This window comes from Centrocercus urophasianus, unplaced genomic scaffold, assembly GCF_019232065.1.
Source record: "Centrocercus urophasianus isolate 14NV4802_14NV808 unplaced genomic scaffold, USGS_Curo_1.0 seq_16, whole genome shotgun sequence".
Taxonomy (NCBI): Eukaryota; Metazoa; Chordata; class Aves; order Galliformes; family Phasianidae; genus Centrocercus; species Centrocercus urophasianus.
Window position 1 is genome coordinate 27,564,535 of NW_024884711.1, and position 54,267 is coordinate 27,618,801.

At 41.6% G+C, this 54,267-nt stretch overlaps 4 protein-coding genes and 1 long non-coding RNA gene across 7 annotated transcripts; 3 read left to right on the forward strand and 2 right to left on the reverse strand.

Moving 5' to 3' along the window:
• Positions 1–237: 237 nt before the first annotated feature.
• OLAH (oleoyl-ACP hydrolase) lies at positions 238–17,890 on the forward strand. Of its 3 annotated transcripts, XM_042817041.1 has the most exons (13): positions 238–439; positions 3,359–3,420; positions 5,207–5,307; positions 7,675–7,753; positions 8,962–9,090; positions 10,592–10,665; positions 12,275–12,411; positions 12,668–12,799; positions 14,435–14,573; positions 15,194–15,293; positions 16,313–16,482; positions 17,286–17,371; positions 17,608–17,890. In XM_042817041.1, the coding sequence occupies exons 7-13, from the start codon at positions 12,381–12,383 to the stop codon at positions 17,739–17,741; spliced, it is 792 nt and encodes a 263-aa protein (XP_042672975.1). In that variant the 5' UTR covers positions 238–439; positions 3,359–3,420; positions 5,207–5,307; positions 7,675–7,753; positions 8,962–9,090; positions 10,592–10,665; positions 12,275–12,380; the 3' UTR covers positions 17,742–17,890. The 3 variants fall into 3 exon arrangements, with proteins under 3 accessions (XP_042672975.1, XP_042672976.1, XP_042672977.1); XM_042817042.1 differs by lacking the exon at positions 12,275–12,411; XM_042817043.1 differs by lacking the exons at positions 7,675–7,753; positions 8,962–9,090; positions 12,275–12,411.
• ACBD7 (acyl-CoA binding domain containing 7) lies at positions 17,137–20,887 on the reverse strand. The gene is made up of 4 exons (XM_042817044.1): positions 20,805–20,887; positions 18,663–18,780; positions 18,492–18,554; positions 17,137–18,407 (listed from the first exon to the last, which is right to left on the reverse strand). The coding sequence occupies exons 1-4, from the start codon at positions 20,814–20,816 to the stop codon at positions 18,334–18,336; spliced, it is 267 nt and encodes an 88-aa protein (XP_042672978.1). The 5' UTR covers positions 20,817–20,887; the 3' UTR covers positions 17,137–18,333.
• A 566-nt stretch (positions 20,888–21,453) lies between these two features.
• RPP38 (ribonuclease P/MRP subunit p38) lies at positions 21,454–23,762 on the forward strand. Its single transcript, XM_042816674.1, has 3 exons — positions 21,454–21,542; positions 21,635–21,688; positions 22,710–23,762. Exons 2-3 carry the CDS (start codon positions 21,683–21,685, stop codon positions 23,583–23,585), a joined length of 882 nt encoding a protein of 293 aa, XP_042672608.1. The 5' UTR covers positions 21,454–21,542; positions 21,635–21,682; the 3' UTR covers positions 23,586–23,762.
• Positions 23,763–25,061: 1,299 nt separating this feature from the next.
• LOC122159267 lies at positions 25,062–37,099 on the forward strand. The gene is made up of 3 exons (XR_006168423.1): positions 25,062–25,140; positions 32,907–32,998; positions 36,360–37,099. It is a non-coding gene; the product is annotated as an uncharacterized LOC122159267 (long non-coding RNA).
• On the reverse strand, positions 27,128–53,965 carry NMT2 (N-myristoyltransferase 2). Its single transcript, XM_042816673.1, has 12 exons — positions 53,809–53,965; positions 46,206–46,341; positions 40,521–40,665; positions 38,496–38,614; positions 38,306–38,397; positions 38,083–38,199; positions 37,538–37,708; positions 36,144–36,252; positions 32,403–32,573; positions 30,166–30,333; positions 27,992–28,129; positions 27,128–27,792 (listed from the first exon to the last, which is right to left on the reverse strand). Exons 1-12 carry the CDS (start codon positions 53,916–53,918, stop codon positions 27,772–27,774), a joined length of 1,497 nt encoding a protein of 498 aa, XP_042672607.1. The 5' UTR covers positions 53,919–53,965; the 3' UTR covers positions 27,128–27,771.
• Between the last annotated feature and the right edge of the window lie 302 nt (positions 53,966–54,267).

The following is a 54,267-nucleotide window of genomic DNA, read 5'->3' on the forward strand; positions in this document are numbered from 1 at the left end:
TTAATACTCATGGCTTATCTGAGCAGGACTTTGTTCCCTAATTTCTTTCCTTCTATGTACGGTGCTTCATCTGCAGTAGTAGCACCTTCTGGCTGCTTCCCTACTGTTATACACCTTTGCTGCCAAAATGGCTTCCCACTGCCAATCTCAGTACCCTCCTTTCTCTGAGTCACTTTGCTCAATCGCCTTTTGCTTCCTGCAATTACTGGTAAAGCAGCTACTTGTCTAGCACATAAGAAAGTAGCTAGGATCAGTGACCTACTAGAATAGCATTGGTATGTTCAATTCACCAATAAATTCTATGAAGGTCTGTGTTAGCTATGCTGTGAGCACATCAGCTCCAAGTCTTCCACAGGTCAGAGTATACTTTCATATATTTTTTCAAGACTAGGTAATGACAGATGGCTTTCTGGGGAAAAGAATTTCAGTTGGTAAAGAGGTATGTGTATTTTTTGTTATCAGTTTTAGGATGTTAGTAACTAATTAACCTGTTTAGATACAGTCTGCTAAAAGTGTAGCTCAGAGAGATAACGTGCTGGGAAAAATGTGACCAATGCATCAAAAATTTGAGGATATGCATAGTTTTCTCTTATAATGTATAGGTGTAAAGATGAAAGATTAAGATCTTGTCTTAGTTTTCCAGGTTTCCTGAGCTCAGGAGCTACTGATATGTGGTTTCCTGCAGATTTTGTCCTGAAGTTTAATCACTTTGCTGTCTCCTGTCTCCTGTGTGCAGCAGCATACCACTGGATTTGCCCGAGTGGAAAAACTTCTAGGGATAGTCCTACAAATCCTGTAATGGATATTATTATACATGTTACAGAGTGCATTCTCATAACTGGACATTTCTTCCCATGACTATTGTTGTCTAAAAAGCCTAAGTGCCTTGGAAAATACATGTTTTAAATTTTATTAAAAATGATGTGAATGATGTATATGAACAAGCCTATGTCAGGTGTAGTTATGTATAAAGCTGTGGGACTGTTGGATCTATTTCTTTGTTTGTCTTAGTGCAAGTGTTTTGTTGGTTCATATGCTTTCCACTGTATTTTTTAGTTGGTATTTGTCCACTTGCTATAAGATGATGAGTAGAACAAATGTAAAACATCGTCATGGTCTGAAAAGCCTGTGTCTCAAAAGTGTGATTAAAAAATAATGTAAAATGTCCATTTTAAATGTGCTGCTAAATGTACTGCAAGACCACATCTGTATTCATTTTGGAATCCTCTGTACAAGAAAGATATTGACATCCTGAAAGGAGTCTGACAGGGGCCGCTGCCATTGTGGCCGGAATGGATGATGTGCAAGCAGAGGCTGAGAATGCTAAATGGGGATTTAATTAATACCTTCACCTCTTTTATGGAAAGGTACAAAGAAGGAAGTGGTATGCTCTTCTCTGGGGGTACCCAGCAAAAGAACAGGCACCAAAAGACATGAACTGCAACAGGGGAAAGAAAAATGAAAAGAAAATTACCTTCACTGTGGGCCTGGTCACGCTCTGGAACTGGGTTACCCAGGGAGACTGTGGAATCTCTGTCCTTGGAGATATTCAGAACTCAGCTAGATATGGCTCCAAACTCATCTAGCTTTAAAATTGAGTCAGACTTCAAAGATGGCCCTGGTTGTTTGGGGGTTTTGGACTATATGATCTGTAGAGATTTCTTCCAGCCTAAATTGTTCTTTGATTTATCTGCCTGCTCTTTTCGTCTTTTATACTGTTTTTTATACAACTAGGATTTTTAATGTATTCTAAATGTAGAGAGAGTAATGGAATATACACTTCTCTAGGGAATATTTTCTTAAAACAAAATTCATACTTTTTCACACTGAACCATTTCTTTGCCGATGGCTCCATAAAAAATAAAATAATAAAAATAAAAAATATATATTTTTGGCTGTGAACTATCTCAAGCATATTTTGGCTGCCTTTAATTGATCGGATCATATACCAAATTTAAAATGTGTGGTTAAGAAAAGGTACAATCCAGGAAAGTCTTGATTGTACAGAGGAATTCTTATATATCATAATACCTTGGTACAGTTGACTCTGTAGAGGGAAGGGATGCCATCCAGAAGTACCTGGACATTCCTGAGAGGTGGGCCCATTCCAACCTCATGAAGTTCAAGCTTTCCAAATGCAAGGTCTGCACCTGGGATGGGGCAATAAATACAGGCTGGGTGGAGAATGGCTTGAGAGCAGCCCTGAGGAGAAGGATTTGGGGGTGTCAGTTTATGAAAGACTCAGCATGAGTCAGCTTGCAGCCCAAAAGACCAGCTGTAACCTGGCTTACATCAAGAGAAGTGTGACCAGCAGGTCAAAGGAGGTGATTCTGCCCCTCTACTCTGCTCTCGTGAGACCCCCACCTGGAGTACTGTGTCCAGTTCGGGGACCTCCAACACAAGAAGGACGTGGAGCTGTTGGAGAGGGTCCAGAGGAGGGCCACAGAGATTATCAGAGGGTTGGAGCACTCTGAGCCTCCTCTGTGAGGAGAAGAGAAGGCTCCAGGGGGACCTTACAGCGGCCTTCCTGTACCCGAAGGGAGCCTATGGAAAAGCTGGGGAGGGACTTTTTATAAGGGCAGATAGTGACAGGATGAGGGGAAATGGTTTTAAACTGGAAGAGGGTAGATTTAGACTAGGTATTAGGAAGAAATTCTTTACTGTGAGTGTGGTGAGACACTGGAGCAGGATGCTCAGCAAGGTTTTGGGTGCCCTGTACCTGGAGGCATTCAAGGCCAGGCTGGATGGGGCTGTGAGAAGCATGGTCATGGAGGTGTCCCTGCCTGTAGCAGGGAGATTGGAACTGGATGATCTTAAAGATTCCTTCCAGCTAAAACAATTCTATGATTCCGTCGCCAGTGCAACAATCTAACTCGGATCTTAGATAAAAGACTGAAAGATGGGGGCACTTGAAAGATAAAGACAACTTAGAAATAAGCTATGATTTTTTTAGAACTCCTGCCTTCCCTAACTAGAACTGCCTAGATTTCACAGAAGTTCAGATTCAGTTGAATGTATGCCCCAAAAGATCATCTGTTCATGTAATAATTCTTTATTATGTGTGGCTATTTTTTTTCCCTGAATTACAATGAGATCAACTGAAGGTGTCTTGTAACCAGTAATACAGACTCTGCAGGGTCGTTTTTTTTCATTTTGTTGTTGTTGTTGTCTTTTCTTTTAATTAAGAGTTGTAAAATAATTCTTAAAGGCAAATGACTCCATTAGGTTACCACAGATCTGTCTTCTACATCCAAATTTTGGGAATGTATATGTAATCTCAGTGTGCATCTTGCCAGCTGGCCTAAGTAGGTCACTTTGCAAAAAATGTTATGAATTCTTGTCTCTTTCCTCTTATCAGCAGGAGGATGATGAAATTGTATGGGATTTGCTGACTGATTTATCTGAAAACTAACCTACAAAGTAAGTATTAGTTCTCAGCTTGATAAGCTGCTCTACTTGTTGTGTTAGTGTTGTTGTTAGTGTTGACAGAAAGATTGGGATAGAAAACTATACTTTGGGAAGCTGGGAAGGGCAGGATTACTTCTGCCATCATCAACATCAAGTTAAATTTGAGGAGAAAACATCTGTGGATTTATGCCTACAGCATTCATTACTTTGTGTAAATATTATTTACCCAGTTCTCCTTTTGACTCATATGGCTGGTTTACATGTATCAGAGCTAGAAGGTAAGTGGACAGTGAAGACTTTTTGTGATACTGGGAAAGCTGTAGGTGGTGCCATGGAGCAGTAATCCTAACAGCAACTGGTAATGAAAGTAACACCTGAATAAACAACCTTTTTCAAAGAAAAATGCATCGGATATCAAGGAAAAAATATCCCAAGTTCTTAGCACAAGCCCCTCAGCACATATGCTCTCATTCATTCTGTTTGTGAGTGATAGGTGCAACAACACTGCCTAGAGGAAGGTGGAGACAGTCATAAGCTATCACTGTCTACATTGTGCTCAGTTAACTCTAGTGGCCACCCACTGCAGATGGTAATTGTGCTGCTCAGTCAGTATTTGTTTCATTTGTTGTGAGATTGCTCATGCACTATATGCTAACTGATATTAGGAGAAAATTAATTTTCTTAAGTAAGTGGGTGCAGTTAGTATTCAAGCCATGTACATACTTTTTTGTTGTTTGGCTGAGGTTTTTTTTAAGCACTTTCTTCAAATTCGTATTTCTTCTTTCAATTTCCAATGAAATGCCTGTATTTCTTCCTTATCTGTAATGCAAGAGTTTGCTGAACTACTGGTCCAAAAGGCTGGGAATGAACTGAGGCTGTAGTTGTGCCATGGCTCTTGCCACCACCCCATTTCATTTCAAATTCTGCTTCTTTTACTGCTTGGCATGCAAGGTCTTGTTTCCCCCCTGGTCTTGCATTCATTTTGTAGTTAACATCCAGTCCGGGCATGATGCTTTCCTTGCCAAATGAATATTTATTGTCCTGATTATATATGTTGATAATTATGTCTCTTTTCTCCTCTATCAACAAATTATCAAGGGATGTCAATTTGTCATCAATGATTTTTTCCTTGATAATCCTTACATAGAGTATATATCCTTAGGCTATAAAAAAAGAAACAACAATCTATTATGACTTATTTTAACCTTTATCAAGCCAATTGGCTGACAATGAATAGTTTCTTCAAGTTAGCCGATGTACTACAATTTGGTACACTGCAGAATTTGTTGTTTGTTGTGCCTATGCACCAAATGTCTATGATCTTGGCACTGGGCAGCAGGGTGGTTCCTGCCTCTCTACTCTGCACTGTGAGACCTCACCAGGGGTACTGTATCTAGATGTGGAGAGATGTGGACCTGCTGGAGTGTGTCCAGAGGAGGGCCGCAAAAATGATCCAAGGGATGGAATACCTCCCCTGTGAGGACAGGCTGAGAGAGGTGGGGCTGTTCAGCCTGGAGAAGAGAAGGCTCTGGGGAGAGCTTAGAGTGACCTTTCAGTATCCAAAGGGGATCTGTGAGAAAGCAGGGGACACTTTAGCAGGGTCTGCTGTGATTGGACAAATGGAAATGGTTTCAAACGAAAAGGGGGAATTTAGATTTGGGTATAAGAAAAAAGTTTTTTACAACAGTGGTGATGAGGCATTGGTACAGGTTGCCCAGAGTGATGGCGACATTCAAGGTCAGGCTGGATGGGGCTCTGAGCAACCCGACCTAGCTGTACGTGTCCCTGTTCATTGCAGGAGAGTTGGATCAGATGACTTTTGAAGGTCCTCAACCAATTCTGTGATTTGATTCTGCACTCCAGTGTCCAGAAGCTGAAGCTGTCATCTGCTTTGGTGAGGTAGCTTCTGCGTTAAAAGTGAATGTATATATCATGACCTTTTCCCAGGCTCTTGGTTGATTTTTGTTGTCAATAAATGTAGTCTGTGCTCTCAGCTATGCATCTTTTCCTGACCAGCTGAGATATTCCTTATTTCACTGCACATATCTATTGTTGTATATTTATTCTTTTATCTACTACTGTCACTGTTGTGCCCACTTCAGACAAAATCCCATCCTTCACAATTTATCAATTATTTCTTAGGAAAGTGCAATAGGCATTTCTTTGATTATACTTGCAATACTAACAGTTTTGCTGCTGTAGCACTATGGAGTTTCCTGGCTTTCTTAGAATCTCCAGAAGTAAGCATGAATATGTTGCAAATGTTTGTTAACACCAGTTCTACAGAGCCTGTGGTGCTATGCTGTGGAAGGGTAGCAGCCTACACATGTACACTTTGCTAAGACAAGTTTAAGGTCCTGATAAATACACTTCTATCAGAAATTTTTTATCCTCTTATAGAAGAACTTTCATGCTATTAACATGCCTGAGAGCATTCAGGAATGGTTTCCTCATGCCATTTCCTAATGATTTGTTATCAGATTGCATATTTGCTCCATGTAGTGATGGAATTACTACCTTCTGGGGTGTGCAGTAGGTTCTTTTTTTGTATGAGGCTCAGCTTTGCATGTCTGGAAGGACTATTTTATCAGAGACTTGTGGTACAACTTCTGGGTATCTTCTGTAAGTCCTTCCATGTAACTTTAGTTGCTTCATTTGTTTACTGTACATTAGACCTAATGTCTTGCTTATGATTTTTTAAGGATTCACATCAGGTCTGCCTTCTTTTTCATTCTTAGGTCATCTCTGTCAGTGATTTCCTTTATTCATGCATTTCTTTGATTGCCCTTAGGGGAAGTTTTCAGGGTACAGTTGTAATCCCTGGCTTAGATGTTTGTAGGTTTCTTCTGCTTCAGTTTATTTCTGTCCACCCTGAAATGTTGCCTTTGATGCTTTTTGGGAGTTTCTGGATTCTTGGCAGTTGACTGCATTTCTCATTCAATCTCCTTCTTTCTAAAATGTTACTCAGTTTATAGTGGAGCACTTCAGCCCTCAAACTGGTGTGTGTATCATTCAAACCCTGAGGTATCTACTGAAAGATTTGAAAAATTTTTCAAGAGCGTCACACATTGTACCTAAAGGAAACACTCTTTTTCTGACTTCAGGTTCACGTTGAGTTCTTGAAAAATGTCTCTATCTTTTCCCATGAATGGAATGGAGTTTACAGTGCCAATTATGTTTTCCTTTTTTTTTTTTTTTTTTTTTTTTTGCACTGAGGATAACTGTGGTGTTTATAGGACTACTATTTATTTTTATTTACAAGCAGCAGAACACTAAGAGTAGCTTTCTTACTGACAGTTTGCATTGTCTTAATAGTTTGTAGCACTTGATAACTTTTCTCTCATTTGTTATTGCTTCCTGGAAGTGCTGCAGTCAGTTTTTATATCTTGATCTTCAGTCAAAGAAGCGGATAATGTTTGGATCCCTGCCTTGAACATTTTAGTTTTCTTTACTGATTGAAAACATTTCTATAGAATAAGGTTTGTCCCCAAGCTGTTAACTAATTTTCCAATACTGAAGACCCAAATTTGCTTTTGAAGATGTGTGATGCATCTGAGACAACAGTATGTGGAATCATTAAGTTTGGAAAAGACCAGTAAGATCATCTAGTACAACCATCAACACATCATCAGTTGCTGCCATCATCACCTATCCGTATTTCCATCACTGTCACTGTACCCAGTCTGTACCCAGACTGCATCTATTTCATTTCGTTATATTTTCCATAGTCAGTCCTGTATACAGACTGAACATTTTTAATGTAACTTCTACACATAATAATCCTGTGCAAGGCTGAAAAGTCAGCTTTTCTATGAGTCCTAGTCCCTCCAGATTTCCTGTTTTCTCTATTTTTAATACACCTTTATTTTATTTTCTTTCTTAGTTACCAGGCTTTAGTGGTCTGACTTTATTGCATACACTACATACTGAGTACAGTAATGAAAAGGGCTTTGTATTTGTTAAAGTAAACTGGCCCTCTGTTAGCAGAACTGTTCTTTCAGCATTGCAGCTAGCTGGCTTTCTTTCCTTGTCTGCCGATGCATTCCTTCATCAAGCCAATAGCAGTGTGGTACCGAAAGGGTTCACCCACATGTTATACAACCACTTTAATAACCTGAACTGCCATCTTAACACAGCTAGTTTTTCTGCTCTTGTCTGGAAAGCTATTTCAGAATGTGATGGGTTAAAATCCTATTTCTAGTTATGGTTGAATTCATGGACAGTCTGTACTCGTTATTCAAAGTGCCCTCACTTCTCTTCCATAAGCTCTGTATTCTAGCTATCTAATCCAGTTTGAAGTTACCTTTATTGAAGAGGCTGACCAGTATGATAAGCAGAATTCCAGGTGAGATTATTCAGTACTCTATCTGGTGGCACTCATCTTTCCCAGTCTCTAATACATCTCTGAAGTCTTCCATTTTGTAAATTCTGCTTTTCAGTCCATGTTTACTTCTGCATACTTAAAAGCAATAAAGGGACATTTTTCATTTATTTAAGATTGTCTCAAGACTGTCCTAGAGAGGAGGCTTACTGCAGCTCTTCCTTCAGGTAGAATGAGAACTGCTTAATTGCATGTCTCTCCATGAATGCTCCTAAAAGGGAAAGATTTAAGTTTATCCTTTGAAGAATAGTGACCACAAAGTAATGCATAGTTGTAGTAAAGATGCTAAAATGGCAAAGGTTTGTTAAAATAATAATTATTGACAGTAAGTGATGATTTACAGAGGGGAAAGCAAATTAAATGGCTTGCAGTACATATAATCCAATGTATTTTACAATGGGCTATAATAAGAGCCAACCTTTATAAAGCAACATACATGACTGAGTTCTTCAAATCTTACGTGTGCAACCAAGAAACAGTGCTCCTTTTTTGCTTTACTGCAGAGATCTGTATGTGCTGATTTTAGCTTTCAAAATGAGACACGTTAAATTACTTTTAGTGAATTGCAACTGCTCCAGCAATGGTTTTACTCCTAGACAAAGATTACATTGTTTGGCTTCCAGAATTGTAAGTAGTGCATAAAAAATATGCTTGCTTTCATCATTATTTCTGATAGAATCATACTTGCCCGTTGCCTGGTAAGTGTTTCACTCACAGTCTTCGTGACCTACTGCTAGGTCCCTTTGTGTTCCTGTTGTTGCACAAAAGAGACTGAAAATTGCCAATAGAGCAGCAGCTAAGAAATTTTTAAGGAGGAGGAAATTCTGGACTTCTGCAGTTGGCAAATTTGGTTCTGTAAAGACCTTGTTCTTAGGGATGAAGATGAAAGTGAAAAATAATTTTAGTTGAGAGTAGCATCTGTTGGAAATACTTCATTTGTGAAAATGTTAATTCACCAATTTTTGTTTGAAAAATGAACATTCTTTGATACTGAGAGAAAAAGTTAGAAGGTAAACAAAACCAACCAGAACTTACAACTTGTAATTCACTATTCTTAAGGAAACGTCATGCTACTTGTTTAATGCTGTGCTTTCAGAATCTTATTCTTAACATATTTTATTTTCAACCTTAGTTAGAGAACAGTCATTTCCAGTAATATTTTATTACTCTAGGAGCAACATTGCTGGACCTGATGTTTTAACAGCCGGCTTTCAGGACATCAGTGTTATGTGTCTGATTTGATAATTGCCACCATGTGAGGCTGGAGTAAATATAGCACATCAGGAGCTTTATTATAAATGGTAAGTTATAAGCAGATGCGTCTGTTAGCATCATGTGGAGAAGCCCTGCTGGGCATAACAGCACAGGTCAGGACTAGTCAGCCACTATAAGCTGCTTTAAATTGTGCACCTTCCAAACATAGGTGTGCCGCATCTTACTTCATATTAATTGCGACACAGATGTGCTATGAAAGAACCTTAGCGGCTGTTGGCATTCTGACTTCGGCCATCTGGAAGTTTGCAGAGCCCGTGATTAGCATTCACTGCCAAGCCCTCGCCTTCCCCATGCCTGTTCCCATGGAAACGGCTGCAGCTGGGAGAGGAGGGATGGGGAAGGCTTTCTTGTTATCGTTTGCATGAGGTCTTTTGTCCTGATTGAGAGTTCCCAGGACAGCAGGAAATCAGCAGTGAACGGAAGGCTGCAGACCTCACCTGGGGAAGCCCAGCTGACTGGCTGGGCCAGCAAGTGCGCTTTTCAACCAACACCACACATTTCTCAGTCTCCTAGAGAGATATGGAAAAATGGAGAATAATGATAGTGACAGAATCACAGAAGGTCTTGGGTTGGAAGGGACGCTAAAGCCCATGCAGTCCCACTGCCCTGCCATGGGCAGGTTTGCCCCCCACCAGCTCAGGCTGCCCAGGGCCCCATCCAACCCGGCCTTGAGCACCTCCAGGGCTGGGGCACCCACTGCTCTCTGGGCAGCAGTAGCAGCAATAATGTGAAAACTACAGAGTAATCCAACTGATGTATCTTAAGTTAAGGATCACAATACACTTTGGCACTCTGGTCTGTTAGTTTTGGCCAATGCTTTGGAATATCCTTATTTTATTACTATTGCTGTTATTTTTGTTAGAGCAATACTAAAAAGAAGAAAAAAGATGGCAATATTCCTAGTGCTACAAAAGCAGTTACAAAATACACAGGGATTTTTAGGTTGCTGATAGCATCTTCAGAAGCACAACTTGGGAGATGACACAAAACCATCACATGTAACCAGTGTGTTCATGTTTCCAGCTTGTTGAAATTATAACTGCCCCAGTAAACAAATGTAGGGTCTTATTTAAATCAGACAATGACGTTCACATCTTCAGCCCTTTACAAAATTGCCCAGCAGTGGTGTGAGCGCTGTAAATCTGAACATAGCTTTCCTAAACGGCTGGCTTTTCTTGGTTGCTTTGCAAAGGCTTTTTTTTTCATCTAGGTTGTGGACTGCCAGTAGTAAAATTGCCACGACTTCCATGCTGTCATTGGTGTGCTAACCTATGCTGCTTAAATTGCTGGGATCGATGTGGACACCCTTCTTACACCGCTTGATGTCACGCCCAGATGTCCCAGTCTTTTTTTGGGATGTTCTATGCTTCAGTCCCTGCCTTTTTTCTATGCATAGACTCCTCCCCTTCAGAAAAGACATAAAGCGAGCGACTCTTCCACCTGAATCATATTCCTTCCTCACCTGCACGACTGGCTTCACCTCACATCTGCTGATACATAAAGTTTGATTCTTTCTTCTCGTTACAGAGCACTGATTCAGCCCTTGGGCTGTCATTTCTTGGCACTTGCACTGGTGATTTTTCAGGTACTTTGCTTCTAAGGTAAGTTGGACAATAACGGGATAAACCTGTATGAGTAGAAAGCGTGAAAGATTCTCAGTGACTGGTAATGTATCATGAAATAGTTTAAAGACTCAGCTAAATGTGCTTCTTTCTCATGCCTGCAATTTTTCTGTCATCTTTAGAATCGGTTTGAAAAGAGATTTTTCTATTCTTACTTGTCTGCCAAGTTAAGAGGCTTCCAAAATGTTTGTTTCTGTCTTTGTAAGGAATATGTAAATGGGACTGGTGGTACTGATGCTGTGTGAATCTACCTAAGGAATTATGGCTTCTGCTGTGGTGGTTCCTCCATACCTCAGTGACTTTGAGACACATCTTTTGCCAGTTAACTTTTGATCCAAGTTTGCTTGGCTTTCTTTTCTTAGAGTTTCTTTGAAATGATTCTTAATAAATGCTGATGTTAATTTAAACATGCCCAAAAATCTACAGAATTTTAGCTACAGCAGCATCACAATAGATTTTTCTTCTTTCTTGTTTGCATTTAAATTGGCGAGAATTGCTGCCTACTCTGATCTGGTTGCACTTCTCATACTTTTGTAAGCAGGTAAAAAAGACTACATATAAGCATATAGGTTTACTTTATGAACAGTCATCCACTCTTACATATACCAAGCTGTATTCAGAGTGAGAAGTAATACCTGTGATGACTTTAAGCATCTTGGAAATGTTGCTCTTTTTTAAGCTGCTTATATTTATCTCCTATTAGTTTTACAGTCTTTTTAACAGGAACCTGTGAGTTTATTTCAATGGTTGAAGATTTTTTACAAATTCTGTTTCACTGTCACTTCTAAGCAATTTATCTGTGCCTGGTATTTCTGTTTGGGGGAACAGAGCCTGGTATGCAGTAAGCAGTGGGATGTCACCTCTGTGCTCATGTCCACCAACCTAACCTTCAATAATAAAGTCAAGAAAGAAGAAGAATGGTTGAGAATAACTCTTCTGATAGAAAAGACTTAAGAACAATGCAGCTGGCCTCTTTGATCCTGTTTCTCCTCTCAGTAAAAAGAACAGAGTAGTTACAGATCTTGCGTCAGTGCTACTTCTGTCTGTCAGTAACCAGAAGCACTAAAGCTGCTACGCTACAGCTAAGCGTGGTTCTGGTAATTCCATCATCTCAAAAAGGGTACAACAAAATGAGAAAACAGAAAAGGGCAATGATCATAGTCATGAATGCAGAAGCACTGCCATATGAAGATTATTAAAGCAAGCCAGGCTTTTTCGTTCTGGAAGCTGAATGGGGGATGAGAGAATGTGACAGACGATTTCAGAAATGCTTAGCGGAGATTCGGAGGGATTCCCATTTGCATTCCTTATGTGGCTACTTGAGGGCATCAAAAGAAGTTGTAGGAGTCAGATTCAGAATAGAAATCATTCTTCATGCAATGGACAGTACAACTCATTGCAAAAGGGTGTTGTGGATGCTGACTATGTGGATGTAAGGGGAGACTGGATAAATACAGAAATGAGACATTTCATAGATGTTTTCTGTATATAAAGAAACTGCATCCAGCTGTTCCATGGAGGTCCATTGTCACTGCTTTTATAGACAGAATACTGAACTATGTGATCATTGTGTTTTCTATGTCTTCAGATGGATCTTATATTTTGGGATATCTTCTAAAAGCCTGTGTTTTTGAAGAGCCAACTCGAAACCCCAGATCAATTTCTTTTGCTGCTTGCAATATTCCTTGTGGCCAATGACTCAAATAGAAGAAGATACTGCCAAAGGTGTTGCCCAATGCTATTCCATCACCTCTATAAAAGCATTCTATAAAACTGGTTCTATAAAACTGGTTTTCATTGTTGCATGAAGATTATCTCATATCTAACTGACTGTTGTCACAGTGCAAGCAGCTCTGATGATAGAAAATATTAGCCCACTGTTATAAATTAAACTTAATGCAGTTTAATTTTCCTTTAACTGAAGAGATTTGCTTTAGAATGATGGGATGTTTTCATACTGGTTACTTTTATTTTCTCCCAGGCATGGAGAAGGCGATTGTTCGTCCATATAAAAGGCCAAATGCTCTCTGTAGGCTGATTTGCTTTCCCTGGGCTGGAGGTGGAACTTCTCACTTTGCTCAGTGGGGCAAACTCTTCAGCAGCTCAATTGAAGGTTGGTCATTTGTGTAGTTAAAGCAGAAGTTAACAAAGCTGGGCAGTCTGAATTGTAGTTACCACATTTTTTTTAAACAGAATATCACTTTCTTGAGAGCACTGCAATCTTTTTTCCAATGGACCTTATATCTAGAAAGGAATTCCACTAGGAATTCACATTTCCATTAGGATTATGGGTTTACTAAGCTTCTGTACCACCTTGTACCTTATACTTGACTAAGTTAAAAAGTTACATCCTCGGAGCTAAATTTCTGGAGACCATGTAGTATGCTTGCTGCCTCACAAACTGCTGGTATATTCAGAAGCAGCAACACAGTGGCATATTGTTAACTGTGTTAAAACAAGGCATCAGTGGTGCCTTATAGAAGCCTTATGAAGAGCTAAGAAGTACTTTTTAACACTGGGAGGCTGCACAGAATTAATTTCATTTATCCAGAGCATTTGCATCATTCTGCACTCCTTGTTATCAGATCTTAAGTTTAAACAATGGATTTATAACAGTGACATTACATTTAGTTACAGCGTGAAGCAATTGTCATTGCTGCCAGGCTGTATCAGTGCTAAAATGATCCAATGCTGAACTATTCGAAGAGGAACCAAGGCCTCATCCCAGACCTCCCAAAAGAGGAAGTATTTAGCATTTATGGAGGCCATTGCCATTGCAGTTGTACTGCTCCTCAAATTGCTTGCATGCTTCCTGCAAATTGTTGCATAAGTCACATCTACCTTTCCTAGAAATTAAAAGAAGTAAAAACTGAAAAAAGGAAAGGCTTTTGTTCAGAAGGAAAAGCTTTCAACAAAGTTACTAAGGACATGGCCTAGGAACAACTGCAGATCCTGATGGATAAAGGGAGAAAGCAGCATGCTCTTTCAGATGCTTTAGTTGTCTTAAAAAAAAAAAAAAAAAAAAAAAAAAATGAACATTTTTGTACCATTATCTAGGGTACTATGCAGTAGCTTATTCTATCTCTTGTAAAATACTTTGTGTCTTACCCATTACTTTCAGAAATTCAGGAAGTCAACATTTTTACCTATCTATTAATTCCTTATTTTCTTTAAGCAGTTAGAGAAAACTCCAAATTTTTGAAAGGAATGTAATAAAAAGACATACTATGCTCATCGATTTATGTGATGATTCTTCATTTTAATGTGCACAGCCCCTAAGAGACTTCCAAGGGGAACACAGGGACTGCATGATTCTGATAGTTGCTTAACTTTGTAATGCTGCCCTTGAAAGGATATTCTTTATTCTTTTAGTGAAATTGGTGGATTTTTCTTTGTTATTAGTACTCACTGCAATAAAATTGCCTTAAAACCTCTGCTGAGATCATTATCTCTGCTGAGCCTGTTATCATTTTAAGTGAATTTCTGACTCGAGGCTTTTATAGATTACTACAATGGGAGAGGGAACACTTGTGAGTAAAGGAGAGGATGGAGACTTGATCTGTCGTTAATGACAGGATTAAATGATAACAGTAGGAATAGCAAACACAATGTACCAACCATAAAAGGATTAGTTTACATAACCTGCATATTTTCAGAACCGATGAGAAAACTGAATGAAAATGACTTTACTGTTTGCACTTGAAACAGCTGCAATTCTTTTCCGTCTCTTCCTCCGTCTCTTCCGCAGTGTCAGTTGTAAGGCTTCCTGGAAGAGAAAGTCGCGCTAAGGAGCCTTTTGCAAAGGACATGACAGCTGTCATTAATGAAATAACCAGTGCTTTGCTGAAAGATCTGCAAGAAAAACCATTCGCCTTCTTTGGTCACAGGTGACGTTACATACATTGTCAGACACCCCGGTGAAGGAACACTTTAGTTTTGTATAGTTATTCAACCCTCTTGGCAAAAACCATTGGCAAATACATTTCTGCAAAGGTTTTGTCAAGCTGTGCTAAAAGATGCTGCTGATCACAAAGACTGTGTATTTATTTCACATTACTTTTAAATGACTTTGGGTACAATGTCTTCTGAAAATGGCAGTGCTGTGATTTCTTTTTACACTAATACATTCCAGTTGTTTAGTGTTAATATTTGTGTCAACGTTTACTCCTTAATGAATGCATGAGGTGAACCAATCATTAAACAAACACGTTCTGAAGGTCACTCAGTTTCAATTACTCAACATAACTCTCTTTACTGTAAATATGGGAAACTACTACAATAAATGTAGGCAACAAAGGCCTGATTTGTAAAACTAGCCTGTATTGAAATGTATATTGTGTGAATTAGTTACTTTCACTATAATTTGTCATAATTTCAGAACCATAAAATTCACTGTATTTACAATTTCTGTCATTGTTAAAGATAGCCAGTTAGCACTAATGTTCAAGTTATGTTAATGTTTTCCAGATTTTATTTATACTTTTATTACTTTCTCTTTTTGCTGCAGTTTTGGAGCTTACATCAGCTATGCAGTTGCAGTACACTTGAAAGAAAAGCATGGACTAGAGCCGATCCATCTTTTTTTATCAGGGGTATATGCCCCACATGTAAGTTACAAAATCATTACCAGTGCAAAGGGGAACAGAATATTAGCCAGCACGAGTGAAACACCTGTGGATACTTTTACAGTGTTGTATATGTCAAGCGCTTTAAAACAAAGCAAGCTTCAGGCCACATCAGAAAAATGTTCTGATTTTTTTTGAGGATATTAATTCTGAGGTGGATGGAGAATTTCAGTGGAATATTTACCACAGCTAACTTTAACCTAGAGAGAGCAATCTCCTTGATCTTCTTAATACTCTATTATTTATGATGGCCTTTGGCTTCAGAGTATTAAAAACAAAACACAAAGTTGCACTCCTTTGTAACATGAAATAACTGTCTTACCCCAGTTTTTTTTTATCAGCTTCCCACACCAGCCCTCAGCGCATTTGCCAGCTATTTTTTTTCTCCTTTTAATCCTTTTTCACTTTCTTAATTTACCTTCAGTACCCCCTGCTTCTGATTTTCTGGTTGTCCTGCTGGTTTTCCTGCTCTTTCTCAGTAAAATAACAGCAATTGGGCTTTTTCCCAGCCCTCCTGTGTTCAGCTGCTCTTTGCTGCTTCCATTCTTCTCTTTCTGAGACTTGTTAACAAGCATGCTTGAGCATGAGCTAGTGCTTCCTAGAAGTAATTATGAGTCCTGAAACTTTCCATAACCTCTAGGTCACTCCAGCAGTACATCAGTGGGCACCGTGCCCACTAGTTAGGCTTTTCTTCACTGTTTTATTCCTTACATTCCAATAGCGAGAGTCAAAATCAAATTCATTGCTATGTGTCTGAAATTCTCAGTGTTTTTCTCACTTACCATCAGTTAGCAAACACTGTCTCCTATCCCTCTCTAAGAAGCATTCTCTGCAAATGTTAAACTGATCAGCCACTGAGTACTGGTAATAGAGCATCTTCCCAGTTTTTTACTAAAACAATTCTTTGTGAAAATATTATTTAAAGTGCTGTATATCATGGTGTATTATTTAATACTGTGCGTATTATACACAACACCTGATCTTTTGTCTGGTGCTCACAGTCTGAAGCATTTCTTCTGATGGGAAAAGTAAATGAAGCAAAGGATGAAGACATTCTTGAACATGTCAAATTCTTAGGAGGAACTCCTTCTGAGTTTCTGAAAAATGAGGACATCAAGAAACACTTGATACTTACTGTAAGAAAAGATGTTAGCATTCTTCAGACATACTCGTAAGTTTTACAACTTTGTATGATGTTTATATTTTACAGCTTTCTTTCTTCCTGATTCTTTCAAGTAGGTTTTTTTTTTTTTTAATTTATTCCTCTGCAATTTGCTCTGGTTTCTGCTATTAAAAAATATGAAACAGTAAATATAGCTTTCTCTTTAGTGTATCTTTGTGTCTACTCTTTCTGCCATAAATGAAAACACTGTTTATGAAACCACCACAACTATTATTACAGTACTGAATATGTCATGGTAGAACTTGAAGCTAGTCATGCTTCAGGATCCTGTTGTTCAGCCTTCTGATCCAAAGACTGCTAACCTAACCAGAAGCAAAGAATCCCTTTCTTCCAGGAACAGAGAGGAAACTTCCATGCCACCTACTATTCTACAGCTAGCTTACCTAGTTGTGGATAGTTAAAGTTTCTCACCCTGGCAAAGTGAAAGACCTGTTTTGGCCCTAGGCACCTGACACTGATAAGGCCCTGAAATACCAGAACTTCAATATAAGCAGAAAGCATACATTTTATTGTCAAAGAGAATTTTCATTGCAGGTTAAAGCTCTTTTTTCTTAACTGTTGAGTCATTTTTTCTTTAAAACCTGAGATGTAAGTGCAGCAGTGTAAGGACTTAAGAATCTCACAAACACAGTAATTCCACTTCTTGATGTTCTGCACAATTTAACCCATAAAGTTTATGTTGTTTTTGAGTAGCAAAAAATAGCTATTCTCTACATAGAGGCAAAACCCAAAACCCAAAAGTATCTTAGGACAGAGAAACTTATGGTAATGAAACTTTTTTATGTTCACAGTTTTGAGAAGGCAGAAAGAAAAACCATCTTCTCTTGTGATGTCACCTGCTTTGATGGCTCTGAAGAAACAGTGCATGATGCCGAAGGTACTTTGCTTAAGTATCTTCCTTTTCTGGTTAGGCATTTCCCTGCTGTAGCAAATCATTTCATGAACAGAATTCTCCGGGGTCTTTTACCACCTTCTTAAATAAAACAGAGACACAATGAAATACAGAGAAAGCTGTTGATGAGGGATTTAAAGCAATTACTAAATAATTCTGAAGTGGTTTCATAAGATAACCAGAATAGTTGACATTTCTGACTCTTTAAATATCTTTTTCAGCCTGGCTCAATATAACCAGAGGAGATACTTCCATTTACAGTCTTCCTGGAGGTCACTTTTATCTGCTGGAACCTTCAAATGAAATTTTCTTGATAAAACATATAACCAAGTGTATAGAAAATGCTGCTTTATGAGTATTTCCCTCTATTTTAATAGCAAGTGTAAGTCTACAGCACTTAATAATTAAGTCATTCTTTCTGCTGAATTGCACTGTTATGCCTAAAAGTTACTCTGTTCCTCCAGAAGATCTTCACTGTAATTCTTTAAGAGGGTTTAAAGAGTTGTTCTGATTTTTGAAAATAAACTCTAGCTTTGTATCTTAAAAATAAAACACTTTTCATTTTTTCTCTCTCTTCTCATCCAGCACATGCATAAACCCTTCACTTTATTCAACATCAGCTGCAAAAAGTGACAGCTATTATAAGTTATTTTATCTTAAAAACTTGTGTGCACTGTAGAAATGCTAAATATGATTTTATACCAAAAAAAAAACCAACAAACCAAAACCCACAACAACAGAAGCATTTATTTCATAGGCTCAGATTTAATTAGAGTAAGATACAGTCTAAAAACACAGTATGCATGTGAACACCTCTCACACTGTGGTGGCTCACGCGTAAATGATCTTACTGTTAGATTTCACAATAACCAGTTAGTACTGCGTTCTCCTCTGCAGTGTTACTTCCTTCATCACTGAGAAGACTCACAGTGTGATGTCTGAGTATTCTAAATCCCATATTTTTCTATCAGTGCCTTTGCTTTAGAAATATAGGCATTCATGGCATCCTCCTTCGATATACCTGCAAAGAAAAGGAGTCATTATCTTTTCTTATTTGCCATCCTGTTGAAGTTATTACATGAGGTAAATTTAACTGCTGTAATACCTCTTTTCAGGTTCCACGCCTCCCATTTGGCTTTGCCTTTCATATCTAACATTCCTGGACATTCTGCCAAAATAAATGCATACCTTCATTAATTATCAAGCAGATTTATAACACATTTTCTTGTTTTCGAGATACAGGGTAAATTGGATGTATATATGGGAACAGAAATACCAATATTAATGTCTCCAACAGTAGCTTGTTTGTAGAATCCATAGAGTTCTTTCAGTTCTTCATCAGTTGGTCTTGTTTTCAATTTTTTAACATCTTCTGCAGCTCCATCGAAGTCAGCCTAATGCAATAGGAATACATAAAGTATTAGTCTGCCTCTGAAGGGGTGTGCTTAAAATATTCATTATAGCAAGCACGGTAGTTCATTATACGGTTTCTATTACTCATACGTTTAGTGGTAAGTCTAGGATTTTCCCATGAAAAGGTTTAATAAAGCCTTTAATAAACCTATGGCAGCACGGGGTCAGAACTCATGCATTCAAGGCCTAAGGTTTTGGTTAGCCTTGCAGAGGTCAGGCAGGGGGACTCGTTGGTCTTGTAGGTCCCTCCCAAGTGAACCACTCCACTGTAAAACAAGTATTTCATTCTTACTCCCAACACCAGTAGACGCGACATACCTGACCCTTTTTGTTTTACTCATACAAGTACAAACAACAGCAGCACTCATGCTCGGTCACCAGCAAGAAGAACTGACATCAGTATCAATACACAATCAAGTTGCCACAACTGACTGAAGATTACATAAGTTTTATCTTCATCTTTACACTGTGGCCACTGCTGTGTATAAAGCCCTGCCAGGACAGAGATAGAAGGACTATTTAAGTTGGTGGAAACCTCCTTTATGCAGAGTAGTTTTCTGAATTATCATCACAAAAAGAATGAGCTAGAAGCATTAGACTTGTACAGACAAAAGAAAAACTAAACAAGAAAAACAACCCACAATAAGGATGCCATTATTAGCTTCTTATTTTTCTATACTTTTATTCTATTTGGATCTATATGAAATATCACAAGCCATTGTTTCAAAAATATGCAATGCACATCTTTGTCAACAATAAGTGCATGGAAATGAAATTTCAATGACAAACATTCTTTTCTTCATCTCCCTCAATCCAATCTTTGTGCACGGATTTTGCTTAGGATTTGCTTGCTTACACAACATGCTTAGCCTGTAAAATATAATATCCTTTAATCATGAGCTGATAGAATTTCCCTCTCACTCCTCAAATTAAAAGCAGAAGTACACATATAGATTATATATACATATGCAGACTTAGATTTACACACATGCATTAAAGATAAACGCAGAAATTATTATCACTATATGTGATAACAGTCTGATACACGCAAAGAAAGAACTCTTCATCCTCAGTTTGCAAAACTCAGATGTTTCAGAGCCCTCCTGCTAAAACACTGCTCATGCTGCCCTCGTTTCCACACAGACTGAGTCAGTGACTGTAAGGGATGCGGGTGGCAGCTGTTTACCAAAGTGGTAATGGGTAGAAAGCATCTATAAGGTCTTTCTAACAGCGATGCACGGCTCAATTCTTATATATCGGGGCTAACGCGTTTATCTTCTAGCCGGAATTCAAGGCAGAATACAGCAAACTACAACGACCGCCGATGAAACAAAAGCTGGCGTTCCGCTCGGGACTTGGCAGCCCCGGCCCACGGAAGGAGCGGGCTCAGAAGGAACAACGAGCCCTCTGTGCCGCCCCTCGGAGCCGCAGCTCACAGCGCTGAGCTCTGCCAACGCGCCCCGCGTCGGGGCCTCTCACACACACACAGAGCGAGCTGAGGCAGGATAAAGGGCTGGAGGATCCTAAAGCGAAAGGGAGAACGGAAAACCCCACAGAGAACAGCAGCCAAACCCGTCCTGGCACGGGCGAGGCGGGCAGTGACACGTGCCGCAGAGCGCTGGAAGGCAGCAACGAAGGTGGTTCGGTTCCTTCGGCAGCCGCTGACGCGTGGAGGCAGCAGCTTTCCTACCGAAACGCCACTTCAAGCGCATCACTCCAAAGATGCGCACACCCTAAAAACTCCCTTAGGAATGCACGCTTCCCACACACACACGCATACGTGGGCTCGGCGCTTCCCCGTCCCGTGCCAGCCGCTAACAGCGAACCCATCCTAACAGAGCGAGCGCACCTGAGCGGCGCGTCTCCTCCCACCGCAGTCACAGTGCCCGGGGAGAGCTCCCAGCGGGCTGCGCACGGGTAACGCGCTGCTCTGAGCCCAAAGCAGACTCCTGTGCCGGGAGGTCACGGCCACGAAGACCGATGAGCTGCCGTCCCTCCCGCTCACCTGCAGGGCCATGGCGCGGCGTACACGCGAAGTCCGGCCTCTCTCCCGCAGCGCGATGCGGTGCCGTTGCCGTCAGCCCCTCGAGGCCGCGCGAGATGGCGAGCGAGCAGCGACCTCCCCTCGCGGCCGTTGCTGCCGTCACGGGACGGCGAGGCGCTGGCACGGCCGCCGGGAGCTGCGGTGCCTCGTTCCAGGAGGCGCTCGGGGCCGGGTTGGACGGGCCCTGGGCCAGCCGAGACGGCGGGGGGCAGCCCTGCCCGTAGGGCTGGGTGGGCTTTGAGGTCTCCTCCAACCGAAAGCATTCTGCAGCCGCCGCCGCCAGCGTCACGGCGCTGTTACAGCGCGAGACACGCTTCACAGTACGGTCACCGTGAAACTCCTACTGGCCAACTCACCATCAGTTCATTACCCCGCGTATGACGAGGCACGCCTATTTATTTATTACCCGCGAAAAGCACCCTGCAAAAAAAACTGACGGCATTGTTAGAATTAAGAAATGCCGGCTACCAAACCCGAAGCTGCAGCGCTCCGCAAGCACCTCCGTAAAGCCGCGGCTGCCCCCACCCGGCGGCCCTGGAGCACGGCGGCAGATGGGGCGGGAGTGCGCCGCAGGGGCGGGGCGGGGCGGGGCGGGCCGTGCTCAGGGCCGGGCGAGTTCGTGGTGCTGGCGTGCTCGGGTCGGGCCCGACCGCGGGGGAGCACTAGGCCGAGTGGGAGCGCGGCCCGAGCGGAGACCGGGTGCGTTCACCTCCCTTCCCGTCCGCACGGCGCGTTTTCAGGGCGCTGTGGTAGCTGCGCGCCTTAACTGCGATCTCTTTTCTTCTCGTCAGGAGCTGGCGGGAGGCTTTCACGAAGCGTTTGGAAACCGGAGTTTTCGAATGGAGGTAAATGTTGGAAGTGTTCGCGTTGCTCATCTCCTCTGCTGGCAGCAGTGAGTCCTGAAGCTGATATGCGTGGAAGAAGTCGGTTTTTGTTTTTTTGCCTCGTCAATTCCCGTGCCTACACGCTTGTTTTCCTCAGTAGCGTCCATTTTGAAACGACAAACGCAGGCTTCTTCACCGTAACGCTGCTTCGTGTACGATGCCTGTGAGATTTCTGGTAGCAGCTTCGCAGGTCGCAGTGTGCTGATGATCTCTGCTCGGTGCGCTTGCCCTGCCTGAGCTCACGGGGTGGATGTGGTTTAGCTGAAGGAAAACCCCTCCAGACAGACGTTGCCTTGTGGCAGTGCATATGGTGGGGGGAATTTCAACAAAGATGTTTTCTTTTTTAAAACCGAGGTAGCCTACTATCAGTATGCAGGGAATTTATATGACCAAAAAAATGGTTTCTTGTAAATATCTAAAGGTTGCCACTGAAGTAATGTACGTTAGGGAAGGAGGGAATCTGAGGAAAGCCATGTCTGTTTCTCCTGAGGAAGATGAGTTCTGTTCTGTTGGCTGTGCAACAGTAAAGCAGTTTGGCAAGGAGATGCTGAACAGTAACCCAAGCATGAGTCTGGGGACTTAGTGAGTTAGCAGGGCTGGTAATCAGAGCATGCCTTCACATCAGGATAGTTCTAAAATGCAGCTGTGCAGCAGTGAAAACTGGTCTTTCAGAACTTGAGGGGTTTTTTGTTTTTTTTTTTTTAATCTGCGGAACCTCCTGCTACATTCATTCGTACATATAGCTTCAGAAGGGTTTCCAATCACTGGTGTTGCCTTGCTGGTAAAAAGCAAGCAACTCGTGCCTTGCTGAAGGATTATTAAGGATTAGCACTGAGCTGATATGAAGATGATTGCTGCCAGTATCACTTTGAGCTGAGATTCGTCTCTTCCGTGTTCCCAAGATGAGCCTCTAGTAATGAAGTCCACAGCAAATAGTGCAGGATAGAACGACTCTTTGCCTTTTTCTTCCTTCCCTCCACAGCTAGGTGGCGAAACAGAACAGAACCTGAGGACGCCTGTAATTCCACAGGGGACGGCGTCGCTTCGTAAAGCAAAGAAAATCACTGTAAAAACATGTCTAGATAATCCCTTTGTTATTCATTGGAAAGCCATTGATGGAGATGGTATGCATTTCATATTACAGACTTTAGAAGACAAGATTAAATGTATTGGACTTAAAAAGATAGAGACTCCAAGAAAGAAAAAATGTTCCATTACAAAAAACCAAACGGAAAGCAAGTGTGATGCTAGCAACAATGAACTCCCTGCCAAAGAAGAAACAGAAGGCCATCGGCACGCACCTGGATGGACTGACATGGGCATCAGAAGACAGCTTGCTATTGGAATTAATGAAGTTACAAAAGCATTGGAGAAAAATGAACTGCTTCTCTTGCTGGTGTGCAAATCTGCACAACCTGCCATGATCACGTCCCATCTCATTCAGCTGAGTGCAAGTCGAGCCACTCCAGCAGGCCAGGTTCCCCGCCTCAGTGAAACAGTCGCACCACTTCTTGGCTTAACATCCATTTTAGCACTAGGCTTCAAAAGGCAGTCTGATAAATTTAGTGATGTAGTAGAAGCAATAATTCCAAAGATACCTGCTTTGGAAGTGCCGTGGTTTCAGTACCAAACTGTAGGATCTGCAGCATGTGCAGAGTTGTCAGAAATTGATGAAGCTGAGCAGCTTGCAGAGACGCCGGAGGAGGAGCTCACAAGCCAGAAGCGGAAGCGTACAGAAAGCAATCAGCTCGATCTTTCTCATGTAATTTTGCAGCCTTTGAAAATCAAGAAAGTTGTTCCAAATCCAAATAAGATAAAGAAGCCACCTCGCAGAAAGAAAAAAGCTTTCTCAGCATAACTGATTTTAGTTCAGTTCTTCAGATTACAGTAGTTTTTTTTACTGCCTATGGAGTCAGCTGTAACTGAACTACTTTGTTAAGCTTTAACAGTGTAAAGCCGTTGGAACTCAGGGTTAACTAATGTATGATGCATCCAGGTGAGATTCTTTCTGCTTTAATAAAGAATATGGCTCAAACTTGTGTGTGAGCTTCTGTGTGGAGATAAACATTTGATTTGCAGTTGGAGATCACAAAGTTGAAACTGTTAATGAATGTCTTGAAGTAATTTGAGGATAACAAACACATCTTTAGAATTAATATAAAGTGCTAAATAAACTTTGTTGTTTTTTCCTTTACATGAACATGCTTCAGAGAGAACTGATTCAAATTAATGCCATTATGCATTAAAAAAAAAAAAAAAATCAATACCAAAATTGAAAGTTTATTTAAACAAGGTCCATGCCAGTATAACTTTTAAAGCTGGTTCAATGCTTGTTTCAAGTAAACAGCTGTAACAGCACAGGCAGACTTCCTTTCTGAGCTTTTGTTCTTTTCTCTGCTGAACAATAAGCTTGTTTTGGTCAGGAATGTATGCAGGTTTGGACTCCAACACTACCTGGTGCCCGATATGCTGAAGGAAAAGTACTATTTTCATACATGGAACAAAATACTGCTGCATTTTTGAAAAACAAACTTCTATATGCAAACTATTAACGCACATATCCCATGAGAAAACAAACTAATCTATGCTCAGTTTCTAAATGGAGTCTAAAATTATCATCCAGGAAGTCCAGATATGCCATGTACCATTGAATGTAAAGTAGCAGATGACAGCTATAGTCACTAGAACAGACTACAAATCTTTAGAGTTTCCTTTAGTTTTACTGATGACTGTGAACAGTTTCTTAATGAAACTGTTTTGTAGAAAGGAAATAAATAGTGCTGCAATTCAAACTGCAATCAAAATAGCGCAGGAATTTATATGTCACTCTGTAACTAATAGTCAATTCTGTGGTACTGTAAAAGAGCTGAGTTACTTTATTGTTCCTCAAACATGGCATTTACACTGTATTTTTCAGGGCTCTGCTCAGTCTTCTGGTGCTATCAGCTAGTTAATCAGTGTTTTGGATTTATTGAGAAGTGACTTAAATTCACGGTTCCAACTACGAAGGGAGGCAGTAGCAGTGATTCTATCGTCATGATGCTTCTTGTAAACAAAGCAGACATTTAATGCCAAAATTTTGCCCTTCCTTGCTGAGTGGCAAGGAAGTAATTATTTTGCCTTGCTTCATAGTCCTTCACAGAGGTCATTTACTTTGGCTTTTTAGATGCATAAAATTGTGAAGGCATGCTAGAACCTAGTGTAATTAAATCCCATGCTGGCTAACGGTAACATTTAGCTCTTATGCTTTCTGTAAAGACTGAGGATTAGGCTTTGGTAAAGAACATAAGCACAGCAATCACTTATCAAGCACCTTGCTTCCTGTCCAGATCTACAGCTCTCCCAAAGGATTTGGGTCCCCTCCACAGACTCACATCCTCTTGAAGCTGAGATACTTCAGCAAAGCACTTGAGGTAAGGAGCATGGCTAGCCATAAGGGTTGAGCACTTGGCAGGGACAGACCTTTTTGGGTTAAACAGCTGTTAAGCAACGCTTGTGTGAAGAGTCTTCTGCAGGAACTGCACCAGCTTCAGCTCTGCTGCCCCCTTTCCTCATCCTCTCTAGGCCTGCAGTTTTTCAGTCATAGTTACAGCACTGCAAAGCTTCAGCAGGAGCATGGCTCTGCCTCCTCTCCCATAGTCCGCATGCAGCTGGAGCCAGAAGAAGACAAATCTGCACCCCTCGGATTCGTTGTTTTTTGGAGAAGATGGCAAAAGGGAGGAGGGGCCACACACCTTCCACCACAGGCAGGCAGCCTGAGATGAAGGCAGAAAGCCAGGCTGCCAGAAAACCAGATTCAGTTCTGTCTTGGGCCTAGGCATACTTGGTCCCACCACAGCCTAACAACTTTTCCAAACAATAGGACTGTGGGCATTTGCCTCTTGATTTCAGGGAAGAGAGGAGTAAAGAAAAACAATCATCTACCATTTCTTCCACTTGTAAAATGAGTGCATCTGGAGCATTATAGCCTGCCAGGCTATGGCTGTTCCTCACCAGGGCACGGCCACGCTGAGCGGGGGTGGGGGGGGGGGAGCAGGGAGAACCTGTCCTTAGCATGAGGCAGGAACACCACATCCTGCTGTCTGCTTCCTGCACATCCCAGCATGCTGCTCACCTTCTGGGAGTAAAGAACTCAAGTCTGATGAAATTGGGATCAGTTATCTATACCAACAATTATTTCAGGCACTTAATTCTGCTCAAGCTGCACACAGGGAGTCAAAACTTCACCTATATAGTCTCCTGTGACTATTAGCAGACAGGTAGAAGAAGGGCCAAAGTTGCAAAGCCTGACTCCACTGCTGCAAGTCCCAAAAATCCCCTTCCAAGCCCTTGTATTCACCAGGCCCGAGCTGATGAGCACAAAGGGAGCAGACAAACCACCATCAATCCCTTCCTTTATGTGAAGGAAGCAAAGGCTTTAAGCACAGAGCTGTAACACAGGAAGGGAAATCATCCCTGTTTCCAGGGCAGAATTTTCTCACTGTTCAACAATAAGAAGAATCCAAATCACAAAACATTCACGCAGGGAAAATGGAAGGGAGAGGAAAATCCCCACTATTTGGAGGTGGCTAGGGCTAGCAGTTATGAAGAACAGACAAAATTATCTTCATCTAAATTGATGTTTTCAGGTACAGAATTCATCTTTCAGCAGAACTTGCTGTAAGAATTACAGGCATGTTTAAAAGGAAAGTTCAGACATTTGCATTTCATGAGATATTTGAGTCACATTCAAAATATGCTCACAGCACAGAGGCTTCACTACCACAGTTTGGCACTTTCAGCTAGAACAGCTTCTTACTGCAGAATTTCTTGGTGCTCACGTTACTGCAGCATCCATGAATGGAAAGGACTGCTATCAAATCTAACTACAATGCTATGCTGGAATGCATATAAAGTGCTTCAGAAGCCATTCTGGTTGCCGAGCATTGGAGAGGGAGTTACAACAGCTTACCCAACAACAAACATCAGCCCTCTTACATTTCAGGAAGCAGAGTACACAGGCTTCCAAGGACTGAGAGCTTTTCTCTTCTGCTTACCAGCCACATAGAAAGCAAAACTTCTTGTTCCACAGTCAGGATAAAAACACTACCAGGAACAATTTATGAATACGTATTTACACGAGATACTTTTCATTAGAATTACAGACCTCATAGGAAATCAAAGTAGACAAAGGAATATGTGCAATTTTGCAGAAGCATTGAAAACATTCAAACTATAAATATCCTGATAGCACTACTAAAATTCTTAGTTTTACACACAGGCTGATGTTACTCTACTGAGGAAAAACTAAGGTTTTGTGCCACAACTGTAAATTAAGTACAGTAACGTATTATCATTCCGGCAACATAGGTAACACCTGCACTGAACAGTGCGATACTGTTAAATCAATCCACTGATCTATTGAAGATCAAAATACAAATCTGTATTTTTATTGATTTGGCAGCGTTGCTCATGGAGAAACAAATGCACTAGTTAAACCAGTACATTGTCATACTGCTCCAGTTACAAAAGACATCCAGGACTTTCATAGAGCTACAAACGTATCATACTTCATGATTTTTCCCCAAATGATGATATCCACGTGAAGTAAATATAGCAAAGATACTCGAGTTTGTATCCTTCATTCTGTTACACTGACAAACATACACCACCACTTAATAAATAGAAATGCAGCAGTTCATCCACATAATAGCAAATATTTTTGTACCCTAATCCACCACTGAAGTTCAGTTTATACAAAACAGTCTTTTCTACAGAGTGGAAAAAAAAATACCTTCTTCTCATCAAGGTGCAAGCTAAGCTTTGAAACTTAAATGAATGTGCTTTTATTCTTTTCATGGACAATAAAAGTTTCAAGGACCTTCTGATTTATCTGAAAATGCATAAATTTGGTCACATGTGGATTTCTTCATCGTTCAGGTTTAATGGACTATTTCAGTATCACTGACGTTGTGCTTTAACTCCTCTTGAACAGTATCATTCCAAGAGTTATGGAGATCAAATTAATTCAAATGATGACCTCAGAGTTCTAGAAACATGTGTCCTCATTGTAATACAAGACCAACCTATAGGAAGAATAGAAACGTGGCATTTTAGTTTATGTACAGCAATAAATCTAGGTATTCTTAGTTTTCTGCACTGGAATTATGGATCTTAAGTGTCCCCGATTAAAACAGCTATTTTAAAACTCTTCTCATTTTGGCCAGTAGATTAAAATATTACTATACCTAGCAGAGTTCAGAAGCTCTTTTTTAAATCCCTTACCTTTTCAGATTCCATGCCAGGACACCTCCAGTTGTATAAATAATACTGCAAATTTCCATCTCCAATCCCAAACTTGAGTTTTTCCAGGAACGTTTTGTTTTCCATCAAGTCTAGTGCATTGAACACATCAAATCCTTTCTGGCAATAGCAAAACATTTAAAAAGTTTTAATGCTTCAAGTGACGCAGAAATGAGAGTTTTCATAGTTGACACAGCAATATCCAAGAGGCTAATCAAATTAAGTTGGGAAAAAAAAGATATGGGAATAAATCTTTCTTTTTAATTAGACGCACACACAAATTTTCCCAGTGGAAAGTAATGCACAGCTTTGCTTGAAGATGATCTCTAAGAGGGTAGTTAGCAATAACCAAGACACTGGTGTGTTATCAACACTGCTTTGGCTGCAAATACAAGCACAGCTCCATATGGGCTGCCACGATGAAAGGAAACTCCATCCTAACCAGACCTGATACAAAGGTAGTGATGTGAGGTACATGTAAACAAAAAGCTGTGGTTAGGAGTGCACCTAACATTTCTCTTCTCCTGCCTCTCTTCTCCTCATCTGAAAGTCCCAGTGCCAGACCTGCAAATGTACTCAGGCACTTAATGACTGCAGACAGACCAAACAGGTACTTTGGAAATCCACAGGCAATTTAATCTCAGTATTTTCACTGCATGATGATCCATCTAAAGAAAAGCATCATGTGACACATTCTAAGAAAAACATAGATGTGGGAAGGTAGCATAGCCTTGTGGTTACACCATTCCGTGGTTTGTGACCCATTCAGTGGCCTGCTGTACGGCCAGCCACTCAACTCCCCATGCTACATTACATTTGGAGACCAACCTTTTTATCTTTCACTTGACTTTCAGAAATAGGTAGTATGCTTAGGCACTTCTGAAAACTATACTAACACCTGTATCTTCATCTTTTTCAATACCTTTGAAAGCCTGTCTTTAAACTTCCTTTGGTATTACAGTGGAGCCTGAGCAATGGGGTTCTGTATTGCCTGTGAGTACCCAAGAGATCTCTTTGCCAAATAGTTACCTGACTCAATACTGTTTATAGCTCAAACAAGCCTCAGCAAGCAGTTCATGTCACACACATTAGCTCAGCTGCAGTGCTGCATGGCTGAGAGACAGAAGATGAAGACTATGGAGCTGCTTTCATGCTGCCTGAAGTCTGAACAGATACAGCTTTCACAGTCCACAGGCTTTATAAAGGATCGGTGCAGAAATTCTTATGCCTCATCTGGAGCACAGACAGGCAGTGGCTCTGAACAGGGTCAGACAGAACACACTTAACATCTCCCTGCATTGAGCAGTCATCTGCTAGGTGTAACATCGCAGTACCTCAGCTGGCAGAGGCAAGCTTCCAGCAGGAGGAGTACAACACATGCTGTGCTCTGCACTGCGCTGGGAACTGCTGCTGCAATGGATACCATGGACTGGACGTGCAGTGCTGTTAACTGCCAGCCTAAATAGGTCTCTGAGAATGCACTCAGAGTGCTGGGACCTGCACAGCTCTGTCCACAGACTACAGCACCATGGTGTTTGTGCCATACTGCTGTGGAACCTCGATGATTAAGGGTTTAATCAGACAGCACTAAACCCTTATGATTCCTATGTCTAGAAGCTCTTCTAGTCTCTTCCCTTTCATTTAACTAAATCATGCACCAGTTATTCCACGTACAAAACAGTGCTTAAGAATTACATGACATCATCTATCTAACTTTACAGGCAGCAGTTCTTAACAAGATAAAAGTTGGAGCACAGACTTTTTAATTTTGTAGAAATGAAAAAAACAGTTCATTTAATGCATTTGTTAGAACTTGTTAACTCTTCCAAAGGAAAAGATTTTAGTGATATTTTTCATTCTTCTGGTACTGAATGAATATGGCCACCGGTGTGCTCTTGGATACTTACATAGTTAAAGCTATTGCAAATGCTCTGATCTTCATGCACTTGTCACTTGCTAACATTACTCAAAGTAAAAAGGAAAAGCAAACACAGTGTTTTATATTTCAACGTCTACTAGTCTCATCACATGCACTGTGAGCTGTGGATATTAAAAGAGAACAGAATGCAATGGAAAGCATAAATTACTGCCAGTTTTTACCTTGCCATTACTCCTGAGAATATTTTCATGAAAATAGCAGAAGGAAAAATACTTACCAACTTAGCTATTATGAGTGCATCATTCATTAAATCCAAGAGGGGGGTCTCTGTATGAATATTGTAAAAGGAATAGGCAGCTTTCAGGCTTTTATGAACAGGATGGTGCATCACTGTTGAAGGTAATGTGTAGAAACTCAGGAAGTCTGTTAAAACACCATTTGAGCCCTAAAAAATGCAAACAAAACAAACAAACAAAAATAGTCAATTAATAAATAACCACTCAGTTACTGAGTGTACAACGCAGCACAATTTTATACATCATACATTCCGTGAGAGACAGGATTGGCTGAAGAATGGAAGAAACGGAATCATTGACAAGGATGTACTGATACATCAAAGTGAGACTGCAGTCAGAAATGGTCACTTCAGAAAAGGACACAAATATTTAGATTCTTCTGCTCTCTTACACCAATAACATTTTGACAACCAACGGTCAAAGCATTTGTTTCCCAAGCTTGTCTTTCTATAAACAAAGATAACAAAACATACTTTCCTCCCAAAAATATACATATAGAAAAGTTCTCCCAACTGAACATATTTTTCTTATGATTTTTTTTAACCTGATGAGGTTCACATGGAGGAACCATTTTCTCAACTTTCTAAAAATAGAAAATAATTACTCTGCATGTATAAAAGCATATTCAGATCAGCTCTCAAGATTTTTAATCAACAAGTCCAATCCAATTGTTGCTAGACAACAGTGCTAAATTACACTGAAATTCTAATAAAACTAGTAGTCATTAAAAAAAGGTAACCAGACAATAATCCAAAATATCCTACAGAAACTTGCCTAATATTTAATGAACATAATGAAGTTTAACTATTTTCAAGAGTGCATGCAATAGGGAATAATTAACACGTGGGTCATAACTGACACGCTCAGCACAAAGAACGCCACTCAGACTTTCACTGTTCCCACTCTGATCACGTTTCATGATTCCTCCATGAAGATAAGAGTCCACAAGCACCAGAACTGTGTGTCTCCTTTGCCTTCTTTTAGTTCTGGACTTGAATTCACCAACACAGATTAAAAAAGCAACCCAGAAGATGAAAGGGTGGTGAAGAGAACGGAAGAGGAGCAATAAATCAAACCAGACCATGGAGAAGTCCAGTGAGCACTAGATCCACTGCACAGTAAGAAGAAAAGTAACTCTGGACAAGCATGACTGATGAGCAGCACCTCTTATCTCCAGCTGCACTAAGTTTCTAAATTCAGCTGAGACTCCAGAATGAATTCACACTGCAGTGTGGAAATGCTGACAACCGCTACTTGAAGCTTCTGTTAAGATGTCCTAAATTTAATAATTTCATTGCTGATCATTTGAAATAACCTCATCACTTCAAACAAAGCACTTCACTCCCTGAAAACGATGCCTGCACCTGATACAGCATGGAGCCAAGGGGAAAATCTTCCTCCACTAGCTTAATCGCAGCTACCTCCAACCACTCCTTGAGGATTTCCAATCCAGACACTACCCCACTCCTGTACTGCTTATTCACAGGTGCTGTCACAACAATTCAGGCTGAGGGGAGGAAGCAGCAGATAATCATTTAGGAACCGAAGAGAACTGAACTCCTAGCTGACAGTAATTCACCACAGCACCAACACACAAACACACACACACACACAAAATCATAAATATTCATACAGACATTCTTTAAAAATATATATATATTTTACTGAAGCAGACTATAAAAAAAAATGCATACAATTCCCACATAGCAGGTGTTGCTAAGAATTGGTTTTAATGAAGTAAAAATGTTGAACTGGCATATTGCAGAAACACATCCAACACCCGTGAGAACAAAACCGAATTCAAACCAAATCCTTTTATCAGTCATTGAATCATTTTTCTAGAAAAGCAGATTTGAAGACCATTACTTAGTATTGGACAATTGCTGTCACTTCTCCAGAGAAGTAACAGGGATCAGGGAGGCACACAGAATGTGGGAAGGTTGTTTTTGAAGATGTGTAAGCTTCTTTGACATAAAACTTCCAAAACTCTCAAATGATATTTTAAGATTTCAAAACTCTTCTTTAAAAAATTGTAAGAGCAATGCAGTTTATGACATTCAAACAAGCACTTCCTAACCATAAGAATGCAATATGAAGAACAAAACGTGGAGTCATGAGATCAGATCTCAACTGCATTTCAAAGAACTCGATGCTGATAATAATTTTTCACAAGCAGCATTCACATGCATGTTCTTGAGGTAGTTAGGGAATGTTTTACCTCTACAACAAAAGTGTCAATAATATGTTCCCGAGGCAGGAACCAATGGGCCACCTCTTCTTCATCCATCACAGGAGCAAGATTAAACTGCTTCAAGTAAGTGTTGATTAATTCTTGTACTGCTTTAGTATCTTTTTGTTCCATTGGTCTCAAACCTGAAGTTTTTGTAGCCTTATGTAAGAAAGAAAAATAAATGTTAAGATGTTGAAAGGAAAACTGCATACACAGCAAGGTCTGGAAATAGGCTGCACAATCATTCCACTTGCTCTAATGCATTCATTATTAGCCTACTTTACCCTAGCCACCTAATTCATTATGCTACTTTACAGACTGCTTTCAATCAGAATTCCCCCTCTTCTAATTACTGAGACAGTCTGGGGCACTTCAGTCTCTTCAGTCTTAATATTCCAATATTGAAGCAACTTCATTTCTCCAGAGAAGGAGATGCTACTGCCAACAGCCCAGGCTTCACACATTTGAATTCCAATTTTTTCTTTTTTGCAGGTCCATCAGTATTTATCTTCTTCTAAACTACACGGAGCCCAGGGACAGAAATAAAACACGAAACAACTTACACATCAGAAGCTAACCTGAAGGTAAGAACCCCTGTGATTCAAATTTAAAAATATTAGTCAAGCTATGAACCAAAGTCAAATGATAATGCTTAATTAGAAATCTTCTAACACAAAATTCCACCTGTTCTTAATGCTTGTAAGCTTGCTTTTGCCAACTCAAATTTCTATATACACCCAACCACAATTTACCAGGAAAGCTTCTCATAACTTCAAGCTTTCCGAAATTAAAAAGTTACGGTATTTTAACAAATTCTGCAGTTTACTTGAATGTAAACACTGGAAGAGGAAAAACTGCTTTCTGGTACTATGTGATTAACTTTTAAATGAGCAAAGGTGGCTAAAGTTTTCTCCCCAGTTTTTATTAGCTTTCTTGACTATTTCCATTCAGGAAGAGAAAGCCTCGTTCTCCTTCAGAGCTTGTTTATCCTGCTTCATCTGTCACAGCCACATAGTTGGGCATGTACCACATTAATCATAGCAAAGTCAACTGCAAGAGCAGCCAGGTAGTGACTTGATTACTGGAAGCCTGAAATTAGTGCAGCTGATTACATCCCACTTAAAAAGGAGTTATTCTGGGGGAGGTTTTTATTCACATGCTCTGGGATTCAGCAGCTAGATGAAAAATTAAGGCAAATTTTGCCACAGTCCCATATTGGGTTTAGTCTAACTGCTTTCCTGAGATGGTGTTGTGACAGCACATCACCTTCTCAAGAATTTTAAGTGCTCTGAATCCATAAGGAGAATTACCCTTTTATATACTGTATTTTGTTCATAACCTCCTTATGAACAACAACATGAAAGATTAATCTCTGCTCCCCCCCCCCCAAGCCTTTGTCTTCTAAAGCTATACACTGGAGCATGAAGGGACAAAAAGCAGTTGGGCTGGAACATCTTTAGAAGCATTTAGAATGGCCAGCTTAAGTGATTATTTACAACTGCAGAAGTGGAGAAGAACTTTCAGAATAGGGCTAAATTGTATTTCTCTGCTCCAAACATTGAGCTGCCTTGGGCATATTCCCTCATGAGTATTCTAGCTCAGGAGCTCAGTCAGAGATATACAAACACACTCCTGTCCTTATTCAAAACACAGCCAAATTTTCTCCCTTTCAGAAAACTCCTTGCTTAACAGACTGAATACCACCTCCACCTACTTTTTTAATGTACCTGTAGGTTTATGCACAAACAGTCTTCAATTAGGGTGATGCTTCAATGATGAAATTACTGTATTTCCTCTATTATTTCAGAAAACCTTTCCAGTTCCCACTTTTTGTGATTAGGATTGATTAATTCCTATTAAAGGGAGATAAGCTCCCAGTGGCAATGATATTTCAAGGACTCTAGGAAAAGAGGTTAGAATGCAAGAAACACTGGTGCTGAGGGACATTAAAGTGGTGGTTAGGAATTCAGAAAGCTTTTATTTTAGGACACTTTGTCCAGAATGAACCAATTTGTCTGACATAACTGTTTATAATAACAACCTTAGATTGAAAATACAGATTTGCAAAAGCACTTAGACCTTTCCACAGGAAAAGAAACTCTGCAGAACCCAAAGCACAAAAACTAAGCAATAAACATTAACAAAAATGTCAAAGCTAGGTTGGATAGGGCCCCGGCAACCTGATCTAGTGCCTGATTTACTGGTTGTCAAGCCTGCCCACAGCAGGGGGGCTTTAAGGTTCCTTCCAACTCATTCTGTGATTCTATGAAAAAGATACATCTTTATTTTCCATAGAAGAATCTCCCAAGTTCTATATAGAAGTAACCAAACAACTGAGGTATAAGGAGTCCTAAAGCCCTTGGATTATGGCTGACCTTCGTACGATCCTTATCTTATTCTTTAAGCTATTCTTACCCTGTATTGTTTCCATGAGAAACAGTACTGATGTTGCTACTGAAACCTATATTTGAAATTGTCTATGGGACATTTTAGACTTTTAAAAACATCTTCAGATTTGATGAAAGCTATATTTAGTTCTCCAAGATTAAAACCTAATTAATACAGTTATTAATTTGTAAGCTCTGAAAACTGCTGCCCTGCACACAAGGGAGAACCCACACATGCAGGCATAGGTAGCACGTGGGCAACACAGGAAATGAGTCCCACTGACAGCAGCAGGAGTTGAGATCAAGCCATGGCACGTGCTTCATACTGAGGAGTGCTTAATGTATTACTCACAGGGGCCAGTAACAACAGAGCCTGCAGCATCAAGCTAAATATAAACAAACAATTCTCCAAAGGCAGATAAATCATTACAAAGTACATTGTAAGTACAAAAAAGTACTTTTTTTTTTCCTTTAAGCCTAAAAGGAGGGTTTGTTTACATCAAAAAGGTTTACTTGATATGGCGCTGGTCCAAAGGATAGTCTGCAAATCCCTCCAAATAGAAAGGTAGCTTCTACAAGCAAAGAAATTGCTTTCAATCATATAGCTTAGGCTGGTTTCTGTAGGTTATTACAGCAATGAGATTTTTCAATAGTTCATCTCAGACTATTTACAGTGACTTCTCCTGTCAAGGAAATACATGTGAAGGCTTTTTGCCAGACTAGCTATTAGCAGAAATATGGAAAAAATATTTTTAACTAACCTAGCTATGCCAGAACACTTTTTTTTTGGCCACATCATGCAAATAACACAATATTCAAGGCAGCCTTTGCTGAGCCTGCTCATTGCACAGGAACAACTTTCTCTGACAATCAAGAAACAGCTGTGACTTGGAGTAGAACCAACCAATCCCAGCTGTACTCAACTAACTTTCTAGAGGACTTTTCTAAGAATTTTAAAATGTTAGCTGTTAATTTTCTACTGCAGTAATTTTTATCAGATTAATTATACCTAGAATCATCTTATGCACCTTCAACTCAATCCCATGTGTTTATGAAGTCAAGGTTTCTGTGTGTATTTACTTGTGTTTTTTTTAATTTTTTTGTTTTGTTTTGTTTTTTTTTTAAAACTTTTGAGTCCACATTTGTATTTTCTCCACACATAAACCTACACTTCCAGGAATAGTCTCTTCTGTTTAGTATAGACCCTTATTTCTGCTTGGTAGAAAAGATTCTGTTTTTCCATGTTCTGCAGGCACAAAAGCCTGAGCTGTCAGAGACAGATGGAAGGTTATTTTGGGCCTCCCAATAACTGTGGGGATTCTCTAGAAGACATACTGCTTACATCAGGAAGTCTGTAGAGCTTCATCGTTCTTTGTAGAGTCATGTTTCTACTCAAGTGTGAGAATTTCACCTCCACCAATTTTCTGGGATTCAGTGATCGATGCCAATACCTGGAGATAAAATGCATGAGATTAGATAGTGTTTCAAGCGTCAGCTTTACCTGCATCCATTTCTCTAATTTCTTGCTCTTCTCTTCCTCTACAAATTTATTTCCTAGCCAGCCTTTACTGACCTGATGTCTGTAGGCGGTTTGAACAACAAACAAAAACAATCAACAAAAAAGGAAAGCTACACTTAAGCAACAGCTGTTAAACAAGCCTGCAATCACCACATTTTGGATCTAATCTCCTTTGGAATGAGTAACCCCAGGGTTAGACATTCCAGTACCTGCCATATCCCCACCAATCTTCTCATGCTTACAAGGTAACATTTATTTTATTGATTAGTTTTCAAAGCTTAAAAACAGAGGTCCCTCTTTACTCAGTCACTGAGCAGTTTGGTGAAGGCTCTCTTCCCTGCAGACCATAGTGCAACAGAACGTCCCTGGTTACTCTAACACAGAACGGCTTTTTTTCCATCCTTACCTACAGAAGGTTACAGAATCTCTGGTGTTGATACGTATGAACAAAATTTAAACCCAAAGGCTCATACATGAGTATTCTGTCCTCAGAAGGATACCACTGAAACAGAACATTTCCCAGCAGAAATAAAATCTCCTCCAAGCAAATGAAATCATACTTTACAACATACAACTATTTTCATGTGACAGTTTTCCCATTTTTATCAAATTCCTTTCTCCACGAAAGATGAAAGCATTGATAAAAGCAGATCACACAATTCCCAGAAATGCTCTGCCATCTTTGGCAAGCAACCAGATCAACAGGGAAGCATCTCAGCAGGGAAACAGGCCACTTGATAAACACAGGTATACAATGCTGCCATTGCTAGCATGGCTTTCACCAGAAGGTCAACAGAAACATTATTAATCTATTCAAGGTACAATAAACACACTCAGTATTAGATTTCACTCTGAAAAGATATTAAGAAGTAGAGGAGGATGGATGAATGGATGGGGGAGAGTCTGTAGTTGGCCTGCAGTTTTAACTGCTATAGTTTGCTATCAGTAGGCAATAATTATATTAATCTCCTTATGCTGAGTCTGTTTTGTCTATGAGAGTAATTAATGAGGGATCTCCCTGTTTTTTTATTTCAACCCATGTGTTTTTTTCCATCATATTTTCTCTCCCTGTCTTTTTGGGAAGGGAGAGTGAGAAAGCAGCATGGCAATGCAGAGCTACCTACCATTGCAAAATTACCACAGTAGGCAATTACACAGCATGCACTTAGAATGACTACTACAGGAACCAATCTTATTGGGAACATCACCTAGGTTACCTGCAAGTGGCCACAGGTTTGGGGAGCACCACTCCAGCAGTGTAAACAGCCTGAAAAATCCCTTCCAGGTTTACTCTTCTGGTTATTTCCCGAATCAGTACAGGTGCCACCCGCTTAGATCTCAGTTTCTTGTGAACACACAGAAAATTGATTTCTACCATCTTCTTCACACTAAAAGGACATTATAGAGAGAAAATAAATTAAAAAAAAACCCATACTACTGACAGAAACAAACAGCATGCTGCATATTCTCAATTACTTAATATTAGTTTTCCATATCGTAATAGAAGAACTTGATGTACAGATAAATCAGCCTGTGTCAAATTATGACTGCAACAAATATTAATCTGATAATGTGACACGAGTGGAAAACTGTATGTTATGCAAAGCAGCATCCAAGCTGTTTGCAGAACTCCATTCCCTAAAAAAATTTTAATGAGCCTCTTTGTAAGTTCTCCACAGTAGTGGATGCCAGCTTTAAGATTTGTGTCCTGCCACTTAAAAATTTTATTTTTTACAAATATGAAAGTAATGGTGTGTTTTACCTGTCGTAAATACGAATATTTGCAGGGATGGCACTTATGAATCCTACCAGCTTTTTGTTTGAAGACACTCTAACCCCACAGTGCCACTGCGGTAACCAGCCCGGAGGACGCAGAGCCCTAGAAGCGATGACAGAAATAATTACAAATTACTGCCTGAGAAGATGTAATAAAAACACCTTCCTTTGCACTCCAGCCAGAACAGAATGTAGCACTTGCCACTCACCACAGAAGAAATTCAGGGGAATAATCAAACCTAAACATATTGTCATCATCTTCTACATAATTCTCATTTAACAGTGTGTATAACTCCTTCAGCTGAAAACAAAAAAAAGAAAAGCAAAAGGCTTATCCACACACATCAAGCAGAATATATTTCAGTGATTTTAGGTACATATAATAAATGTGTTACTTACAACTTCAGCATTGCTAAGATCCAACGTGTCCCACATAAAACCTTGTGGCAAAGAATATGGCTCTAGGCGGACATTGTCCTTATCTGGCTCAATTGCACCATGAGAAGTTATGACTTCGTCTTTTGAAGGAGGAAAAAGCAAGGGAGGAGAAGAAGAAAAAAAAAGAACAGTTACACTGCTAGCTTCCCCATTAACTCTCAAGAACTTCTCAGTTCTTATAACCCGCATTCAGATTAACTACTAACTTCATCACAGTTTCTACAGCCAGCCATAGAACTACTCCATCCAGTATTTCATAATAGGGGACACCAGTTTATCAGCACACACATGGTGCTTGGCCAGCTATGAAATCCATGGTTTCATCATGAGAAACGTACTGACAGCTAAGGAGCGACGGATCCTGTTTACAACTGCCTTGAACGGGTCTGAGCTCAGCAGTACTTGTAAGGACCAGCAGTACTGCAAAGCCAGGGCTTGTAAAGAATGCCGGAAGAATAGGATTAAAAAATCTTAAAATCCTACATGAAAGGGTATTTCTCCTACCTTAACGTACAACTCTAGTTCATCAGAATATAACAGTAGGCTTAAAAAGAAATTGCTCCTCTCATATGGAGTGTCACCTACCAAACATGGTACATACTTTTCCCAAGTAATGCCCAATCCTGACAAGTAGTTAAGGCTCGCTGTCTCATGTGGAAGGTCAGAACTACCAGCATCTTCACATAAATTTTGGAAGTATCAGCTGTCTCACTATAAAGCAGACAAACTAGTATTATACAATAACGGATCTCTTGCTAACAGTCTTAATTATAAGGCAGATGGATTCTGAAGTTAATTTAATGCCAAGATTCCTACAGCTACTTCTTGAATCAACAGATTCTTTTTCCATCTGAATGTAACCTGTGTATCAAACAATGAAGACTTGCCATCACATTCATTCAGCAGATTAAGCTAAAAAAGATAATAAAATTCAACAACAGAATCAAGAAGCAATTCAAAAAGACTGCTGAACAGAACCTCTGCCAGCCTAATTCAGCAAAGTGTATTTCTACTCAACAGCCCTAACAAACCATCCTTAGAGTGGAGAGCACTCTGCTCTGGACTTCTCCATGCAAGGAAGTCGGAGAAAACACAGTCTGAGCTACAGACCTGGATTAATGTGAAACATTGCCCTTTGGTCAGATGGAGAAAAGTGTTCCTGTGCTTTACACTCAACTGATTTTTGCCTATTCTACACCGGCCACCAATGCCATGGAGACAAACTTTCAGAACAGAATGACAGCTCCTGCTTTACTTGCGGGGCCCCCAAGTTTCTTTGGGGCAAAAGAGATAGAACAGCTTGACTTGAAAAAAGTGAAAGGAGAAGACAAAATAAGTCAGGAAAAACAAAACAAAAAACAACAACAAAACCCAAGAGTAAGCAGCTGTCTTCTCCAAAAGGGACTCAGAAAATATGTTTCCAATGTAGTGCACGTTGCGGAAGAAACAGATGAACAAAGAACAGTGGAAGAGTTCAGGCACAAGGGAGGCATCACTAACCACTTCAAGCTGCATGGAAACACTGTGACCTGCACCAGGAGAGTCACCATCACTATGACTGCAAATTGATCTATGACACACATCCCTTCCTTCCTTTCCACCCCCCCCCCCTCCAAAAAAAAAAAAAAACAAACAGGGAAAATAAATTGAACAAAAGTTCGTTCCCATCACCACTTGATAGATTTTTTTATTTGCCCTGAAGTGTTTGTTCTCTTTGTGTTCTGTTGTTTAAGAGTTCAGACCTAAAACATATAAAGGAACATTACTGCAGTAGCATTTTTGTAGAGAACACCAGAATGAGATTCATCAACACTGTGTTTTGTTGCATATTATTTTGAAGGGCAATGACTCACCTAAAGAATATCAATAATTCCACATAAACAACACAAAAGATTCAGGAACTCACATGCAGTCCAACCTAACACCCACTTTAAAAACTGGTATACACTCTTTCAAGATCACACGCCCAAGCCCAGTTCAACTTACTAAGTTTTGGTACAGGTTGTGTATCCCAAAACTGGTATTTACGTTTGGTAGCCTCATCAATGTTCTTTGCTGGACCTTGGCATGCAGAGAGCAACTCCATTGCTCTCTGGATATCTTGAAGCTTCTGCATTGGAATGGCTGGATTCTGCACATGGAGACAGACAGAATAGGGTAAGATTACTTTGGACATGCTGTTCGTTTAGAACACTGTACAAATGCGGGCATTTGCTTTACTCTTTTGTATTCTTTCATAAGCTCTTCTTACCACGGTCACTTTTGGTATTATCTTCAGCAGCAGGAGGAGGGAAGGAGAGGTGCGAAGGAGACAAGCAGCTTCACAAAACACTTAGCAACTTTGAGTAGTTTTTGCATTTGACTGTGAAAATTCAGTGCTGGTACCACATATAGCTGCAGCATTAGGCCACGATGCCAGTACCACAATAAAATCTTATTTCTCTCCCAATAGTAAAATAGAATAAACAGCAAAAAGCAGATCAGCTTTGATATCTAACAATCTAAAGACACTACACAGTGATATTTGAAGTTATTCCTCATATATATTCGATTAAAAATCACTTAAGATCAGTATGGCTCAATATTTCAGTTGCGCTGTTGTTGTAAATATCCACATTACAACCTTAGTTATGTTGGATCTGCCTTCTATTAGGTACTGAATTTTATAGTAGGCAGCTTACTGCATTGCATAACATATAGAAGTTCACCATTTTACCACTACTACCAACACTCATAACGTAAGACAACTTTATGTTATAGAAGCAGATGTAAAATAAATTAATATTCCACTTAAAAGTGGAAAAATCTTATTGAGAGTTATCTGAAAAACAAAAGCCTAAGGCTCGGCATTTCTGATCTGAGCTCCTAAACTCTGACTTCTGAGCATTCTGAGTAAGCGTAACTACAATGAGAGTTTTACCTGCACATGAAATTGCAGAGGAATAATGTTAACAGACTTCTAACTGTAAAGGAACTTATCCCTCCCTCCATCCCTCCCTCTCTTCCTTCTCTCTCTTTTTAGAACCATCTCCCAAGCGACAAGTTGAGCATACTAGCAGCATGCTTATGCTCAGGTTTTCCCAGACTTTGCAGTGGAATAAATATACCTGATGGAACAGTCTCAAATGGATTGAAAAACGTTACATATTTCTGGATAAAGATTTGAAGCCTGATGTTTTCTTGCTGAACATCAATGCTATTTCAGTATTTCATTTTCTGACTAGGATTTGTGTTGAAAAACCACCATAATCTACGTGTAATAATGAAGTTCAAGCTTGATTTGGATAGGAAACTGCCTTCAGTGCCCTCAGTCACCTAAGAAGTAGCACTGCAATGGCCTGTAGCTTATGCAGGCCATCATTTTCTACTTATAATAAAAACATGTGCTCTCTAAATGTTATGCAATTTCTTTCATTAATTTAAATGTGGTTAACTTTGGCCTGTGAGCACGCTTTAACACCCATCATCTGAATAATTGTCAACTAGCATATTTACACACTTCCATGTAGTTCAACAAACTAAATCAATGCCACTGAAGCATAAAAATCCTACTGCATTCTCCAATCCAAGTTATAGTGATGTAGAGTGCTTTTGTTAAGTAAAAAATCGATTTGACAATTTCCTGCTGGCCTGATACAAACACTTTAACTCTGCTAGATAAATTCTAAACTCTTATCAGCAGATTAAGTAATCACACATCAATGCTGATTTATTCAGTATGTTTTAGATATTTTAAGTCTAATCTTTTTGTAGATTAAGGAGAAAATGATCTAAAAAAGTTACTAAATTCTAAAAGGATCATAGAACGGCTTGGGTTGGAAAGGACCCAAAGGATCAAGTTTCAACCCCCCAGATCTGGCACTAGACCAGGCTGCCCAGGGCTCCATCCAACCCGGCTTTGACCACCTCCAGGGATGGGGCATCCATAGCCTTTCTGGGCAGTCTGTTCCAGCACCTCACTTCACCGCTCTCTCTGTGAAGAACTTCTCCCTGACATCCAATTTAAACCTTCCCTTCTTGAGCATAAAACCATTCTTCTTTGTCCTATCACTGTCTACCCTTGTAAAAGGTGATTCCCCTCCTTTTTTATAATCCCTTTTGAAATACTGGAAGGCTGCAATGAGGTCTCCTCTCAGCTTTCTCTTCTCCAGGCTGAACAAGCCCAGCTCCCCCAGCCTGTCTTCCTGGGGAAGGTGCTCCAGCCCTCTGAGCATCTCTGTGGCCCTCCTCTGGAGCCCCTCCAATAGCTCCACATCCTTCCTGTACTGGGGGCCCCAGACCTGGATGCAATACTCCAGGATGTTAACTAGCACTGGGAAGTAAAAGTTTGTGTTCTGTACTAAGCACAACGTGGGTTGAGACATCTGGAGAAATCTCCTTTCCTCTCAAGAAGTTGAGAGGAAATCCTTTTGGTTTCCTTTAATGGAAGGCAAGAAAAGCATTCCCAGCGTTTCAACACAAATGAGAAAGAAGAGTAATTTTAATTCCAGTGTGAGGAAAACATCTCCTCTCAGCACAAGAAAGCACTATAAAGTAGTGTAGTGCAATGGAGCTGAGGTACGCTCCAGTTTTTGCCCCAGTTTTAGTGACAGGACCTAACTTGAGATCTTCTGTGTCTTGGCCCTGTGGCAGAGCCCAAGTTTCTCCCTACCTAGAACTGAAGAGTGAGTTAGGGACCCTTCAGTGCGGGTTATTTAGCACAAGCCTGTGACGATAAGCAGGATGCACCTGAGGGTGCTTCAGCAGCTGGCTGGTATTATTGTAAGATCATTCTCTATTAAGCTTGAAAGATTACAGCAAATGCAGCAAAGCCCACACAATGGCAGAGGCCAGCACTGACCGGCTAGGATGCAGCTTTGCAGAACCTGGGAGGCCCTGGTGGGCAGAACCGAACGTGAACCAACAGTCTGTTCTCACAGCAAAAAAGCCAACTGCATACTGGGTTGTACCAACAAGAGCCTTCCCCTTTATCTCCCACCCTTGAGACCGTAACAGTTTAGGGTTTCCCATTACAGGGAAACCACTGATGTAGCACAGCGAATTCAATAGAGAGCCACCAAGACCAAGGAGGGGTCTGAAGCACATGAATGCAACCCTCAAGAAGGCGGCTGAACAAAGGCTAAGAGAGTGGGAAATCTTATTGCTGCCTAATTGGAGGATGTAAGGAAGACAGAGTCAAGCCTTTGCAGATGGACACAATTGAAAAAGATCAAGTTCCATTTTAGATATAAGGATTTATTAATAATAATATTAACCACAGGGATGATCAAACAGTGGAAGTGGCTGCCCCCAAAGGCTGTAGAATCTCCATCCTTGGAGTCCATACAAACCCATCTGTGCCTGAACAACCTCACCTAATTGGATTTGCACTAAGCAGGAGGGCTGAAGATCTCCAGAGGTCCCTTTCAAGCTAAATTATTTTATGACTGAATGCTGTGCAGGTCACTGGTGACTACAAATCACTGACAGTACCAGAGATCCGGCCAGTTCACTTGAGCCAGTGTGGGAATTCTACATCCCTGGGGCTAATACTGAGAACAGACTCTGCAAAGTCTCTTAAGCACGCAGCTAACATGCATTTATTGCTGTGGTGACACTCATGCCAGTGCTCAAGAGGTCCAGCATCACAGATGAGAGAGGAAGAAGCAGAGGAGACTCACTCTTCTGCTTTTCTCATCTGCTGATTGGTACACCAGTTTACAGACTCAGCTCATCTCAAAATTCTTTTTCAAAATAACTGTCAATGAGTTCAGAAGCCCTGCTGAATATTACCTGAGGATCTTGTGTATATTCTCCTAGAGACCAAGTATAAGACATCACTTTCCTCTGAAATATTTTGCAGAGCTCCTTTCAACAAACAGCAAGCAAACGCTAAGTATGCTTTTTTCATCCTTCACATAGTACAAGGAACATAAAATCTAAGTATCACTAGAATACTTAAAAATGTATTTCTTCACCCTGACCAACCAGCAGTCTAAGATGCTTTTGAAAAAAAATCTGAAACACCGAAGCTGTCCAAGACAGAGAAACCTGTCTACTAATGAGGTTGCTACACCTGAAACAATGAACAGAAAGGGGAACAAACCAACACTGGTGCATCTGCAAGAACAGAAAAGAGGCAACTCTGTAAGGGCAGTAATACGGCTTAGTTATGGTACAGCATGAGACATCCCTTGTGTGCCTACAAAACAAAGCTTTAATAATTCTAACAAACTTGCTAAACTTGTTGTGTTAGTGAAATATCACTACATGCATCACTGTAACAAGGATAAGTTCCCACGTTTGCAAACTACAATGCGTGTTACAGAAACTGTGTGCAAAACTGCAAGGTGCTGAGGACTAGTGCCCTGCAGATGCAATGAAGCAGATTCCTTTTAATGCAACAATAAATCTGGTCAGCAGGGGATCTAGGAACTCTCACAATACCACAACAATGAATTATATATTAAAACTGACCCCGCTCCCACTAGGAAAGAGTGTAAGATTACTTGGCTGTTGCTTGCAGTCTTCTTGCATGAGCAATTCATGCCACATACTTCATACAAAAACAACATCAAAACATGCAGTGAGACAAGAGACTATATAACATCACTCCACAAATACATAAGCGTCCCATGTGGGAAATGTATCCACTCAAAGCAATGGGTATGACACAGAGGAGATCCAGAGGGACAACACAAAATCCATCTGTTAGATAACAAACCAGAGCACAACTTCTTCCCAAAAATTAGTTGGTAAAATATCAACATAAGTGACAAGTCTTACTGGTACAGTTAGCGTAACTTCTTTCACATTAATCTGATAAAGCAAACCTAACTGCATCAACATGCTCAGTAGCCCATGAACTTTCATATCACCATGTTATAAACCTCAGTTCTCAGGCTCAGATTTCACTGGAGATATGATAAAAAGCCACCAATGCACATTACTAACTTACTTTAACTGAACTTGGTAGTCAAAAGTATGCAGAAAAGCCCACAGAGGCTGCATATCCCCTCAAGTAACTGTGCAAACTTACTTACAGTGCAGACCTTTCAGATGGCAAAAAGTTTTTTCAGTCTGTATCTCCATGTTAGAGATTACTGCATTTTGTGCAAGATGGTATGTTGCTACTTTGCCCAAATAAGGCTGGTTAACAAAGCACGTTCACTTCAATTAGATTTTGCTGAAGACTGGACTGGCCTGGCTGAGCATAAGATTTTAGCTATCTGTGTGTATGTGTCAGTGTAAAATGCTATAGAACAGCACAGGAAGCATACAGTCAGCATGAGCTTTCTTGTCCATTCCTCCTTCTGATGCTTGCAAGAGATAGCAGTATGCTGTCCATGTAACTGCAGCTGCACTAAACATTGTTAGGTGGCAACTAAAGGCAACTCTTCAAATGCAAAATGTTCTTAAATCATTACCAGTGCAGATTAAGGCTCTCTGCTACAAAGCCTGAATTCTGACTGCTGTGAAACAACACTGTGGTTAAAAACCGCTGTGGTTACAACTCTCTGGCTAACTTCATGCAGTCGGCCAACATCAAGACTTACCTCCCTTCTGAAGAGAGTTGCCTTAATTCAGGTGCATTAAGGCAGTAACACCAGCTCTCTTTTACAAAAATCAACACACAGATTAAAAAATTGAAACAGAAAGCACACACAAACTGAAACAGGACAAGGCTCTCACTTTTGAAGGCTGCTGAATTTTAATCTCTTGAGAGTCAGATGCAGAATCTGATTTGGTGCCTCCAGAATTTGGCTTCTCCTTTTTTCTCTTCTGTTTCTTCTTCTTCTTCTTTGCTCCCAAATCCCCTCCAGGACTTCTGCCAGAAATTCAGAGAATGTGCAATGAGAAAAATCAATACCACGAAACTTAAAATTCATAAAGATTAAATAAGGAAAAATCAGCAGTGTTATGAGAAAAATCTAACAGTAGTTTGAATTTACAGCCAAGGCAGGGGAAAGGAAGTGGGGGGAACCGAGAATGTATTCACCAAAAGCTTCCTGCAAGCGCCTCCTCATTTGTTTGACACTCAGAACCCAGCACAAGCAGGCATTTTGACACAGCAGTGCGAAACTGCGATACACTGCAAGTGCCTCAGCTCAAACATGAAACGACCATTCCCACGTGCAGGCAGGAGACTCACCAGCCTAATGAACTGTTTTCTCAGAAAGCAGCAACTCATACAGAAAAATTGGGCCAAAGACTTCAAGCAAGAAAGGTGCATTAAAGTGTTGTCTACAGCAGAGCAAGAGTTCTCCGACGCTTCTACAAGCGGTTGCTGGAGGGACAGATAAAAGTCCCAAGACCCTGTAACCACAAATTCCATCTGCCGTGTTTCAAGGACAGTTAACTCTGGGTTGGGATGGAATTTCCTGGGGAGACGAAGACATTTAGAAACACAAATTCAACTGAGCTTGGAGGAATACAGGAAAGTGCAGGAACCAAGGAAGGCGTCCCCCTCCAAAACTGGCTAACTGGTGATGGCCCAATATTTGTCCTCCATGATGTTCAGCCATCGGGGACAGCTGAATTGGTTTTGACTGGATTCTTATCATTCTGTTTTCAGGAAATTTTATTTCTAATTGAAGCAGTGATGAAAATCTTAGTGAAATCTCATTAAGAATCACCACAAAACGACCCAAATATTTGTGCTTTAAAACGATCAGTACAACAAAGCGTACAATGTGCTTGCAGATTCTGACATATTTCAACTATTGATAACACAATTCCTGTTTTCTTAAAGGAGATTTTAATTTAGCAACTAATCGAGATATAGAATCAAGATCAGATTAGAATTTGCAAAGTGTGGGAGGTGTTGGCAACTCTCAGACGGAAAGCAAAGGAAGGAATGAGTCAGTTAGCATGAAGCCTCTTCAGGAGGTTTATCTCCCAGCAAAGCCATGAACATACCAAGGTGTCCAATACAGACGTTAGGGTTTGGGGGGGAGTTGGGCATTTTTCAGTGGAAAAGAAAAAAGTCAAGGAAACAATTCTGGGGGAAAAAAAAAGAAAAAAAAAGTTGCTACACTGGCAAACCAACTCAGAAGAACATTAACAAATTTATTCAGGCCCATACGTTTGCAAGGGCCATGGTTTTTGCTCTAAGACCATACTGCCCTGCCTCAACAGCAAAAAACCTTGCCAGAACTCATGTCAGCATGAAAGTACCAAATTTTCAATTTGGAAGCCAAAAGCCTGCTATTAATCAAGCATTCAACTAAACAGGGACTCACTCTATGGCATCATTGCTTTTCTCTAAGAAAAATCAACCCTGACAAGAGCTTACCATTCCCAGTTACACCAGACTAAGTCACACTCCCAGTGAGTTGAGAACTGGAAATTCAAGATTTGGGATCAACCCCCAGGAGTTGCACAGAGGACAGCAGAGTAACAGATCAGCACAGAAGGGAGAACTTGGAGTATTCACCAGAGCTCTGCCGAAGAAAAGACTGAGCTGTGAAGCTGGGCAGGCAGAGCGCTTTCTGAACACACTGACAGTACTGCTGGATCACTTATGTGATTCTATTAGCAGTTCCTAAACTCTCACTTTCAAATAAACACGTTTAAATCTTACTGAAGGCCTGTATACCAAGCTAACATTTGTGCAGAATCTAAACAAAGAACAGACCTAGATCAAAAAATCATAGAATGGGTTGGGTTAGAAGGGACTTCTAGGAGCACCAAGTTCCCACCCCCTGCCACAGACAGGGCTGCCAGCCACTAAGTACGTACCAGATCAGACTGCCCATGGCCTCATCCAACCCAGCCTTAAACACCTCCAGGGATGGGGCATCCACAGCCCCTGTGGGCAATGTTTGCCAGCACCACTCCACACAGTAAAAACAACTTCCTCCTGATACCGAATCTAAATCCCCCCTCCATTCACCCTTGCCCTATCACTATCTACCCATGTAAAAAGCTGATTTCCCTCATGTTTATAAATTCCCTTTAGATGTCTGACAAGAGGTTATAAATATGAGAACGCAGAAAAACAAACAAACAAACAAACAACAAAACAAAGACAAGAATCCAGGACTTCCTCATCTCTGGCACTGTTGAAACAAATGTCAGAGAAAGTGAGATTTTCACCTTTGCTAAGACGCGTTTAACAAGGTACTGCTTCATTTTCTTGAACTTAAACTTTTCCTAAACTTACACCTTTTCCTGTAGCATGACAAACACCAGAAAGATGCCATCCTGTGTCCCTGAGCTGACCCCACTTCACACCAAGGCGCTGCCCCAACCTCTGCTCCCCAGCAGCTCATCCTGCATCAGGAGCTGCCCACTCACAGCACAGGGCTCCTGCTCACTCCAGGGTCAATGTGCTATTTAGTTTGGTGAAAGAACTAGTGAGTACTAGAAAAAAAAAAAAAAAAAAAAAAAAAAAAAAGGGGTTGGCAGCTGTGTAGAAAAAAAGCAGCTTTGCCAAGCTTAATTACCATTACCCAGTTCAACTGCACTTTTACCAGGATAATCGCAGTTTGTTCTTCAACCAGCTAAAGGTTTTTTTCCATATAGAAATGCATACATTTTTTTTTTAGCTGTGAAAGAGAGAAGACAGAACCAAGCTGCTATGGAGGCTGGACAGTATTTAAAACCACTCATTTCTTAACTCTGCTTGAGGCTGGGGAGAGTGAACAGGAAGAAGTGTTTGAAAACTTCTTGAATAATCTCCCTCTCCTCTTTCTCCTACAATTTCTGCACCTTCACAAATCCCTGTCCTCAGCTTCTGGCTTTTGGCTACAGAACTTTCATGCTGCCTCTCACAACATAAACATTTGCACCTACGTTTGACAGGTTACTGGAGCCGTTCAGGGCAATTATTTTTATACAGTTTGCTGCTTAGGGTTGGTCTCATCGCTGTCACAGCCAACAGAAGGTTAAAGCTGAATGCAAAGCAAAATCCCCATATCCTTCACCTCCCCGGGCACGCATGCAGCTGAGGTCTGGCAGCAGGCAGTGCACAGAAACTTGGGTCAAACCAACACGCTCAACCAGCCAGAGACACCAAGTGAACTGGGGCAAAAGCAAAGCACCATACTGGTGGTCCTATTCAGCCTTAGCCTTAGAAAGAGCTGAAAAGTCTTAAAGCTGGGAGAAAGAAGGTCTGAGAAGGGAGGAACCTTGTTGCTCTATATTCAGTAATTACACTGGACATAATAGCACAAAGGAGATGCAAAGGTAACAAGATTATTAGTGAAGACTCCTACTAAAAGCTATTAAAACATTCTTATGTGCTAAGATCTGAGTTCTCGTCTGCTTGGACACACCTGTATGGTGTGAAACATGTCTCACTCTTAATAGCTGGAAAAAATGACTCCCACAGCTCAACGGAAGCTGACCTTCACATCTGAAACAGTGCTGTCAACCAGCACAGGCAGGAGGATGAGGACCTGCAGCTAATTGTGATGCTGCCCCAAGCAGCTCAGCCCCAGTGGGAATGCTGCTCTGTCAGCCCAGGGCCTGGCAGAGCTGTGCCCAGCCCACAAGCACTCTGCTGACAGGAGGATGGGCCACCTGGTCTGTGGTACTTAACTGCACCCACCATGCTGGTCTGACAGAAAGGAAAGCAGAGAGAGAGGCCAAGTAACGTGTGATCCAACTGCAGCCTAGGCATAAGAGGAGTCAAGACCCCCTTCTGCCCCAAAAGCACTAAAGGTTTGGCCTTGCTGCAGGAGCAGGCGACAGGAAAGTTACTCAGGCACACATTTTCATCATTTCGTTACATGTATAAGCCCGTGATCCCACCCACATACCTTTCCACTTATGTACACACATCTGGTGTTTCATATAGATGTGAAGAAAGAATTGTGCCTCTCTCAGCGTGTGGGTTTTTAACTGAGCCCCTGTGGGGCGAGGCAGGGAGCACAGTGCGGAGCTCTGAGCGGAACAGGCAGCGCTCAGATGGAACGAGCCGGGCCAGCACAGCCTCAGCGGCCAGGTGCTCACACCGCTCTGCCCCCTTGGTTTCATTCGCCATCATCCCACTGAATATTCTTCAGTGTTGTTTTGTCTTTTTGGACACTGAATCCTGCTTTGGCAGAAACAGCTCACTCTAATATCAACATCTGCTTTGAGTTACACGGAGTGGCAATTTTAAACTAACAGTTTCTCAATCTAAAACTCAACGTCTATTTCAGCTGGTTATTTTTAAGCTGTCAAGGCCCAACACTGTATAGCTGGGTTTTTTCCTCTCTTTCACCATATTTTTTGTCTCCCTGCAAGTAAGCGAGGTCACAAAACTGTGTTTCTGAAGGTGCTACGTAGATCTTTCTGATCATAAAAATCAGATCTTATGTTTTCAGGCAAGATTCCAACACATTTCAAAGTAGCGTTATTGATACTGGGACTGTCCTTGGTTCATACAGAAAATGGAGGTGTAGAAGCAAAGAGCTTTCCCCCTCCTATATTAGGCCACTACCATTTCAACAGTGTAAGGCCAAAGAGGATTACTACACATCCTTCAAATTCCAGTTAGCAATCCCATTCCTGACAGCCCTTCTGGACTAAGACTTCATTTGCACACAGTTCAGTGTTTGGAAATGCAAGTTTCTTCAGCATGAAAACCCAGCAGCAGTGCCTTAGGACAGAACCCACAGACACTCCCCACAGCTCTGTGGGCTCCCCCTGGCTCATGCTGCTCTGTAATGCTATGCACCAAGATTTCAGTCTCACGTGTTTAAACAAAGTACTGCCTCCAGACCTTAAAAATACACTAAACCGTATCTATATCTAACAGTAGAGCTGTTTAGAAAGTTGCCCTTTAATGATAACTGAAGGAGTATACTACTAAAACATCCAAAGTAAATCATTTGTTGAGAGGGGGTGGGGTCTAAAGGTCATATTTTTCCTCATCTGTTTACAAGATTTTCTCTTCTGTCATGGAGCAGAAGGAGGTGCTTAGAATGAAGAGAGATCTCACCAACCAGGCTCAGCAGGGGAGTCAGGTGCAGTAGAAGGTATTTCTCTACATACACACCAATAAAGCTGCCTTGTAAACAACACTTTATTACAAAGCAGAACAAGTACAGCATAATGCATCAAGCAGGAGCAAACTGCAGACAGAACAGCAATGAGTCACACAACATACATAATCCTGCAGCTAAAAAACAGGACCAGAAACAAAGGACAAAGATATCTGCACAGTTGAGAGTCAAAACGGGTATCTTCTGCTGCAAAGTCACGTATTTTTAATATATACACACATATATATATGCACAGTATCTGTTTGTGGGCAGTACTATAAGGATAGATTAAGAGATAGTTTGAAAGTAATTTCATTTACAAAGTGATCTTACTGGAGACTGGCACGCAACACGTACTGACCTTATTAAAAAAAAGGTACAGGTAAAGACAGCATGAGATTAAATACTGATCAGCATCAATGGAAACCATTCACCACGTAGCAAGTCAGCAGGCAGAGCCACAGTTTTAAGTTGTACGATTGCTCACAGGTTGCATACCTAAACAAAGCCAAACCTATGAACTACAAGTAAACTTCAAAACTACTTCCAAAATGAAAACACAGCAAAGGGGAAAAAACAGGGAACAATACGGGCTCCTATTGCCATGGGTTAACTTCCCTGCTGGAGGGCAGATCTTAAGACGTAGTTGTAACTGTAACGTAACATATATCTTTGCATGTGATGGAACTTGTTTGAATTCTTCAGCTTGCAGAAAGTTGTGGCAAAGAAGGTTCTCAAATACTTAAAACATAATACAGTCACTCCAAAGTCAATATTAGACTTCATTAAATGACAACAGCATAGAAAACTGATACTAAGAGGCTTTTCTCTACAGCAACGGTCTCCTTCTGAGTTCATTACATTTCATATTGAAGTGGGAAGCGCAATCTTCCAAATAAACACAAATTAAGGAGCTTCTTTGAAATACTCCTTAAAACACCTCTGCAACACTCAACAAAAACAAGTTTTTGAGAGAACGCTGCACAGTCCACAGCTGCATGAGGTGTCCCAGTGAGCTCAGTGGAGGCCAGGCTGGGGTACAGCAGCACCCTGCATCCACGCTGTGAATGCGCAGACCCAGCAGCACACAGGGAAGTTTTCCCTTTGCTGCCTTTTAAAGCAGTCAGCCCTCCTCCCCTCCAGGGTTCCCAGGCTCCTCTCACTGCATGTAAGACGCAGAGCTGCTTGTTGCCAAGCAAACCTCGGGCAGGAGATGACAAACAGCTTACATCTCCAAGCATCAATCACCCCCACGGATGCTCTCAACCAAATGAATCAGAAATTCATGAGGAAGGTATTCATGTAGCGGTATATAAATTAACCTATTTCTATTTTGGGCTACTCCTGGTTGTGACAAAGAAGCATTTTCTTTGCCGTCAGTTTTCCATCTCCCAAAACAGCAAGAAGGCATGTCTAAACGAAGCCAGTTTTTAAACGCATCTCCTCCCAGAAGCTGCAGCTTGAGCCAGGCCCGTGGCAGCGGGTGCCCAGATGGAAGCACGCCGCAGACCGAGGGGTGCCCGCGCTGCAGGGCCCGCGTCCCTGGGCTGCTGCAGGCGATCCGAGGGGAGAAAAGCCACCACAGGCGGCACAGCATCGCTCCGCTGGCTGAAGCACCCTCTCTGCTCCACACAACATGTGGATTTAGAGCTGCTATTTCGATCCGGACAATAGAGGACGCCGAGTAGGAGGAGGGAGCGCATGACAGGGACGCGGTGCCGCCCCGCAGCCCGGGGAGAGCCGTGCCCGCTCCGCGCCGGGACACGCGGGGCAGCCAGGAGCGGCACGGCCGGGGAAGCTTCTACGGCCCAGACCCCAAGACGGAGCCACTCCGTGCCGGAAAGCCGCTGTGCACAGACACAACAGAGCAGGGTTCCCCTTCCCTAGGCGAAGAACGCTCGCGGACCGGCTTCTAACTCCGCCGTCCAGCCGGGGCAGCCGCCCAACCCTCCCCGGCCGAGGCCCCTCCGCTCCCCAGGCCCGCCGCCCCCACGCTTCCTCCTTCGGCGAAGACCTCCCTGCAGGAGCGGAGCAAGGCAGCGCGGCCCGGGCCGGCAGCGTCCTCCCACCCGCCCGCTGCGGCGGAGGGCGGCCCGGGAGGAAGGCGAGTGGTGCCCGCGGCCGGCATGAGCTCGGGCGGAGCGCGGGCCGCGCCACGGAGGCCGCCCGCCGGCTGACAGCCGCCCGTTCCCGCGAGCCCCGCGCCGGAGCCCAGCTCTCCCCGCACCGCGAACGGCCGCCGCGGCCCCGCCGAGCCCGCCCTACCGCCACCTGAGAGAGGGAAGAAGAAAGGCAGCGCCGTGCCCGCAGCGCGCCCCTACCCCTTAGCGTGCTCGGCCTCCTCCTCATTGTCGCCATCTATGCCGCAGGTGTCCTGGTCATCCAGCTCCAGGCTCTGCTGGCTGGCCGCAGACTCGCTGTCCTCCGCCATCACGGGGGAAGGAGGGAGGGGAGGAGGCGGGGGAGCCTATGAAAGGAGCCGGGGCGCACGGGCAGATGCAGTCCGGAGGAGCTCCCTCTAGCTGCTGTCCTCCCCCGTGCTGGCGGAGGAGGCGGAGGCCACGGGGCCTGGGGCCGCGGGCCGCTCCCCGTCGCTCGCAGCCGCCCGAGGCTGTGCGGTGGTGTCCCGCTCCCCCCGGCGCCTCGCACCCGCCGGGCGCCGCCTCCCCTCCGTCGCCGTTCGGTGCCCCGCGGGCGGCATCGATCCCGCGCCCACCGCCTTCCCGGAGCGGGGAGGTCCCTTAGGCCGCCCCGCAGCCGTGCTGGGCCTCCCTGGGGGG

Excerpts from the sequence above, each read along its gene's own strand:
- OLAH (XM_042817041.1), top strand. The coding sequence starts at position 12,381 with ATGACTCAAATAGAAGAAGATACTGCCAAAG. Across the intron at positions 12,800-14,434 it reads CTTCAGCAGCTCAATTGAAG|TGTCAGTTGTAAGGCTTCCT; the intron begins GTTGGTCATTTG and ends TCTCTTCCGCAG. Across the intron at positions 16,483-17,285 it reads AGCATTCTTCAGACATACTC|TTTTGAGAAGGCAGAAAGAA; the intron begins GTAAGTTTTACA and ends TTATGTTCACAG.
- ACBD7 (XM_042817044.1), bottom strand. Across the intron at positions 18,555-18,662 it reads TGTTGGAGACATTAATATTG|AATGTCCAGGAATGTTAGAT; the intron begins GTATTTCTGTTC and ends TTATTTTGGCAG. Across the intron at positions 18,408-18,491 it reads GGCGTGGAACCTGAAAAGAG|GTATATCGAAGGAGGATGCC; the intron begins GTATTACAGCAG and ends TTTTCTTTGCAG.
- NMT2 (XM_042816673.1), bottom strand. The coding sequence starts at position 53,918 with ATGGCGGAGGACAGCGAGTCTGCGGCCAGCCAGCAGAGCCTGGAGCTG. Across the intron at positions 46,342-53,808 it reads GAGGCCGAGCACGCTAAGGG|AAGTCCTGGAGGGGATTTGG; the intron begins GTAGGGGCGCGC and ends AATTTCTGGCAG. Across the intron at positions 38,398-38,495 it reads ATCTTAGCAATGCTGAAGTT|CTGAAGGAGTTATACACACT; the intron begins GTAAGTAACACA and ends TTTTGTTTTCAG.